The 60,948-nt window shown below is 32.5% G+C and overlaps 15 protein-coding genes and 2 long non-coding RNA genes across 21 annotated transcripts; 9 read left to right on the forward strand and 8 right to left on the reverse strand.

The window, feature by feature from the left end:
• The first annotated feature begins 7,185 nt into the window (after positions 1-7,185).
• On the forward strand, positions 7,186-8,081 carry LOC126265102 (uncharacterized). The gene is made up of 3 exons (XR_007547651.1): positions 7,186-7,324; positions 7,624-7,729; positions 7,797-8,081. It is a non-coding gene; the product is annotated as an uncharacterized LOC126265102 (long non-coding RNA).
• Positions 8,082-11,400: 3,319 nt separating this feature from the next.
• On the reverse strand, positions 11,401-14,890 carry LOC126264927 (uncharacterized). The gene is made up of 3 exons (XM_049964672.1): positions 13,322-14,890; positions 13,134-13,268; positions 11,401-11,484 (listed from the first exon to the last, which is right to left on the reverse strand). The coding sequence occupies exons 1-3, from the start codon at positions 14,231-14,233 to the stop codon at positions 11,401-11,403; spliced, it is 1,131 nt and encodes a 376-aa protein (XP_049820629.1). The 5' UTR covers positions 14,234-14,890.
• A 98-nt stretch (positions 14,891-14,988) lies between these two features.
• Positions 14,989-16,059, forward strand: LOC109602493 (grpE protein homolog, mitochondrial). Its single transcript, XM_020018872.2, has 4 exons — positions 14,989-15,145; positions 15,209-15,362; positions 15,421-15,738; positions 15,825-16,059. Exons 1-4 carry the CDS (start codon positions 15,072-15,074, stop codon positions 15,927-15,929), a joined length of 651 nt encoding a protein of 216 aa, XP_019874431.1. The 5' UTR covers positions 14,989-15,071; the 3' UTR covers positions 15,930-16,059.
• A 48-nt stretch (positions 16,060-16,107) lies between these two features.
• On the reverse strand, positions 16,108-22,311 carry LOC109606552 (E3 ubiquitin-protein ligase RNF38). 2 transcript variants are annotated; one of them, XM_020023092.2, is made up of 8 exons: positions 21,979-22,311; positions 21,741-21,921; positions 21,567-21,688; positions 21,052-21,306; positions 19,984-20,198; positions 19,196-19,923; positions 18,835-19,141; positions 16,108-18,765 (listed from the first exon to the last, which is right to left on the reverse strand). In XM_020023092.2, exons 2-8 carry the CDS (start codon positions 21,908-21,910, stop codon positions 18,703-18,705), a joined length of 1,860 nt encoding a protein of 619 aa, XP_019878651.2. In that variant the 5' UTR covers positions 21,911-21,921; positions 21,979-22,311; the 3' UTR covers positions 16,108-18,702. The 2 variants fall into 2 exon arrangements, with proteins under 2 accessions (XP_019878651.2, XP_049821700.1); XM_049965743.1 differs by having other exon boundaries at positions 21,052-21,324.
• A 1,173-nt stretch (positions 22,312-23,484) lies between these two features.
• On the forward strand, positions 23,485-26,773 carry LOC109602469 (uncharacterized). The gene is made up of 2 exons (XM_020018833.2): positions 23,485-24,044; positions 25,029-26,773. Exons 1-2 carry the CDS (start codon positions 23,977-23,979, stop codon positions 25,369-25,371), a joined length of 411 nt encoding a protein of 136 aa, XP_019874392.1. The 5' UTR covers positions 23,485-23,976; the 3' UTR covers positions 25,372-26,773.
• An 87-nt stretch (positions 26,774-26,860) lies between these two features.
• Positions 26,861-30,224, forward strand: LOC109602475 (zinc finger MYND domain-containing protein 10-like). Its single transcript, XM_049965746.1, has 6 exons — positions 26,861-27,670; positions 28,559-28,680; positions 28,727-28,835; positions 28,887-29,426; positions 29,476-29,828; positions 29,879-30,224. Exons 2-6 carry the CDS (start codon positions 28,592-28,594, stop codon positions 30,084-30,086), a joined length of 1,299 nt encoding a protein of 432 aa, XP_049821703.1. The 5' UTR covers positions 26,861-27,670; positions 28,559-28,591; the 3' UTR covers positions 30,087-30,224.
• A 326-nt stretch (positions 30,225-30,550) lies between these two features.
• LOC109606550 (T-complex protein 1 subunit eta) lies at positions 30,551-32,708 on the reverse strand. Its single transcript, XM_049965745.1, has 3 exons — positions 32,556-32,708; positions 31,516-32,426; positions 30,551-31,365 (listed from the first exon to the last, which is right to left on the reverse strand). The coding sequence occupies exons 1-3, from the start codon at positions 32,559-32,561 to the stop codon at positions 30,663-30,665; spliced, it is 1,620 nt and encodes a 539-aa protein (XP_049821702.1). The 5' UTR covers positions 32,562-32,708; the 3' UTR covers positions 30,551-30,662.
• A 309-nt stretch (positions 32,709-33,017) lies between these two features.
• On the forward strand, positions 33,018-34,215 carry LOC109602477 (transmembrane emp24 domain-containing protein 5). The gene has a single exon (XM_020018843.2). The coding sequence runs from the start codon at positions 33,109-33,111 to the stop codon at positions 33,793-33,795; it is 687 nt and encodes a 228-aa protein (XP_019874402.1). The 5' UTR covers positions 33,018-33,108; the 3' UTR covers positions 33,796-34,215.
• Positions 34,105-35,976, reverse strand: LOC109602478 (ribosome biogenesis protein NOP53). Its single transcript, XM_020018844.2, has 5 exons — positions 35,654-35,976; positions 35,438-35,599; positions 35,197-35,381; positions 34,844-35,139; positions 34,105-34,789 (listed from the first exon to the last, which is right to left on the reverse strand). Exons 1-5 carry the CDS (start codon positions 35,770-35,772, stop codon positions 34,235-34,237), a joined length of 1,317 nt encoding a protein of 438 aa, XP_019874403.1. The 5' UTR covers positions 35,773-35,976; the 3' UTR covers positions 34,105-34,234.
• A 301-nt stretch (positions 35,977-36,277) lies between these two features.
• LOC109602481 (ferritin subunit) lies at positions 36,278-37,403 on the reverse strand. The gene is made up of 4 exons (XM_020018846.2): positions 37,213-37,403; positions 36,873-37,150; positions 36,652-36,795; positions 36,278-36,587 (listed from the first exon to the last, which is right to left on the reverse strand). Exons 1-4 carry the CDS (start codon positions 37,274-37,276, stop codon positions 36,432-36,434), a joined length of 642 nt encoding a protein of 213 aa, XP_019874405.1. The 5' UTR covers positions 37,277-37,403; the 3' UTR covers positions 36,278-36,431.
• Positions 37,404-37,407: 4 nt separating this feature from the next.
• On the forward strand, positions 37,408-38,870 carry LOC109602480 (ferritin light chain, oocyte isoform). Its single transcript, XM_020018845.2, has 4 exons — positions 37,408-37,411; positions 37,477-37,629; positions 37,691-37,801; positions 38,173-38,870. Exons 1-4 carry the CDS (start codon positions 37,408-37,410, stop codon positions 38,733-38,735), a joined length of 831 nt encoding a protein of 276 aa, XP_019874404.2. The 3' UTR covers positions 38,736-38,870.
• A 3,695-nt stretch (positions 38,871-42,565) lies between these two features.
• On the forward strand, positions 42,566-44,241 carry LOC109602482 (ADP-ribosylhydrolase ARH3). 3 transcript variants are annotated; one of them, XM_020018849.2, is made up of 5 exons: positions 42,566-42,673; positions 42,831-43,006; positions 43,055-43,547; positions 43,601-43,793; positions 43,856-44,241. In XM_020018849.2, the coding sequence occupies exons 2-5, from the start codon at positions 42,841-42,843 to the stop codon at positions 44,081-44,083; spliced, it is 1,080 nt and encodes a 359-aa protein (XP_019874408.2). In that variant the 5' UTR covers positions 42,566-42,673; positions 42,831-42,840; the 3' UTR covers positions 44,084-44,241. The 3 variants fall into 3 exon arrangements, with proteins under 3 accessions (XP_019874408.2, XP_049821704.1, XP_019874406.2); XM_049965747.1 differs by having other exon boundaries at positions 42,616-42,673; positions 42,783-43,006; XM_020018847.2 differs by lacking the exon at positions 42,566-42,673 and having other exon boundaries at positions 42,691-43,006.
• On the reverse strand, positions 44,238-49,725 carry LOC109602483 (putative pre-mRNA-splicing factor ATP-dependent RNA helicase PRP1). Its single transcript, XM_020018850.2, has 7 exons — positions 49,587-49,725; positions 49,128-49,535; positions 47,372-48,456; positions 45,061-45,183; positions 44,811-45,001; positions 44,586-44,748; positions 44,238-44,516 (listed from the first exon to the last, which is right to left on the reverse strand). The coding sequence occupies exons 1-7, from the start codon at positions 49,634-49,636 to the stop codon at positions 44,389-44,391; spliced, it is 2,148 nt and encodes a 715-aa protein (XP_019874409.1). The 5' UTR covers positions 49,637-49,725; the 3' UTR covers positions 44,238-44,388.
• On the forward strand, positions 49,691-50,408 carry LOC109602473 (39S ribosomal protein L51, mitochondrial). Of its 2 annotated transcripts, none has more exons than XM_020018836.2 (2): positions 49,691-49,829; positions 49,883-50,408. In XM_020018836.2, exon 2 carries the CDS (start codon positions 49,890-49,892, stop codon positions 50,376-50,378), a length of 489 nt encoding a protein of 162 aa, XP_019874395.1. In that variant the 5' UTR covers positions 49,691-49,829; positions 49,883-49,889; the 3' UTR covers positions 50,379-50,408. The 2 variants fall into 2 exon arrangements, with proteins under 2 accessions (XP_019874395.1, XP_019874397.1); XM_020018838.2 differs by having other exon boundaries at positions 49,707-49,796.
• Positions 50,409-50,487: 79 nt separating this feature from the next.
• LOC109602468 (dipeptidyl peptidase 9) lies at positions 50,488-54,546 on the reverse strand. The gene is made up of 8 exons (XM_020018832.2): positions 53,806-54,546; positions 53,474-53,750; positions 53,117-53,396; positions 52,495-53,047; positions 52,126-52,434; positions 51,847-52,069; positions 51,601-51,793; positions 50,488-51,543 (listed from the first exon to the last, which is right to left on the reverse strand). Exons 1-8 carry the CDS (start codon positions 54,238-54,240, stop codon positions 51,339-51,341), a joined length of 2,475 nt encoding a protein of 824 aa, XP_019874391.1. The 5' UTR covers positions 54,241-54,546; the 3' UTR covers positions 50,488-51,338.
• Positions 54,547-55,088: 542 nt separating this feature from the next.
• Positions 55,089-56,756, reverse strand: LOC109602471 (protein prenyltransferase alpha subunit repeat-containing protein 1). Its single transcript, XM_020018834.2, has 3 exons — positions 56,551-56,756; positions 56,046-56,500; positions 55,089-55,990 (listed from the first exon to the last, which is right to left on the reverse strand). Exons 1-3 carry the CDS (start codon positions 56,622-56,624, stop codon positions 55,206-55,208), a joined length of 1,314 nt encoding a protein of 437 aa, XP_019874393.2. The 5' UTR covers positions 56,625-56,756; the 3' UTR covers positions 55,089-55,205.
• Positions 56,757-59,534: 2,778 nt separating this feature from the next.
• Positions 59,535-60,430, forward strand: LOC126265101 (uncharacterized). The gene is made up of 3 exons (XR_007547649.1): positions 59,535-59,673; positions 59,973-60,078; positions 60,146-60,430. It is a non-coding gene; the product is annotated as an uncharacterized LOC126265101 (long non-coding RNA).
• The last annotated feature ends 518 nt before the right edge of the window (positions 60,431-60,948 follow it).

Here is a 60,948-nt window from a genome sequence, read left to right on the forward strand (position 1 = left end):
GCGGAATAATCCCAATGTGCAGGAATGGAGGCGCAAGCAACGTTGAAGTGGAAGTGTAGACCAGACCAGGTCTGTGTGGGGTGCACGGCTAATATAACTCCAAAGCGGACGCACCCTGCCCTTTTGCTACCGGCTATTATCCATCCTGACTGCGGTCTATCCCACGCTAACTGCCTCCGTGCCTAACATTCAGATATCAAATTTGCCAAAAGCGAGACTCCAACCGCAACGACCGATAATCACGGATTATACCGAACATTTAAACTACGATAAATTCAGTTATGCGCACGAATTGTTTCGAACGCTCATTTGTTGTTTATCATACCACACTGATCATAACTTGTGTTTAAATACATTCACAATTAAAAACATGATGTGGGGGAACTTTTGCACACTGGTCCAGTCATTATAGGCAGTTCGGGATACTCAGCTAACACGTATAAACCCGATTAAAAATACGTAGTATGAAGTTTATAAAATGCAGCTAAATATATAATTACCATTTTTTATTAACTATTACATCATATTCATTTTTTGCAAATTTCCATTTCCTCACATACCGATTGAAACAGTGAAAGATTCCCACCACGGAGCAAATTTGTATACTTTTACTGTTTTTGTCGTGCATAATGTCTCTCTCAAAATGCGGTCGGATCTAACGCTTTTCGATTGGTACTTCGACCACGAGATACATCCTACATCTGTTACATTGGTTTTATAAAACTTTGTACAATTACCATATCTGTCCATGAAGCAGCATGCGTATAAGAAGTGATCACTGGGGTGGAAATACGGCAGCATTTTGCGCACTGCATCAAGTTTAAAGTTTAACTTTAAAAAGCCCAAGTGTTTCAGTGGGAATGCTATTTAAACCATTTCGAAATATCGCACCCATAACAGTGCTTTTAATTCATCCAGTTTATTTAGAAATGTCGTAGGAGAAAGGGTTGAGCTACCTTCATAGGAAATTAAATGATCCAAAGTACCATCTTCAATATTCATATCTACAAAAATGTTCATTGATAATATGCAAATCGTAATAATATATGGTTCTTGTTGCTTCTCGAGTAAGAGCTTCCTTGAGTCCACTTCCGTCCATTATGTACCCCATGCTTCCAAGAAAAGACATCAGCATATGAAATCTTCCTAATCAAAACTAATCACACTCGTTTTTTTGTCCATGTGACTCAGTAGTAATATCGAGAACGCAATGTAAAGTTGTGTTCGCAGGATTATCAATAAAAGGCAAAATATGACTTGAGATATTGAAAAGTTCTTGTTACTTTTAGTGAGTTGTTCAAGATAACCATTCCACCTTGGAAACGACGCATACTCAACTTGAAGAGATATGTGTGATATGGTTTGGTTGTGCATTTTTCTATTCGTTCAGCGTAGAGAATTTGATAAAACATCTTTTAACATAGATCCATACCTTCTGTGAAGAAATACAGAAAGGCTTAGTAATAGCTGTGATGAAGAAGAACGTATACTGTGTTCTTAAATGATCTACCTTTCCTTTCCTTCTTCTGAAAAACGCAATAAAGTTTTTGGAATTTCTTAATTTCTTGATTCCATCATTTTACTGGGAGGTGGATAAGTATGGATGATTGGATGGATATCTTCTCTGATAAGAGCTGCTTCAGCTTCTACGATTCTTAACCTTCCTGCTTAATCTCAAATGATACTGTGGCTGTAAGATTGTAAAAAATTTAATTCTCTGCAGTATTGATAAGAAATACAAGTAGCGTAAAACCCATAGGGAACGAAATATTTACAAAAAATGTAGAAAAAATCGATTTTTGTGAGTTTTTAAGTTGCACCCATCCTATCATTCAATTTATTGCTACGTGTACAATTTTCAATTGACCACGACAAATTCCATTTTTTATGAATTTTATTTATTAGCGAAAAATACGTGGCACGGACCATCAATTGGCAATAAATTTTGTGAAACAAATGTTTATCGTGAAGATTTTGTTGCTTTTTTCTTTATAAGATGCTTTTCTTACATTGTTTAATATTTGTTGAAACACTTTGAATACTAATAATATCACTAATGTTTAATTATTAAAATAAATAGGAAAATGTATATATATGTACAATATTTAGTAATTATTACAATAATAAAATTAGGATATTGGTTATAAGATAAAGAATGTTATTAATTAAGTAAGAATTCGTTAGTAAATAATAGTTTGTTTTATTTGCGTTCGATCCCAAAGTGCGTGGGACAACAGATGGATAGCAGGGAGGCCGGGCCGGGCCGACCGTGGCAGCGGCATAAAGCGACGCTCGTCTCTTTTGATTCGCGGATTAATTGAAATACCTCGCATTCCACGGCTTCGGCTACGGTTGTATGTAGCGAAAGCATCCTGGAAAATTCCCGTTCGGAGGGGGCTTATTGAAGGAAGACGGAGCGAGAGACGCCACCGCCGCCACCGCCGCCGCCGTCGAGGCCTAAATGCCCTATCGACTGCAACGGATAGACTCGCTATTTAGGTACGCCTCCAACCGTGCCGTGCCGTGCCGATCCTTATTACATTACATTACATTACAGTCATATTACCTTTATCTACTCCGGCGGAAGCTCTGTGAGCATCCCACTCACTCATTTTCCCATTTGCTAACCGACAATCAATTACCGGACGGAAAAAATCAATGTCCCGTCTTCAGCTGGAACTCTAAAATATGTTTAAATGTGATCGATCTGCTTGATCACTTGAAAACTGAATCGCTGGCAGAGGCAAATTTGTTCTCTGATTATGTGATTATTTCAGGAGAAAGCGCCACATTTATGCATAATAAAACGTTAATTCAATTTTAAATTGACCCTAATCTCGTGGTGTATTTAAATGACATAATTTTCGTATCATGAAAAACAAATGCGGGGTTCCTAGAACTAAGAAATTTCAAAATCAAACCGTTTATTACGTGAAACAACGAATAAAATAAACAACAATTACGTGGAGAAATATTTGACATATAGAGTTTTCTTTGAGTCTCTAATCTTCTGTTGTAATGAAAGAGCAGAACGACATTTCTCTTGATTAAAGAGCACACTACTACACTTGGTAGGTAGTAAATATACAAAATTGCATGAGGTTTACCAGCATACGTAAAATTCCAAACGTACAGCAGAACATATTTTTTGATTATTTTTTCAATTTAATTGGACCTGCAGTGCTGCCATAATACAAAGTTAAAACGGGCGCACAAAGGCAAACAAATCACCCTTTTTAACCAGATTAAAAGCGTAATCGTAAAAGTTGATAATGAGAAAAATCATTATCGAAAATGGTCACTAATGAGTTATGAAACCGGAACGTGGATGTTGTGTAAGTAGAAACGAGTCGAAGGCAGTGGTGGCGGATCCCCACTGCGATTGGGATGGATGATAACCACTTAGCGAAGGCCCACTCATTCAATAAATCGACACACGAACTTGTGCATGGATTAAATGGGTACACACTATCTAAGTAGCTTAAGCTGCAGGAGATTAATGATCTCATTTAGCAGTGTACACACTACGAAATCATAGTTTCGTAGATCCATTACTCTTTTCTTATTACATAATATTTCGATTTAAGTTCACACAATAGTTTATCGAACGAATTGAATTACCATTCAGTCAACTGATATCAATTACATTTTCGTATGACAAATCTCGATAGTCCGATGAAGTTAAAAACATTGATTTCTTAAGATTGTTGCTCTCGACTACTCAATTCCATTACAGTTTTCTTAAAACATATTTCTAACAGTTTACTAATCGAAAAGCTGATTCGAGACTGTATGTCTATAACAATTGGTTTAAGATATTTTTTAATTTACTCAAAAAAATGTATCCATTACACACTACTTTAATTATTGATACTCTGCGGCGATTAACATCTTTGTATAGACTCCTGTGCAGTTCTTGTACTTTGCAAACCTTTATTATTTAACCTTTTATTGGTTTTGGTTTAATTATGACTAAACATTTTATACGAATTCAGTTCAGTTATTGCACACCATTATTGGATACTGAGTTCAAATAATTTTTAGTTATGGACTGATTGAATGTTTTAGTCGCGGAGAAATTGAAATGAAATATTATAAAATAAATAAAAGTATAATAATAAAATAATATTTTTAGTGAAAATCAATAAAATACTAAAATTTAATAAAACATGAACAATATGCAACGAAAAAGAATTAAATTGAAACCAGTTTCCACACATCATATTTTGAATTTATATAATGGATATGGCCGATTATAAAAGGGCACGGAATTTTTAATATATTTCCTCTGGTAGAGAACAAACAAACGTATAAAATAAATTAAACAAAATATGAATGAAATCGATAAAAAATGCGGCGATGTACGCTTATGAAAACCCAACTGAACCGCACACACGGCCGTTTTAATTAAAAACAATTCATTTGTGCAAAATCCGAACCGTTCAACGGCAAAAGTATCACGGCAATTAATAATAATTTAATAACCGCATTAAAAGCCAACTAATCATATCATTTGCTGACTCCGGAACGTCGGCGCATATTAAATAATAAAATCATACGCGTAATTGAATTAGGGTCGCTTTTATGGCTTTTATAGTTGTTATTCATTGTACCACCGCCATTCAACTTGTTACGAAATCACCGCACTCAGGAACGTACTGAGAAGGGATATTGCTTTCTAAAAATACCTCGATTACGTTTTAGTAAAATATGTTTTTTTTTTTTTCTTCCTAAGAAGTTTCCACTAAAATTTAGAAACTATGGAATATATATTTATGTATTATATTGTCTTATAAATCAAATTAAGAGTAAATAAAATTAATTTTGTTTTTTTCTAAGAAAACTGTCAATTAAACTAAATTAGTTTAAATTTCACATGTAGGCACAGTTTGAAACATACGCATATATGTACATATATTCCTGAGAACACTTTAGTAATATGCATCACGTACGGCCCTGTGCACCTTGTTAAAGGGGAATGGTGAAGGGTGTCTACCACCCATTCGGACGTTCCTTTGTCCTCTGAATATATGAATATTATTGAAGGTGGATGTGTATGTATACGATTGTGGTTGTTCATTTAACGCACGAACAAACTTATTGACGGGACAACGGTTAAGTTATGTTTTACTCATTCAATTCGTGTGATATATCATTTTATTGTCGAGTAACAAATTAGAACGCATTTTATAGTCACATCTGAATAAATACGGAGGGTGCGTTGTATTCAAAACATGCGTTTGACTATCAGAAGGAACATCTCTAATTAAATAAATCGCTTCATTATTACAATTGCAAAGTAGTTTCTACCTGTGAAAATATAAGATGTAGTGACGGATTTTGTCAAGTTTAGTATCACGATCATAGGAAATGAGTTTTAATTCAAATACCAAACTGGTAAAAGTTAATCAATTCTTGATAGTAAAGATGATTAAATCCAACATATTTTATCTCTAATAGGAATAGCCTTTGATTGGGATGACACGTGTGTAGCTCTCCACTCAATTTAGAAGTGATTTTAGATTTGTTTTCCTTCGATCATAGATCCTATATTTTCATTTGATCTCTTAAGCCACAGGTCCATTAAAAATAATGTCGCTTTTTCGGATTATTCCTATTTTTTGATAAAATTTAATTTTACAATTTTCCGCTACTATTTCTATAGTACCATTTGTCTTTAGCCTCAAAATAGGCTTCAGTTAGACCAAAAATGTGTTCTAATGAACATTTCGATTCTGGCACAGTTTGGGCGCAATAAATCGGAATATGGGCGCCGATTAATTACTGTACGTGAAACTTGGATACACCATTATACGCCTAAAACAAAAATACAGTCAAAACAGTGCACGCAAAGGGAAAATCGATTCGAAAATAAGCAAAAACTGACGACTGTTCAATTGCGACGCAGTAAATAACAGTTTTTATATGTGTTGTTGCAGCAGATTCGCATCATTCATTTTTGACGAGTTAAAAATATTGTTTGTTCACGTTATGCATTTTGAATCGAATATTACAATAGTATACAACTTTCTTATAGTTACAGTTCTTGTTGTTTAATTCGTATAATAATTGTTGTCCTAATTCGAATATATTTATTCTAAAAGGTATTTTACTCAATTATCATATAACATGTTAAAAGTTAAATGTATAATTAAAGTAAACAAATAACAAAATATTAATATTAAATCTCTATTTGAAGAAAATATATTGTATAATAATTCTAACATAAAATAACATAATATACAAATGCAAAATTATAACATATATAAACAAATGTAGTGCATATTTCAAATACATAATATATTAGAAATAATTATATATTTACAGAATAAGAAAGTTGAACATTAACAATATATTTGTTTGTTGTTTTCCATAAAATTGTAACACATTTAAAATGCTTCAAAATATTTGCAATAAATGAGTAATTTTTTTATTAATTTCGTTATTAGAGAGTATGAGCCTTTTTTCACACGACCCATGTTGGCTTCGTTAATTTTTAATAATATTATTATAAATAAAATAACTGAGACAACAACATAAATAAAGACATTATAATTTGTGTGTTCATCAAATGTTTCATCAATACCATCAAATTGCTCATTAAAAGTAAATAAATGAAAGTTATCTTAGTACAGATGTTTAATTTAGGAAACAAAAAATTTGTATAATTTCTTTTTAAACTTATTGTGTTTTCATTGTTCAATCTGTTAATAACGTTCAAATTTATAAATTCTTTTCGATTATGCTCGAAATTGTTAATAATAATGCAAACGTTCAATTTAATGTTATAATAATGTAGTATGTTTATTGTATGTGAATTGTATAATTTGTAAATTCTCTTAGATATTGTTCATCTGCATATTTGTAAAATGTTACATTAAAATTGCTGTATTTTGATGGTTTATAATATTCCGAATTAAGATAAACATGATTATTTATTTAAAAATTGTCGATTAGTACCTCAGATTTGTTGGTTATTATCATTAAACAGGTAAAGCGGGCGAAGTGTATAAAATCAGATGTTTTAACGAAAAAATTCCGTTTCAAGCAAAAACCTTCTTGAAAGAATTACATAAACATCGACGTTGACCAATCACAGAGGTGTGGGGTGACTCGTTATTGGACGGCGCCATTAAATTGCGGTCATTCTGTTATCGATCCGCGTATCGATCGGTCGGTCGTCGGTCGGTCGTCGGTCGGTCGTCGGTCGGGGTGGTGGTCCGCGCTGCCGTCCACCCCAATTAATTCGGTGGTGCGGTTCGGGTTAGTGCAGTCCCTCGTGCGATCAATTAGTGCCCTACTGGACATGCTACGGGGTTAAAAGGTAAAACATCATACTTAGATTTTTTAATTTTTTTGTTTAAATGTTGAGTTGTTTAAACAATATTTCAGTTTCTGTTTAATATTCAAATATTTTAATAGTAAATTAAATACTTTGATTTTTAATTGAATATTTTTTTACTGTCATCTTTTTGATTTTTATTGGTCGTAACTGATGTGTTATATTTTTTATAATTAGAATAAATGTTTTTGTGAGTAAGAATTTAAATATTTAAATAATTTACATTAATTTAATTAAACTAACTAATACGTTTATATTCTCATCGATTCGACGGACAACAGTGATGAAGTGTTTTCTCCAACGTGACTTTGATGGACAAATCCTGAAGTGTGATGACCCAACCAACCATTGGAGAGACGATAAGGCAACAGGGAAAGGGCATTAAAGGTAACAAAGAATAATTGAATGACCAATTAAACAGTGATATTAATTGAACGTTTTTGATTATTTTCAGGTAGGTCCAGAACGAGACTAGTTAACTGGGCAACTGGCAACGCAAAGTAAGTTTTTGAACATGATATTTCCGGTTCTCCTTTCGTCCTTTCAACTTTGCCATCGGTTCATCATTGCGTCCATCAATTACTTTAATAAATATTTGCGGAAGGTATTGTTCCACTTTCCCAAAAGGAGAGTTTTCGTAAAGCATTGTTTATTGTTTCATGTGTCCTTTGAGTAATGTACCCCGACATTCTCTTTCAGCTTTCATAAATAACGAAAACTTTTATAACTATCTATTCCTTTTCCACTAAATTACAGATTTGTTTTGATTAATTCATAAAAACTTTACTTCTTAATGTCATAAAATCTCTTTCAGCTTAAATAAATAAAAGTAAATTTTGCTTTAGTTCCAAAAAATTAAACTGATTGACTAATTTCGTATTTATTATATGTTATAAAGTTGATATTTTTGTTTAATATGTACATTTATTGTAATAAAAGTGTAATCTTATGTAATATGTTATTATGTAAATCAATTTATTAATTTATTTATTTATTCTCATAAAACTGAATTTATATTAATAGAAAGATTACATTATAAAATTATTTTGAATTTAAATTTCGCGATTTATATATTAATTTCGGATTATATATCCACAGCAACGTTGGGGATTCGCACCGAGTTTCATATTCCCAAGTTAATGTGGTGCTATAAGAGCACCAGTTCACAGAAAGTCGGTTTGCTGAATGACCACACTGTTCCGAATTCGAAGTGGACCTGCATATCTGACGCTGACTGTAGCTAGACGGTGGTGGTGGTGGTGGTGGTGGTGGTGTGACGACTTAAAATCTTATTGAAGTGAAAGAACGATGTTCAAAGATTCGCACTAAAGTATATACAAAACGGAATTTGAATCATGTATGGAATCATTACCCTGTTTTACTGTAGATATAACACGTGGCCATATAATATTCGCTGTTGATGATATTTTCCTTCTCAAGATAGTCCATGAATATTACACCACTTGCTGTCCACTCAGATGACGATCGTTTTGATTCCGGAGTGAGGCAATAGGTCCATGTTTCATCCATCGTCAGATATCTACGCAAAAATACCGGTTTGTTACGTTGAAACAACTCACGCAACTTTTCAATCATTCAAAACGATTTTGTGATCCAGTGAACGGTCTCTGGTCAAAAAAACTGTCAGCAAGTCCCATTTTCTCAAGGTTTTTGGCATTCCAACGAGAAATAAAAATAATAAAATTAAATTGACCAACTGCGTAGTGGGCATAACAATAATATCAAACAAACAACAAAAAAATAAACATTACATTTTCCAGAATCTAATTCAAATAGTATATCTCTTTGTTTTTCATTTTTTATACATATAGGCCAGAAAGTTATGCAATTGATAAATATAATAACCAGAAGTTTGTTAAACAATATTGTAAATTAAATGTATGTTAATAATTCATTAATCATCTATGGTTTATTACTTAAGCTCTTAAAACATTTGGTGAGCTCCTTTAAAATTAATACACGTCAGTAATTTGGTACTATCACATAAACAGAAATATTTTTCATTTTATATTCGTGTCCAATTATTACAATTTAGTGAGTGATTCCCAACACATCAAATTCTTATTCCAACTCATCAATTTTATCATTATGATTAACACCGTCAATTTTGTGAATAAGCTTAATTTTTACGTAGCAATCCAATCAATCGAATACACAATTTAATTCAATGAATTGTTACAAAACAATTACTCAGCATTTATGTATATTCAAGTTAATTAATGAAGTACAGTGAAAAGAAATTGTTTCTTTTCATATTTTGTTTGTTTCCATACTGTGTCTTTTAACTTATGCAATAATGCATACGAAAAGAAAATTATTCAGTAACTTCACTCAAACACTGATTAATACGTTCGCACTTAACTTGAATTGCAATTGCCAAAGATACAGCGCCCCACGAAAAATCTACGCTTCGAGTTTAATACTATTTTTCGTATGCAGTGCTTACTTCACATCAGCTTTCAGAGAGAAACATGCCAGCTATGCAAACATATTCAACATTATCCAACTCGTCGATATTCTAATGTGTTTCATTTCCACATTTCATATAATCCACATGAACTTCGTGCAGCGGCAATTTTCCAAAAAAATGCACCGCAATTTCAAAAATTTGAAAAATGAATTGTGTAGGGTCTACAAAAGCGAGACCCCCACAAAGCAGTTTAACGTGCTTATTTGCTCCTTCCACGTAATCTTCTTCGTCAAGTTTATTCTTGAACTTCCAGTTTTACTTTTACTCGTACGCGATAAAGTTAGAACGGGTCTCCAGTTTTTGTTCAGATCGATCCATAGTTATCTGAATTTCGTAGTAATTTTCCAAATTTATTGCCTGCAGAATTTATTTAAGGATTTATTAAAAGTAACAAATGGGAATGTTGGAAACTATAAGACAATACTGGAAGAAGTTAACTCAGTGAAATGTTTAACGAGTTTGTCTTTGTTAAACGTGAAGTATTATCTTAAACTGCACCGAAATTTCTATAATTTATCCTTGGCGTTTAATAAAGTTTACGGGAAACATATTTTTTGCGTTATGTTCATTATTTTCACACAACTTGTTGAGTCCATAGTTGTTGCGATTAAACTGGGAATCATGGCACATGAAAAAGCCACGCCGTTTCTAACATCCATGGTCATTTTAACTTGTCTACTTTGGTTTTTCACATTTATGGTAAGAAAATTATTAAATTATAAAAATTAACTAATATTAGCCTTGTTTCAGTTATTGGCATTAACAATTGTTTCTAGTTGTTCCAAGACTGAAGATGAAATGAAAAAATCATCGTCAATTGCTTTCGAACTATTACTACAAATGCCCACAGCAAATCCATCGATACGAGACAAAATAATCGAAGAGGATTTTGTTCTTTTTTGCCATACCTTAATTAACAGGCCAATTAAATTTACTGCCGCAGGATTTTTCTATATGGATTATTCCTTAATGTTTTCAATTATGGGTTCCATTTCATTCTATATTATTATTGGAAGTCAAATTTCTTAAATATGTAAATATACATAATTATCGAGATTCCCAACTATAACTCTTATAAATTTTGTCATCCCAATTTTTGTAAATATCTCCTTACCTATCTTATACCTTTTGTCGAGACAGAGGGCAGAGAGTATCAATTGAGGTCAACTAATAGTCCCGATCGAAGATACGTAGTATAAAGGTTATAAATTATTGCTAAATATACAATTATCGTTGTCTGGTGCATTTGTACAATATGTTCGAGACAAAAATGCACAACCAAACCAAGTGCGAAGGAGTTGGCAGCCATATCACAAAAAGTCGAAAATTTACATGTTATCTTGAACAGATCACTGTAAAATAATACAAACTTTTCAACATCTCAAGTTATGTTACTTCCTTTAACTGATTATCCAGTCACGTGTGTAATTACTTTTCATCAACCATACACATATATGGTAATTGAACAAAGTCGATGAAGAAAGTGTTTTGTGTAAATGGGTCTGTGCTATGCATACTACAAATACTACGTGTGAGAAAATGGAAATTAAAAAAAGATCGATCGGAACTACCAGTTGACCTCAACTGATACTGTAGCCACGCGCTCTCTGCCCTCCTTCTCGACAACGGTGAGATACAAGTAGCGTACAACCTATAGGAAACGAGATATTTGCAAAAAACGAGCAAAAAAAACGATTTTTATGACTTTTGACCTCTGTCTTTTCAATTTGCGGCCATCCTATCATGAGTAAATTTTGAAACAAGTTTATACGAGTTTATAATGAATAAATTATTGTTTTTACTTACACTGTGGAGAATTGCGAAAGAAACGTATTAATATGTTGTGGTGTACCAGTTATACTCAATTTTTTTAACCATTTTCTGTATTGTGAGTTTTTTAAATACAATGCCACATTTTTGGCCACATTAAACTAATACAAATTAATGCATATTACTTGATTTCAACAAATTTTAACCAAGTGGGGAATACAATCTGCTAACAGAAAACTTACAACAGATTTATCAAATAATTAAACAAAGATTCGGCTGCTAGACCACAACAATCATATAACTGTAATAATGATACTTTTAATAATTTACATATCATTAGAAGTAATGACATTATCAACTAGGGAAAACAGAAACTTGAATGCTCTACCTGTGAACACATGTGATCATATTTAACAACGAAAATTTTTCGATACTGCTATTTTGTCAAAACCAACATTACATATATTTACAAAATGCTTAATTACAAACTGGAAAGTGTCCGCATAATTTTAAGTCATCTATCAACCGGAGTAGATGAGTTTTGATGTACTGTTAGCTAATTTGTTTGTCTTCACCTTCATCATTTTCAGAGCAATAACTACTGTGAAAATTCTTTTGAATAACCTGGATTTTTCTTTATCTATCAATCAGTCGTATTTTCGGAAGTCTCCTGTTGTCTGCTGAATTCATTAAATGTTAGGTCCGGCTAGTTGATTCTGTTCTGGCTTGTATGGGTGAGGGCCTCAGGGGTTGCTTTTTCCTGGAGGTTCAAACGGTGCACATGGACTATCCTTCTTAATTAGGCCTGGGCTTACACATTTCCCATACAGCTTCATCTGTATAATTCTAGATTTATCACCATTTTTGCAGCACAATATTATTGTTCAAATTATATAATACTTTATTTTTACTGACATTCAATCGGTACGATTCTCGTGAAAAATGATTTCCAAACAAAAAAGTAATATTTATGTGAAACTAAAAAAATAGTTGTGGGTATTACAGGGGTATGTTTATAAAAACATAATTAAAAGTAAAATTCGCATTATAAAAACAAAATGATAAACAATATCTTTATTAAAAAATAACAAAATATTATCTGTACCATTATTCAGTTGGTATTAATAAATTGTTTTTAAAAAATGAGTTATAATGGAAATAAAAAGAAACATAAATTCTCTTGCAGTACGGTTTTGTTTTCAAACAAACATTTAAATAAAACTAGCCGTTCCCCCTTTAAAAATCAATTGTACTTCCATAATAAATGCAACGTTCATTAAATATTTATTATAATAGGAGCAAAGTTTTATATGTTTGTAGACATTTGTTGTTGTTAATTTTATGTAGTTAGTTTTAACTTTTTTAATTCTAAGTATAAAAATGTCAATTGGACAAAGCTAAAATTAACAAAATTGCACAAACACACATCATAAACAATTTAAGAAGCAACTTTCTATTATAATTACACATATTTAAACATGTAAATTCCCATTTTTTATGGAGAATATATCGACTTATTAGAAATAGTGCCCATTTCACTTCGTATTCCTTTTGTATAAACGAAGATGAGGACATGTCTAACAAATATTTAAAACAACCACTTCCAAATCGATAAATTTCGTAAGAAATTATGTCGCATATAGACACAATTTCAACAAAACTTTCCTGAAAATATAAATATATTAATAAATTTAAAGATTTCATAAAATGATTCTCACCATAAATAATATCATTATCATCATATTTACATAATAATTTACTTGAAACCAGTAAGGATACATTTCATTATGTCCTAAAATGACAAGAACCAATCTTGTTAAACTACAAATTATTATACACATTGGTGAGATACCGAAAACATTATTAAACAGTTCAAAAAACTCTGTAAGTTTGTAAATCCTTAAAGATTTAGCTTTAAATAATTCTCCATCGTTTTCATTTCGCCTATATTCTACAGCAGATTTGATCCAACCTATAAGAAAGTAGTCACCATTGACAGTTTTTTTAATATCTACAATTGGTAATTTATAATATTCTGTAATATCAATTAAGAGATCTTCGTTCATTTTCTTCACCAAATATTTGAAAATACTTAAAACTGTTGTAATTATAACAATTTCCAACACTAAAAGTATTAGGAAAACGGTCTGTATGACAAAGTATAAACTTTTCCAATTGTATTTGTAGAACAATAAGCCCAATTGAATTGTAACTAATGTTAAAAATATGACAAGTTTAAGCAATGCAGTTTTATTTTCTTGCACCAACATCTTCCAGTGCTTCTTGCAACCATCCAACTTTTCTTCCGTGTTACTTAACAATTTTAACATTTTTATATTGTCATCCAATGTTCTGTGCCTTATTAAGATAATTACACAAACCATAATAGTATCAACTATTGGTATTAAAATATCTGTTGTTATGATTTTCGTGTGAAAGTTCTGGTAAAAATTATATTTACCTTGTAGTAAAATCAGTAATTGCACCAAGCAATATATTAATAAAAATGCGGAAATTTCTCTAAATGGATAATCACATTTCACTTTGTTATGAATTTGTAAATAAAATCCACAAATATTCAAGAAGTAACTGATGTGGTCTAAAATAAACCACTCCTTCTGCAGAGGCATTTTTACTCTACATATTCCCACTATTATATAAATGTGACGTATAGTAAGGCAATTATGTAGTAACTAATAAGAGAGCTAATCCACTTCGATGCTTATAATAAATTTAAATGTACGAATTCGCTATGAATAATTTTTAAGGTTGCCGTGACGGCTACTCAGATAAGGCAGGTGACACAGTGCCTCAGTTTATATAGAAACAATATGTTGCAAAACAAGCAATAACAATTTTAAATTAAATTTCAATGAATTTTAAATGTGTTTGCCGATTTCATTTTCAAAAGTTACTTCATCATCTGATGAATTCAGTTGTGGAAATATTTTTAATAGTGCATCCAGTGCAATGCTGTTGACGTGCTGGCTTTTTCATTAAATAAATGTGTATGTCCAAAATCTATCTTGCGGACTAAATATACATGTCAACAACATTGATCGATCATACGAATTGAACATTGTTAATTATGCATAAACAAAAATAAAGTTTAGCCTATGTTTTCTTTTTGTTCTTTAGATACTGTGCCTCACCAGACTAAAACCTCACGAGCCGCCACTGAAAAGTTGAGGGTTCATATATTGAAATTATTTCTTATTAAATGTAAAAACATTTATAATATACATTTGTAATATTTAATTAAAACAATATATATTATTGTATAATATATAATAATGCAATACATAATATTGTTTAAATAATCATAAATTTTATTTTTAATCAACTAAGCGCGAAAATTTAAACTTCGTCTCCGACTCGTGCAGCACGTTGTTAAACGTCATGGTGTGACGTAAGAACACCTAACCACAAAAATTTCTGTAGTGTTATCAATATCCAAAATAATTTAATATGGCTTTAATCAGTGCAAGAAACTTACTGAAATGCGGTCAAACCTTAAACGACTGTTTGTTGTTTAACGCTAGGTAATTAATTATTAAAATTATAATAAAACCTTTTAACAAACATCTAAAATGCCTAACGTTTAGGTCAATCGCACTATCCAACATAAGGAGAAATAACAAACCAGAAGAGAAACCAAACGATGCCGAAACACAAAGTACGGCAGAGGAAAAGAACGAGGACATTGAAAAGTTGAACAAGGAAATAGCACAGTTAACAGAAAAAAACAATGAAACCTTGGTTTGTTTGGACATCATGTTTTCTTGCTGTTTTCTCTCTCTTACATAATCTTTTACAGGACAAGTATAAACGTGCTTTGGCTGACGGCGAAAATTTAAGAAACAGACTAACTAAGCAAATTGCTGATGCAAAAATCTATGGCATTCAAAGCTTCTGTAAAGACTTATTAGATGTGGCAGATGTACTGAACAAAGCTACCGAAACTGTACCTAAGGAAGAAATTAACGATAAAAATCCACATTTGAAGAGTTTATATGAAGGTTTGGTTATGACAGAAGCACAATTAAAATCAGTCTTTAAAAGACATGGTTTGGAACCTGTTAATCCATTAAATGAGAAATTCAATCCCAATTTCCATGAAGCCCTGTTTCAACAGGTAAGTTTCATTTAATTAAAGTTAGTTATTTAATTGATACAATCATATTATAAGAATTAAAGTTCAAATATGGTATTATTTTATAGGAAGTGGAAGGAACAGAGCCAGGCAAAGTAGTAATTGTATCAAAAATCGGTTATAAACTACATGATAGAGTAATTAGACCTGCCCTTGTTGGAGTGTCTAAGTAGATTTATAATTTTGTATAATTTCTAAGGGATTAAAATTAGTTGAAATGTGACCTTGATTATCTCACAAACAGCTATTATGTACAGATTAGTTATATGTTTTGTAAATAAAGTCTTGAAAAGGACCATTAAATTATTTTGTATTTTTATGTACCTACTTTTGTAAAATGAATAAAACAAATGTGTTTCTTTATTTTTATTGAAATTAGAACTAGTATAGTAGCACTATAAGCTTCTATAATACATAAATATTAAAATCCACTAAAAGCTTAAAGTATCACTTAGGTATTCACGTTCACAAAAATACAATCTATAACGTTTGATTATGCAGCAATTGCTAAATGTGAATGCCTTATATTTAATATTGCTATTCTTTGTTGAAATTATGCTATTGCACTTATGTCTGAGATATGTGTATTTTCATAACAACTGCACCCTCTTAAAACCCAACAAGAATTTACCCCAATATAAGACATAAACTAACCCCTATGACTTAGTTATATCATGCGAACGAAAACTTCAATAGTCATTCAATTAATTATGTTTTGTGCTAATAGATATGAAAATACTGGAATGTATGGACCATGGACAAATAATCAAATGTTTGTTCCCATGAAATAACTGAAAATTAAAAGTTTCAAACAATTTGGTACTTAAAACACAGAAACTATGGCACTAAATGGAAAAACATTAATAGTAATAAAGCTAAAACCGAGGGTGCGATCAACAACAAAAGGCCGTTTGAAAATTTATTGAGAAACCATTCTACATGTGTGTATGTATGCTGTCAGCGTATCGATCGCTGTCGGATTTGAAAATTGGCAGTTTCATCGAAAAGTGCATTAACTCCAATGCTGCAACTCATCTCATGTTCTTGTGCAGTTAAAAGAAATTGGTTACTTGGCAGAGTTAATTGTACAATATAAAGGCACACCTATTACAATAAATTCAATTTAAAATATTCTCTGTACAATCATATACTGTTGATTTATTATTATTTTTTTTTTCCATTTATTCTATTTGACATTAAAAGCATGTTACAACAATTCTAATTTGAGAAAATGGTAACTTGATGAATTTTACAGAAAATAATACCAACCGAAACCAAAAGAAGCAAATTATGTAGATCGCTGTCAATAAACGTGGTGAGATTACATTATAACTAAAAAGATTCAGCGATATGCATAATCTTAATTTCTGTTAAATAATTGTTCCGTTTGTACATACATTTTGTTCCGTTATTTATTTATATTAAAACATTTGCAGGCCCAATAAAACGAATTACTTAAAACGGATTAATCTTATCTCAGAATCTCAATATCCCGGAGTCGGTATAAAGAATACATATACAATATAGCACACATCCAACTCGCAATCATACAATCAATCATTTTATAAACTAACGAATGAGAAAAGATCATTTGTATAATTTCAATTTTTCGTATTTCTCAGCACAATTTTATTTTTGAATGCAGGTGGGGACTGGATAACCGTAAAAATGATGTAAAATGTTTTGAAACAAGTGTAAAACTGTTTCACTGAGATCTGAAAAAGACTAGAGACTTGCTGTTTTTAAATGTCTTGATTGGTATTGAAAGTTACAAAACTTGCAATGTTTATCTTGTAATGTGAATGTAAAAAAGACTAGATATACTGTTAACAGAATAATCCAAACCCACCTCAATCGTTAATACATTAAATATAAGACAAAATTAATTTCATTGAAAATCATGAATTGAAGAAATATTTTAAAATATAACTAAAATATTAGTCACAACAAAATAAAATATTTCTCCAATTTATCGTAGTATTTTTACAATCATTCAACCTTGCACTAAGAAACAGTTCTTAAATCTAAACGAAATCTCAATAAGATGCATATTAAAATAGTCAAGTCTTCATTTTTAGCTAAACTCAAGAAAGATATTTTTGAAAATGCACACATTTAAATCGTGTTCTAAACAATATTGATTCTGGCATTGCACATGCGACGTCTAAAAACAGACATATTATTTAGAAACCATGGAGGGAATATAACGAACGAATTGCTAGTAGTTTGTGCAGATGTTGATTATTCATAAGGCAAAAGTTCAAAAATGAGATTACTCTAACGTTAAATTGGCACTAGATTACGTGTAGTATTAGGACATGTAACAATTATAGTAATAAAAAAAAAACGTACGTCTAAATTATAACACTAACATTAAAAAAGCCAAACACTATTTTTTCCATATCTCTACTGGGGTGAAAAATTAACAATATCATAATCAAAATTAATATAATAGATATGTAAAAAATAGTTAGTGAAGCGGGGTTAATAACAAAAATTTACAACAAATAACACATTGCAGAATTTCGTGTACACAGTACACTTACAATACGCATTAATATTATATTACAAAGTTATCCAATAAAATCAGAATGGAAGGAACATAACACCACTTGATTATTGAGGGTGATGTAGGGAATTAATGAAAATAGTTGTTGGTGTAATTTCAGTCACGACCTTCCACCGTCGATTTATTAGACGACTCCATAACCAAGAGGTAGTTACACAAAAAAGTTGGGTGTTCGACAATGACACATAAAACATAAACTAAGAAAAACGTTAGCATGAAATTAAATGAATTTACGCTAAAATATTTAAAGCTCCATAATTCTCTGTAAATTATATTCGATTGAATAATGTAACATATGACATTAATAACTATTACTGGCAACTGATGGCACCTGACAAAACTTGTAGTGGAACGATTTTTCTCAAATTTAACTAAGCCTAATCACTGTTGTTGAAGAAGTCCGAAGCATTACCACGGCAAATCGGGCAAGTTCTATTCGACTGTAAGGGAAAAAACAACATTAGCACATAAGTAATTTATGTAGAACGGCGCAATAGCACAACACTCACCCTGAGCCACTTGTCGATACATTTGGCGTGAAACTCGTGCGAGCACGGCAAAACTCTGAGCATCTGACGGGCTTCAAAGTCGCACATGCAAACGACGCACGATGTCTGATCGCCTTGGTGTGTGTCCGCATTAAACTTGTAACTGACGAGCAGGTCAATCTCGTTCTTACCCAGACCGCGTGGCTTAGCCTCGCCCAGCTGTTCGGCCAAGTTGAGCAGCGCCTCATAATTTTCCGTTTCCGTCGAATCCGAACTGCTGAGATCCGTCTGACTGAACGGCGACATCGGCGGATTTGAAAACATCGCACTGCAACCAATCGATTTAATCATTCGGCATTTTTCAATTTCGATTAATACTTACAGGAAGTGCAACAGGAATCCGGGATACTGGGCGGGGGTGGCTATTAGAGGGGGTGGGGCGTTGTGGTGCCAACGCGCCAAACGTGCCGGAGCGAGTCGCGCGTTCCGCTGATGACGTGCGCGCGCGTGAATCAGCTCCGGCGGTGGCGGTGGCAACCCGAGGGAGGCGGATGCTTGAACCGTGATCGGCGACATGTGGATCGGAGCCGAGTGACCGTGGTGGTGCGGATGGTCCGCCAAAAGGTCCAGGTGATCCAAATTATCTGGTCTCTGGGTAGAGAGATGCTGGTGTGCGTAATGTTGACTGGTGACCGGAAGCGGATTGGCGGCTGCGGCGAACGGTCCGAATCCTTGCGGCGTCGCCAAACAGCCGTGCGGCGCCGGCGCCGCGTACTGTGGTGGTGCCGTCAGGAGAGGCTGCGGTCCGTACAAGTTGTGCACGTGACATCCGTGCGGTGGCGGCGGCAGATGATGTGGCGGCGATCCACCCGGACCGCCCGGACAGAGACCGAGATGGGCAGCCGCGCCCGAACCGTAACTCCACATCGCATCGGGATGATGGTGGTGGTGGTGGCCCATTGGAATTGTCATCGGTACCATATTGTCAATCATCATTGTAGACTGATGGGGGTGGGCGTGAGCTAGAGGTGGTGAGCTGGGGAGAAGGGATAAATGATGGGCGAAGTCGTTTCTGTCTCTGAAACGGGGGCGCCTCAGTGGCGGACTACCCTGTAATCAAATGGAAGATCTTAAACGTGGAAAACAAACATTCCTAAAACAATATGCAACCTGCATGTTGTGATGTGTGGAGGCGGGAATGTGCTGCCGGGGTGAACGACGAGGGGGCGACGACGGTTGAGAATTGAGTTGTTCGATGTGATGACTTGAACGTGACAGGCGTCTTCGTTTCCTGGACGGACTCTCGCTCTTTATACTCTCGTCACTCGTCTGGCGGTAGTACGGCGGAGAGTTCTGCTGGAAATGTACCGGACTCACTCTAACGTCTGAAAAAATCAAACAAACAAATCATACTTGGTTATTGCATTTATTTATTTAAATTTAAAACTCACTTATGAGGTAAAAAAGTATTTAAAAATTCAAATAATACAGACCGAACGAAACTCCCTTGTTATTCCAAGCTAAACACTATTCTCAACTCAGCTCAAGAACGTTAGCAATCGTTACAAATGCAGTATATTGTGCTTATGAACAACTAGCCAAGTTTTTCATATAAAATGTTCAGTAAAATGAGTCACGTTTCAAAACAATAGATTAAAAGCTTTACATTCCTATAGAAAATAAACATATAGTCAGTCATATCTAAAATTTCCAAATAAATGTTTTCTCAATCACATTATTAAAACACATTTTATAATATTGAAGAGTGACAGAAGGAAATTTTTTATCTTACCAAAATAAACTTTATTTATTATGTGTGTGATAAAAAGAAAATTGGTACATTTCACAAAAAGATTCAATAGTTAATTTAAGAATAAAATAGAATTTTAATTTCTTGTGTTGAAAAATTCCAGTTTTTATAAACTGAAAACTAAAATTGTATTAACAATTCAATAAAGGAAGTTTGACAATACGTTTTCAAAAAATATTAGTTGTGTTATAAACTAATTTATAACTTGATGTAACATTGTTTTATATTAAACATAAAATAATTTTTACCATTTAATCTCTATACAAACAATTCAACAAAGAAACAACATATTTAAAATGACCCTGCCATTTTGTCCAATTTTCTATGACAAAATGGCGATAAATTACATATTGCTATGGTAACCTGATCATAACCTTATATATGTAAGTGCATATTAATAAAATTTTAAGAAATATAAGCAAGCTCACCTCTTCCATGCCTCCTCTGTGAGTGTGAAAAATCCATTAAATTTCTCTGTAACAATCCTTCCGCCCCAGAATTACTTAACATATTATTTGAGTTATCACAATTGATGTGCAACGTCGGCGAAATATGTCTCCTATCAGCCAAATTCTGCATCATTCTCCTATCTGCATTGTTATGATAATTTGATTGAGTGTGCCTCCTTTCTGGTGCATTTGCCATTGGAATGTGCCTTCTATCCTGCATTTGTATTTGATGGCCTAAAAATACATTGGTTTCTGTACCAAAACCAAGGAAATACAGTCAATATGAGAAAGACAATTGCAAAAATCAAATCCATGTTTGGAAGGTTTCCTGAGCAGCAAACAACCTGCACACTAACAAATCAGAATTGTAAACAAACAATAATTAGCATTGCCAACATATATATATAAAATGAGACAAAATGGAGACTAAATAATGCACAAGTTGTATGTTGCAATCAGCCAGATATTACCATAACCCTTTTACAAATACTTACCTGAGCTCTCATTTGTGTAAACTAAGTGATTATTCCTGATAGGTGGACTGATCTGAGAATTTTTTGGATATCCATGTGCATATGACTCTTTAGGACTTCCATTTTGTGAAACAGAACATTCCCTGAAATCGCAAGAGTTTATTGGGGCAATGTGGGAGGATCACCATGACTTACCCCCGATTAAAGTTATTATCATAATCCCTATTGTAATCTTTGGAGTAGCGATTGGACCACCTTTGATGATTGTGATTATGGTTATGATTTGAACGATTAGGGTGATTATTTTGATGTCTACTATAGGTAGACGAGTTCCTTCGAGGTTGATTATGGTTGTTGTTATTCATATTTGATTATTCTAAAACGGTAAATTGTTGTAGAAAAACAAATAAAATAACCTTGTATGCATACATACACAATCTCTATTGAGCAAGAGTAATGAGTAATTTGGAATACACTATTGATCCACTATTAACATTATAGCCGTCACTCCTAATAATTCTACGTGGAATAGTGCACAACTGCACGTTGAATTCCACTTGAGCTAGTGCTAGAAGCACATATTACAATTTTTTCCAAGGAGAATAAAATTTTACGTTCTACAATATTGTGAAATCAGCAACGTTGTGGTACACCCTCCTGCACTAAAAACCCGAACGAAAATCAACAAACAAAACTACTTGGCTCACTTTTGATACAAGCACTGATTTTATTAAAGGATAGAGTCTAATTGTGCTAGCTCCTATCTGAGATAACACAAACGAGAGCCATTTATATACAAATAATTAATTTTCTAATAAAATTATTTGTATTTCTGACAGTGCTACCAACACCGCCTCAAGAAAAGAACCTAGATTTTTTAGAAAACAAAGTGAATATAGCTGCAAGATTGGGCAAAAATGTTTTACATGCCATTCCGCAACAAAAAAAACATAATAATAAAAATATTAATTGCATTATATATATTTATAAACTGATTTATAATACGTATAGCCTCATGTTGCTTCTGACTTTGCGTTGGCTGTATTTTTTATTTGTGAATTTAAATGAAATGCCATAAAATAGCCTGTTCAAAATAAAGATTCAGAAATAGTTTGCCATCTTATTTAGGTACTTCATCTTGACGTTTTGGATGCCGTTATTGTTTGTTTTGGTCCTTTGTATGTAAATATCCGGATTTATTTTTAGAATCCACTATGCATCGATTTACGCGTGCGCCCAATCCGTTATTCCCGCTGGGTCTTGTTAAATATTCGAGGCGTTGCCACAGATACTTTCCTGTTGCTGAAATTGAGCAGCACTTAATGTAATAGAAAAATCGTCACTACCTATATAGTATTGCCGTATTGCTTACAGCGCAACATTACGAACTCTAAGGATATATAGCCGAAAATTCGTTTGCAACATTTCACGTTGCCAAACACACATCGGACTGTTTCACAGTATTTTTGTATAAGGTAACGTTAAAAGGTAATAAAATAAATATTAAAAGATATGGGCTCAACAGGAATTTGAACCCGGGACCTCTGGCACCCAAAGCGAGAATCATACTTTTGGTCAGCAACCAACAACTTTTCACCCTCTTCTTTGCGGACTGCGGTCGTTTTGTAAATGAAAGTGGCCCTTGTCTGCCAAAAGGATACCGACCCCTGCCCTAGACCATTGAGCCAAATAGTAATTGATTTTGTTAAAACAGAAATAAAAGAATTTCTTTGATTTATAAATATTTGTGATAAAAATAGCTCTAAATTAACATCTAACAAATGATTAAAGAATAGTATCATAAGGAAATATACAAGTCGCGTATGACAGTGATACATCTACTTTGTTTGTAAACGGAGGTGAGTAAAAACTGTGGCAAACCCCGTCGGCAACAGCGCACAGTTCCGTTGATAGTGGGGCGAACATCGATTGACGCAGATCGGTTGACGCACGGGTTTTTTGTTACGATGTTGTTTAGTGAGAGTAGGAGAATGAAAGAGGCAGTCAATCCAAGGTGAAATAAAGTTGGTGTTCAAGTAATGGTTGTTTCTGGAATTTTGCGTTGAAAAGCGATCTTAACATATTGGCTTCATCATTTGTGATCGTGTGTGATACCGGACGGTGAGCGAAAACAGCCCATTGAATTCTCACTTATGGCGAAGTCGATGGTCCACTGTTGTTGATCCAATCAGACGCGTCCATTTTGTGAAAGCAAAATCTGCGCCGTACCTGACCGATAATCAGAAGATACGTTTTTTCACGCAAAATTCATCATCTTGGTCTGTGATATTATCGAAAGTCGTGAAAGCAATTTTTTATTTTGTTGATAAATCATCGAAACGTTGGAATTACGAATAAAAAACAAAACAGACTCAAAATATCGTAAACGCAAAGTGTGTCACTGTAACGTGAACCAGAGGCAAATTTCGCAATGGCACAGGCAAAGAAGACCATCGAAAACAGCAAAGTTGCCGTACGAGGCAACGTTCGACCAGCCAGGTATGTATTTTCTACAATTTATTGACGAACCGACGCGTTCAGCGCATTCTGATGCTTTCGTATTTCTTTGTTATTGCTGTTTCCAATTGGATCTATTACAAGCTGCGCTTTTTTTTTCTTTTATTATTTCATGCAGAAATTAAAAAAGTGTGTTTTTTGTAATTGTTTTTATTAGTTTTAGTTTAATACTGATGAAAACAAATAGTAAAATTGTTTAAAATAAAAATGATAATTTAGGTTTAAGTGTTGAAGATTATCTGACTTTAATTTTAATTATTAAACTTGTCTTAAATGTCAATAAATTTAATTAATAATGTGTTGTTATTCAAAACAGTTTCTTCTATATTTAATATGTATATTAAGAAGAGACAGAATAAAAAATTGTTATTTGCCTCATTGTATAAGAAGACAAAAGTCTATAGTTTCAATTAGAATTTTAACGATACAATTAATAATTTATATCGTATTTTATCATCGAATTAAATTGACTTTTAAAGGATAAATAATTATATCCCAATTGAACTATAGCAAAGGGCTGTATTTATATAAAAAATTAGAAATTAAGCAAATTACTTAAAAGGGAAATTTCTCGAATAAATTTTTTAAATATTAAACTTATCTTAAATGTCAATCAATAAACTTGTTAATCAAAACAGTTTCTTCTATATATTCATATATATATATATATATATATATATATATATATATATATAATAACAGAATAAAAAATTGTTATTTGCTTAATTATATAAGAAGACGAAAGATTATTGTTTCTATTAGAATATTTATATCGTGTTTTAACATTGAATTAAATTGAATTTTAAAGGATAAATAATTATATCCCGTTTGAAATGTAGCAAAAGGCTGTATTTATATAAAAAATAGAAATCACCAAACAATTATATTTGTAGTACTGCAGTACAGGGTGTGCTGTGGGTTTTAGTCATAAGAGGGCAAACAACTTCTACCGAAATCTTGAACCAGGTACGCCAATTCAGCGAAGAAGGGTGGATCCGCATCGCCCAGCGGCGGTGAACCGACGACACCGATCAGGCAGAGCCCGGTCGGTGGGGCGGCCAGCCCACAGGGAAGCTCGGGCCCAAGTCGCACGTCGCCGGGCCTCCTGGCCGGCCACTACGCCGGCTGCAAGTTCTCGGAGCCGCCACTCCCGTCGGCCCTGCCCCTGCCACCGCGCCACTGGACCCAAACGCCGCACAACGGCGGCGGCTGCGGCGGCTGCGGCGTCGTTCTACCGCTGTCCGTCGCCAAGTCCGAACAGCTGGACATTGCCCAACAGTTGAAGGTGCTCCTAAAAGTGCAGGCTTGACCTGTCGGCCAACAATCACCAAATTGTAGATACAACAAGAGACATTTATCTTTATATATACTTTTACGATGAGTGAATATATTGCAAACAACAACATGTATTAATCTTAAGATGTTTTGGTCGCGAGTGAACACGACAATACTGAATCCCGAAGCCTTTTTACGCAACAAATGATACGATACGATAAGAAGGAATGGCATTGTTATATTTCTAGGAGATTGTCCTGTTCAGCCGCACTGTGATATGCAATCATTTCTTTAACAAAACGACAATGATTGCTTTAGATTGTAGATAGTTTTAACATTTACTTAAGTCTATTTCTAAATGTGATTTTGTTCAACTGTTGAAAATTGTAAAGAGTATAATTTGAGTTTGTAATTGTGAGCAATGCTCAAATAAGTGTGATAAATGTTTAGTTTATAATATCTGCAATAGCAAAGCAGCATTCAATCATGACGACGAGATTGTCAACAACTGCTGTGATGTCCAAATTCGCCAACCGTTGGCCTGTACTGATTTTTCTTTGGGCATCGCCGACACTTGTTTACAGTTAAACTTGAGCTTTAATTAATTGTTAGATTTATATCAAACATATTTGTCAATTTTTATCCAAAAGAAGCAGTAATTATATTATTATAGTACAAAAACCACAAAAACGAATGCTATTTTGTTATACACTCAGAGAAACATAATCTAAATGGATTCGTCAATTATGACGTGTATTTTTGTTAAACGCAGTACAAATGTATAATCACTATTAAATAAGAGGTAGACATAAGAGTACCGAATGTATTCTTTCGTAAGTGCATAGCTCCCGTGCAGAATTGTGTGTAGTCTTTCAAATAGCATTTAAAGAGAATCCAAACTAATTACGTATGTGTCATATTTATTCTCTGAGCTACGCATTTACGAAATTTTTTGACATCATTGAAGGTAATTTTTTGAGGAATGGTCTTCCAATATGCCTCAGTTACAATTGCAGTGATGTGCAATATTACAAATTTACGTTTTATCAAAATTTTGCTTATTTTCAAAATTTAGAGATTCTAATTTCTGTTAAAAATAATTAATAATTTTCAGTTCATTTATTTCTTTTCGTTAAAAACGCACAAAATTTTCAAACTTACAGTTATTTTCGTTCAATATTGGGGTTTTAGGATCTCTATTTTTTTAGTTTAGAACATTTTAGTTTTAGAATCTCGGATCTCATTGTTCACTTTAAAAACGTTGAGTCATTTAACCAGCAATATGTAAAAAATCATTTATATATATATATACTATATATTCATCTCCATCCTAAAATCTGTGATACCTAGAACCATCATCCTTTAACAACTCCTTTTTTCCCAAATGCTATACCTATCCCATCCAAAATCCTTATTCCTTCCCCTCTATCCCAAAATGTTTTCATAAAAAGAAATGAATTCGGGGTAAAAAACAAAAACAATCAACATCTAGGAACGGCGACTTACTTACCACATCGTCTACTTGTCTGTGACTCTACGAGAAATCCAGGAGAGCAACATATTGAGAAAATAAAAATAACTTTTAATATACCCTTATTCCGTTTCCCGTTTCCTACACCTCGATTCTTAAAATGAAAAAAATTACGGCTAATATTACCCTAGTCCAGACTTATTTATACCAAATCCGTTAAAGAGAAGCCACCATATGGGAAAAAGGGGATTGATATGAAAAGGGTTCAAACCGGAATATTGAAACAAGTAATTTACTATCATGGGAATTTATAAATAGAGGTAGAAACTGACATTTTTATTTTAACCTAATTTTATATTAAGTTACAAATTTAATTTTGAGTACTTGGAAATTCTAATTAATTGATTAGTTAGTAATGTCATTAAATTTAATACCATATTTTTTTATACCTATCTGTCGATTGATAATGCACTTAATAAGATTATTGTGTATTTTACCGTTAACTCTAAAATGATTACTTATCAATTACCCTAAAGATCACTTACTTTAAAAAAGTGTCGACCATATCCACGTGTATAAAATCATTAAAACCATCATCCTTTTTTCTCAAATACTATACCTATCCCATCCAAAATCCTTATTCCTTCCCTTCTATCCCAAAATGTTTTCATAAAATTAAATGAATTCAGGTTAAAAACAATCAACGTCTAGGAAGAGCGACTTATGTGATACTCTACGAGAAATCCAGGAGAGCAACATATTGAGGAAATTAATATACCTATATCCCTTAATCCGTTAAAGAGAAACCACCATATGGAAGAAAAGGGATTGATATGAAAAGGGTTCAAACCGGAATATTGAAGTATGTAATTTACTATCATGGGAATTTATAAATAGATTCTGGTTAATTTATTAGTAATATTATTGTATATTTTTATAAAATTTAATACCATATTTTTCTAATACTTATCTGTCATTTGATAGTGCAATTAATAAGTTTATTGCGTATTTTACCGTTAATTAAAACGATCACTAATCAATCAATTACCCTAAAGATCACCTTCTTTAAAAAAGTTTCAACCTTCTCAACGTGTATAAAATCATTAAAACAAATTAATATAACTGATCTGATAGGTTTCTATGTAACTAATATTTGTACCACTTTAAAAATGTTGCTTCCATTGACATTTAAATATCTAGCGCATAACACGTAAAACAAAATTGCAATAATTATAAATAATATTTTTGCGTTCGACCAACACAAGGTTAACTAATAACAATGTAATAGATTCAAGAAAAAACCCAAATCAAAGTTCACTTTCAAGAACGTCTAGGACTCATCAGAGTTCATGGAATTGCATGAATATGTACTTGAAAGACACGATAGTCAAACACAAAAATTATTTCATTCTTATAAAAATGGACTACTTTATTATTCTTTAAAAATGAAAGTTTAATTATGTAACATAAAAATCTATGTCAAATATGAAAGTAACTCGAACAATGTTTGTGAAAATATATACAAATTTGAAATTTATTTCAAAATAATCGAAGTTCCTCAACTAATTCACCATCTGAAAAACATGTTAAGTAAAATTAGTATATTCTAACTAAATAAATTTAATGTCATCACATTCATCTTAAAATTTATAAATATAAAATAATGTAGTGCGTTTTTACCATGACAACCAATTATTTACTTCAATATCCATATTAAAACATCGATCAAACAATTTCACCTGCGTTTCAGAAACAGTTTAATCAATTTTATTAGAAAAGTAAAATGGAAAACAACGTACTTATGCCCACAGAAATTGAATTCTACGTAGATACGATACCATCACTTAGTATATTGGATTTGGGATCAACTCTGTAAGTTATTTAAAACATTTTTATGCAAATTATAAGTTTTTTTTAGCTGGATTGACTGGCACAAACGTTGCCAACAATTATGCCAACAAGCGGTTATAGAAGCGTCTGCTATGAGAGAAGAAACCGTAAAGGAAGCCTTCATCTCGTTACAAAAGGTGTCTCTAAAAATATCGAATATAAATGTGCTCTAATTTAATTCATTTTAGGTCACTGATCTCATATATCAGGTAATACAGATCATAGTTTGGAAAAATAAGGTGATGCCAATACTCTTGGAACTCGAACCTCATCCAAAATCAACAATAATAGCCTACTCGATCTTGTTCCATGAAGTGACTTGTGTCTCATTACTAGAAATAATTCTTTATCATGAAAATTCGTGGGAGATTATAAGTGATCACTCGGCAGATCTTTTGGAATACCTGGTCTCCTCCAGTAGTCACTTATTAAGTACGCGATACTGCCAAGAAATGAAGAACGAATCCGCTAAACAAGAACTAGAAAGACAAAAAACTAATATTGGTTTCGAGATTGGAATCAAGTCGTTAACCATCTTACGATACTTCGCTGAAAACATTGCGAAACTGCCTATAGATATTACTAATAGAATATATCGACATTATGATATTCCGATATTTCTCTCTGAGATTCTTTTAGCGGCTCCTTGGAATGTTGATGATAAGGAGTATGTTAACGGCAAATGGAAAGAGTTAAATTATTCTATAGTGAACCCCGCTGCAACTCAGGTAATCCATATCTCCACATATCTTCATAAATTAATTTAAATTTTTCTAGTGTTGGCTTGGAATAAGACAATTTTTATTAGATCCTGTATGTCAGAAATACTACGCTATAACTAAAAATCGTAAAGGCACGTTTCTTAGATTGTTACCTTTGATGTCTCCAGTTTTGATGGATCACATTTCGCCCTTAATCGAGCTGAAACATTGGCTTTGTAGAATTGCTACAATGGAGGAAACATCGGATCCTCCAAGACCTATTAATATTATAGAGGTTGTTTTAGATTTTAAAGACCGAATTTATAAAGACGTGCATAAAATTAAGGGGAAATACAGGAGTCTTGCTAAGATGCAGTTGCAGTCAATTTTTAACAACGATAAGCAATTTATTCAACAAACTGCCCAAAAGTATAAAATGTCCCAAGATAAAGCAAATTGCTAATTTACAGATTTTACAGATTCTCTGAAGCATATAATTTGGATTTTTTCGAAAAGTACAGTACTTCAGATATTACTACTACCAATACTTGTGTGAGGTGTGAGAAAAGTTCACTGAAAAGATGCTCTCGATGCAAAAAAGCCTGGTATTGCTCCCGAGCTTGTCAGGTTGAACATTGGCCTCAACACAAGGAATATTGCATTACAGAAAAGAATGAGACAAAATAAAAATATACAAATAAATAATATTGTATTAATTCAATAAAGTATATTGTTGAAATGAATTACATACATAACATAGTGTGTTTTACAAAGATAACCATTAATTTATAATTGCGTTGTAAATATAAATACATCGCATTTCCATCGTCAACAAGCGTTATCATTTTCTAGTCTTTAGCACATCCTGCTTATTATGCGCTGCCCACATTTCTTAATTAAATATCACACTTTTTAACTTAACTATCTTTGAATAATGATAAACAAATATGTAAATTTCCATTCATATTTTTTTATTGTTGCTTAATTCATCGAAGTTAAAATGTGTTTTAGATAAAACAAACAGTTTAATTGTAAACAAACAATATGTTGTCATATTAGTATACAAACTTATTTGACCTCCATGTTATTGAATACAAACATTGCGATCTATCTTACATAGCTAAATAAAACAAGTTAAAAAAACACGTAAATCATTATTAAAGCTTTTATTAGAAAAGTTATGTGGTGCAATGATGATAGATAATCAAGAGTTAAACAGTATTATATAAATAAGATCAATGAAGTTTTAACATGTTACCAAAATTACATTGGCCGCCCCATACCGCGTCCCATTTGAGGCGGTGCCTCAGACTTTTGGTTCTTGATGGTTTCATCAATAGACAAAATCAAACAGGTCGCCTCTGCGGCAGCAGTCAAGGCGTTCACCTTAATAATGGCTGGTTCCCAGACGCATGCTTCGAAATTGTCAGCTACATCTTCCTTGTTAATATCAACTCCATACCAGCAGTTACCTTGTGCATGTTTCTGTCTGAGTTTGTTGAGTATGTTTGTGGCGTCGAATCCGGCGTTGTCGCACAATTGTCTTGGAATCACTTCCAAGGACTTTGCAATTGCCCCAATGAGCAATTGTTCTTTGCCGGCGATCGTCCTGGAATGATCGCGTAACATTCTGGACAACTCCATCTCGATGGCACCGCCCCCAGCAACGATGGCATCATTTTTAATCGTTCTTCTAACGATCATAATGGCATCATGCAAAGATCTTTCAGTCTCCTCCAGGAACTGTTCAGAACCGCCACGTAGAATCATGGTACAAGTCTTGGCATTTGGACATCCCTTGAAAAAGTTGTAACGTTCACCACCAATCTGACGTTCCTCGAACAACTCGCATTTGCCCAAAACCGAATCTTTGAGGTCATTCACTGTGGTCATTATGGCACCACCACAAGCCTTAAGGGTGCGTTTTAAATCTTCTTCTTGTACGCGACCAGCGCAGAACATGTCCCTAGAAAAAAAATATGAAATTAGTGTTTATTTTATAAAAGTAATTTTTTGAATTACTGACTTATTCCAAACACCAACAAATATTACTAATAAAAAACACTAACTGACTTAATAGTTTCAAGACCTTTAAAATTGATATAAAAACACTTACCTGTCAGCAAAGAATTGTGTAGCTACATCTCCAATGGGCAATTTTGAGAGAACAACGTTGGCACCAGACTCGTGAACCTTCTTAAGTTTATCATAAAGAATGTTCCATTCAGCATCAACAATCTTCTGATACTCTTTAACATTATCCACACGAACCTCAGCATTGTCCCTTTCAGCCTTGAGTTCCAGTTCAATATTCAGCAGTGCAATTTTACAGTTCTTGTAAACCTTGGGTTGCATTTCAAAGCCAGCATAGGAGAAAGTCTTCTTAAAAGCCACCCCAGCTACAAGAATGGACTCCTCAAGTCCACCACCTTGGACTTTTTTAATTCCAATCATGTTGAGTGGGAGGAGCTCATCCAAAAGTAGAACAGCATCCACAACCATTTTAGAGAAAAAGTCGCGCTGCTGATTGATTAACTTAGAACTCATTGCTGTGGCAGCACATTTTTCTAGTAGTGAGCGGAACTCAGCAGCATTTGCCTTGTTGATTTTAACAGACATCTCGCTAATTTTTTCTAGGCACAATTGTAAGGATCTTCTGACTGCTTTGATGATAATTCTAGGATGCACACCCTCTTCCACATAAGGTTTGATTTGTTTCAAGAACTCTCCAGCTAAGAGTACCACACTGGTGGTGCCGTCCCCTACTTCAGCATCTTGTGATTTAGCAATGTCAACAAGTGTTTTAGCACCGGGATGGACGATATCTAAAAGCTTCATAATAGTCGCCCCATCATTGGAAATTGTCGCTTTGCCGTTTTGTTGGACGATTAGCTTATCCAACCCACGGGGACCTAAAGTGGTACGTACAGCGTCCACAACTGTTTGGCAGGCATTTATATTCGAGATCAGTTGTGGTTTGCCCTGAGAAGTATCTGTTCCTTCTTTCAAAAGGACAATTTGTGGTTGCTAGCAAAAAAATAAATAGTTTTAAAAACCAGGTGTGCCGGTATCGTATATTGATATGAATATAATATATATATATATATTTAATAAGAGTTGGATGATGCATTAGAAAGTGCAGGAAAATAGACTTACCATCATTTTTTTTAAACTTCGTTTGTAACGACACAAAGTGATTGAAAATGTTCCTCTTTTCTAGAAAAACGTGACTGCCTTGATTGATTTATTTGAGGAATATGGCGGACGCAGTGTTACCAATTTGTTTTTTATCTTAGTATTTTAAACACACTAATACAGAATACAACTTAAGATAATATGAAATTTTACATTTACATTACTGTATTAAAACACAAATTTACTCTTAATTTACTTCGTGTTAACAATATCATTCACCATAGGTTTTCTATGACCATTTATGTAGAAAATCTTCGAACATTACCAACATAAAATATGCAACATACACAAATATCCATGAATCAAACCTTTTATATATTATTTAATTTTAAAAATTTTACATAAATGAAGACATCTATATAAATATATAATAAAAATTTTGATGAAATGAGCCAAATATTTTATTTTAATTAAACGAATTCATCTGTCAATTTTATAACCAATTTGACATGAGTCAAAGTAGTTGAATTCCAACATATCTCTGCAACTAATTGATCAAAGACCCACGCAAATTATGACCGGCCTCTTTTACCTAATATGTTCTATACTATATTACACAACGTTGGTCCATTGTCTAGAAAAAGAAATAACCTTCAATGTCGACCCCGGTAAGCAGGATTGCTTTTATCAAGCAGCGAAAAAAGGCGACGTTATTGACGTAGACTACCAAGTAATAGATGGTGGACACGGGGATTTAGATATAACTTTCCATTTAGTAGATCCCACAGGAAGAATTTTGGTTGCTGACTTCAAAAAGTCTGAGAACAATCATAGAGCTGATGCATCCATGGATGGAGACTACAAATTCTGCTTCGACAATACATTCAGTGGGTTTAATTCTAAGGCAATATTTTTTGAATTGATAATTGAAGGAGAAGATGATGGTGAATGGAGCAATGATAAATTGGAAGGTCTTCAACCTGAGGAAGTTTATGACTTACAAGTGCAAGATATTGAAGAAATTTTAAATACTGTAAAAACGCAAGTCACAAAAGTGAGACATTTGCAGGACCTAATTAAATCTTCTGAAGCAAGAGATAGGAATGTGGCAGAAGAAAACTATTTTAAAGTAAACACATTTTCAATGGTGCAAATTGCTGTTATGTGTTTTGTTGGACTTATTCAAGTAATTTTACTTAGGAGTTTATTTGATGAAAAATCAAAGGTGCATAATATTTGGAAGAAGCTAAATGGAAGATAATGGTTACTAAAATTTAGTGATTTAATGTACAAAGACTTTATTTTAATTGTAAATAAATGTATTAAAAATAATTTTAAAACAAATCATGATATTTGTCATATCAAATTGCTCTTGCATGTATAAAACTAGTGTAATTTGTATTTTTATAACCTGGTACATGATCTGGTTACTAGTCAATAATTTTATTGCTAATAAATATGAAAATCCATCCACTATTGAAATACTAAAATAATGACAATATATTTTGCTTTTATCATATAGTATTTTAAACATAATTTTTGTGATTTAAACCAAAAAATAAAGCAATAATGAATTTTAAATAAAATATGCAATTTTGTTAACTTTATTATTTAGCAATAATAACAAAATTTGTTATTTTTGAGGAAATGTGTGTTTACAAGTGTAATAAAAATTTTAAAAACTTAACCAACATAGTTAATTATTTTGCAACAGTTTTCTTCCAATCCTCTTTATGTCCTGGTTTAGTAAACCTTTTAACTTTTGCATTTTTACGGTGTCGTTTCAATCCTGGTTCCAAAATATTTCTCTTCTGCATACTTTTAAATCTGTCAACTAACAAATTTCCTTCTTTCTTAATATTTCTCAAATTTCCTGAAATATCACTTCCCAAATTAAAATCCAAACCAGGATCTTCAAATTTTGTAGAGCTTATCCTCTTTGGCTCCAAAGCCTTATAGGCTGCCCGTTTCTTCCGCTTCTCCCTTAAAATTTCGTGTTTTTGATCCGTTTTTTCGATCTGTTTTTTCAATATTTTTATTTGATGGATATCTGTGATCTTCCTTGTCTCAATTTTTGCCCGTTTTCTCTGTAGTGCCAATTCAAGCTGTTCCTTTTGTTTTCTTCTCTGTTTTGCAGTTTTTTTTGCATTTTTCACAGGTGGATTAACTGATTTATACTCTGTATCACTTGTATTTTCTTCTTCAGGGTTTGATCTACTAGGCAGACCTTGTGACATTTCAACCAACCAATTTTTCTGAAAAAGCATTTTGCAATCTCAAATTAAATTTGAAAAATATTTCTTACTTACATCTCTGGTGGATGGAGCAACTTTCTTAAACATTCCTCTAGTATTTCTTGACAAATATTCTTCTTTTTTAATGAACTCAGTCTCTTTATCTGCAACAAGCTTTAGCAGGTTCTGATGATCCTCATATGAAGGATTGTAGGACATGCCAGGGTGTGGAGGTTCCACTGTAGGTAGTAAACTTTTTTTCTCTGACAATAATTTGACAACACTCTTTTGGGTTATACCTAGGTTCCTTAAGTTATGTTTTTTTGTTATTTTTTCTGTCCACTCATCTTTCTCAATATCATGTTTGTTCCCTAATCAAAAATTGTTTTTACTACTAACAAAATATGTTTGTTTAAGAATTAACATACCTTCTCCCCATAGATCAATATTAAATTCACCTTTTTCAGGCTTGTTCTTTGTTTTTAGCTCATAAAGTAATTTATCTTGAATAGATTTTTTCTCCTTCTCTTTTAAAATACCATTTAATTTATTTGAGAGCTCTTTTTGCTTCACCAATTTGCTTTTCCTTTCTTCCGGTGTTCTAACACGGTTCCTTTAAAAAAGCAGTTTAAGATATATATTTTAATCATGTTTATACAAATGTTTTACCTTTTCGCTATTGGATCTTTTACTTTGGAATGTGATTCTAAAGCAGAAAAGCATTTTAGGGGTTTATTCAACTTCTGTCTCTTTCTTTCTTTTGCAGACAAAATAGGGTCTGGTTGAGTATCTACTTTAAATAGTTCACTGTCTTTTACTTCCGAAAGTTGACTGAAACCAAAAGTGAAGTTTATAAGAAATTAAAGAGAATGTAAATAATCTTACCCGACTCGTTCTTCCAAACGAGTATCTTCTAAATACTCTTCCACATCATTAATGTTCACATGTTTTCTCCAAGAAACTTTCAATTTCTTTGAAACGCGTTTCTTTTTTATTGAAGTCATTGTTTATTAATTTATATTTAACAAATTTTTAAACGTGGTTTTGACAAGACGTGTTTCTCCTTAACCTAACTTTCATTAATGATATCTGTTGGACGATTATGAGTGAGGTTAGGTTTTCTATGGTATATGAACTATTTCTTCATTCATAATCGATCATTCGATTATTTCGAATCATTCAATTATTGAATTGAAAGATTATGCCCAATAACAAGAGATTCTCTTGTCATAAAAGTCTATGATGGTTTTCCTAAATTAATGCCGATACATTCGAACTACTAAACATTTAAAGATATGACATAGAAAACCTGATTTGATAGACTACCAATCTTATATATTTCCGAATTCAGTTAAGAGAAACAATTAAATATTTTTATATTTGGCCTTTTTACTTGACACATAGGTGTACAGTGGTGTTTGTGAATATAATTTTCGACATAAATATGTGACGAATATTATTTGTATCCTGTTCTTAAACAATGTCATTTTATAAAGAAAAAAAGACAAATACGAAAAATACGTTTTTATTGAATTTATTGAAACAAATTAGTTACATATTATTTTCTATGAAATACAAAACAAACTTGAAATATCACAAAAGTTGATTATGTTGTGTACAGGAATGAAACATATCTACAGTAAATATACAAGCTTAAACTGATTTACAATTCCCCATTGAGCAATTTTTTGTCAAACAGGAACTCTCCAAGTGGGCCATGTTGATCCATTAGTTTGTCCAGGATGGAAATCTTGGTGGCAATTTCCTTTTGGCCCTTGTATTGTTCTTCCAAGAAATCACCAGTCAAATAATCAACAAGCTATAATTAAACAAATTATTAAATTAATTAAATGAAAATATAATAAAAAATATTTTAGACTTACGTGATAGTCGTTGAAGTTGTTTCCATTAGGGCTTTCACAGACTTTGATGACATCTCTGATTTTCTTGGTGACTGAGGCCTCCAGTATCAAAGCATCCTTAAGAGCTTCTACTCCATTAGACCACGATGTTTTGGTTACTGGCACCTAAAAGCACAATAAAAATAATAATGCATTTGATATGAATATGAAAAATAAAATATATTGGAATAAAATAGACTTACGTTCTTTCTGATCAAAGATCTAACATCCTTGGTGAGACCTCCTCTCATCAAAAGATATGAAATCAATTTGATGGCATGTTCCCTTTCTTCACTAGCTGATTCAAAGAAGCTTTTGGCAAATCCTGGTCTGTTGACAGTGTCCTTGGAGAAATAGGCACCCATTGCCAGATATTGGAGTGAAGCTTTCAGTTCCTCCTGTATTTGGCTTTTCATTTTTTTCACACATGGATCAACCATGTCGAGCCAATCAGTTGGAATATTGGCAGACTTTGGCTTGCCTTAAAATAAAAGAAATAAATAGAATAAAATTATATTGATTGTATTTTAATTTGTTACTTACAATGTAGTTGCTCAGCTGTTGTGAAAACAGCCAAGGTTAAAACAACCAAAACAACAGGCTTCATTTTTGCTGGAGCTATTGTGAAACGGAATTGATCGCAATGCCGCCTTTACACTCACTGGTGCAGAAGGTGACTATTCAAAATTACAAGTGGAATAAAGCTAAATGTGGCTAGAATTTGCGCACTGCACTAACATGAGTATCTCGCCTCCCCTCGCAATCTCCAGTTTTACTGGAATTGGACGCCCCACCAATGTTGACAAGGCAGTTTCTTTGTTTTTCAAGTGGTCCACCAGCGCGTCTCGCACCGCGCATCGAGAATAAGGGTCAAAGTCGCATCGAGCTGCGTTGTTCATAAAGAAAACAGCTTGATATCCCTATTTTATGTTATTCGTGATTTCGCTGGCGAGATACCAGGTTAGTTACGATCTGTCAACGTATACGAATCGTTTTTAAATTTAAACATTCAACTTTACAGGGATCATGAAAGCCTTCATTGTATTTGCCGGTTTAATCCTCGCTGCTGTTGCAGCCGAAGACCAATGCTACAAGGACGTAAGCAGGGCTTGCAAACCACCTTCAAGCAAAGGTTAGTTTTTGTTTTTTATATGAATATACAATACGTAATGACAAATTAGTAATGTTTAACAATGGATCTTTGTTTGTGTTTTCCTGGTCTCGTGTTTGGCCTCATTTACAGTTCTGTTGAAAACCATTTTTGTGGAATACTATTATTCAAAAATTATGTTACGTTATGTTATGACAACCTAGAATTAAATACGTCAAATCAACTTTATCATATTTTTCTTTTTTAGTTTTACACAAGAAAAAATAAATTTTAAGAATTTCACTACAAAACTAGAATGTTTTGATGAATTTAATATCGTATTAAATCTTTCATCATTTTTGAGGATTTAATAAAAATCTGCTCCAATAAATTAAGATTAAATTTGATTTCAGCATCAATCAGTGCCATGAAATGTGACGCCAAATACGGCGCAATCGAAAATGTCCTGGGAGAGCTCCAAAACTACGTGAACGACCACATTGAACAATCGATGGAATACCTCCTCATGTCCACTCACTACGCCAACTACGAAAAGAGCCGCGCTGGTTTTGAGAAGTTCTTCCGTGAACTATCCGATGACAAGTGGAACACTGCGATCGATCTGATCAAATACATAACGAAACGCGGTGGTGAAATGAGATTCGTCAAAGACGAGAACGAAGTCGAACAAAACGGCGTCTATGAATTGTACGAGCTCGAGGCAATGGCTAAATCTTTGGATATGGAGAAGACGCTGGCCAAGAAGGCTCAGGACATCCACGGCCTGGCCACCAAGAGGAGGGACGAGTTCCACGATCCAGAAATCTCATCGCACATCGAGGAGAAGTTCTCCCACAAGCAGGCCAACACCATCCGCACCATTTCCGGTCACGTTTCTGATCTTACCAAGTTGCTCAGCGACCAAGACAGCTCTTTGTCGCTCTTCTTCTTTGATCAGTATCTTCAGAAACTGTAATTCCTTCGTAGTTTTTTCCAGTACCCATTTATTCAATTTTTTGTGATAAACTTATTGTAACATTGTTAATGTAATATTATTTTGTAAAACCGTTTAATTGAAGCTGTTTAATAAAAGTTATTTTCAACAATTAAATCGTATGTCTTGAATCTTGTGAATTTCGAAGGCAGTAATCTATGGAAGATACAAATAAATTTGTACATAATAATACGATAATTTAGTCATATCAATGACTATTTACAAATCGATATCAACCTAATCCATTTTCAACGCAAAGAGGGAAATCAAGATAAAGATACATATTAAAATATTAAAAGACAATGGGTGCACAAATAAAAATTTATTTTTGTAATGAAATAATGTTTGCATCGCAATCTTGATGTTGTGTCTGAAAAACAATTCATATAATTTAAAATTGTGATAAAGAATATAATAATATTAAAATAATAATCTACACTCTACAATTAGATTTTTTGTGAAAAGATTTTATCAATTAAATACATATCTCAATTAATTAATCTTTGAGTAGTTAATAATTGTTACAACTTTGATTAATCTTAGGTATAAATTAAATATCTTTAAGTACACACAAAAGTTTTATAAGGCGATTCACACATTTTGTTTGAATGAAGAAAATAACAAAATTAAATAGTTATCATTTATTCCAATTGCAAGTGTTGTATATTCACAACGCATTTTGCACTTGCCGAAGGTCAAGGAAACACATCAACTTATTTTTAAATATACTAATTTGGCAAATAATTTTTGGTATCTAGTTTTCAGATATTTTTCGAATTTTTGTATCTGTTATTATAGTGATAAAGATCGAAATGTAAAACTTTCTGTTTTGAGTCTGTTGTCAATTTTATCAACAACTTGTTTTTATAGAACATCTTCAAAATTGTAGGTAAACTCTAAAACAACATATACTATCCTCATAGCAACAACAGCGTATTGAGTCCAACAACACGTTATCAGCTCTCCAGATTTAAATTTAGAAGGCCAGTCATCGCACACGGAACCGCGTGTTGTTGCAAAGTCCGAAGATAACGTGTTGTTCCAACATTGCGAAATATATAGGGAATTTGCATGACGAACATCGATGTTGTTGGAAATAGACAGCGCCCCCGAATCGGGCCTCTATCATGTTGTGTGTATCTTGCTCATGTGATGCACATGCGTGTTATCTGGAAATGTTGTTTTGGAACGGCCATGAAATTGATAATTATTTTGGATACGTCTGGAAATTCAAAATTAACTAATTTATACATAATTATTTAAGTCTAATTTAATAAAATCGTCATAAACAGCCGTTTAGTCTAAGAATATATTTTAGATTTGTACGAATATGATAAATGAATGCTTCCAGAGTGTACAAATTTTTACATGCATGTAAATTCATTCAGTTAATTAAAAACATGAACAGCTATTTCAATAATGTGGATTAACTTTAAATTTATTTACATTTTAAGCACGTATTGTATAATTGTGACACAATTATTAGAGAAACGAAAAATGATAATTTTTAATGAACAGTTCAACAAATGAAAATAATATTATTAATCATATATTTGAAATTGCACATTCTACGTAAAGTGCAAACAAATAGTCCCAATAATCATAAACAGTTACATTATTATTTGATATGATTGTATTTTCATTGTACTTATTTTATTTACAACAGAGTATTATTAAACAATCGTACCTCTAGAGTAGGTTAGGGATACCTAAATCGCATCAAAACAATTTAATTAAATAAATAACAAGAATAATGTGTTCGTAAACATTAAATTCCTTAGGGGTTATTTTCTAGATTTATCTATCGGTTCCACACTTTTATCTCAGATCTGACCCCCTTGGCCCAAACTCTGCGTCACACAAACTGTTTGTTTTACGACTCAAATTCATTTTGTCTGTGTTGAGTTAATGCGTTGTCGACAGATGCAATTTAATTAACCTCCTACTTGATTATTTTTAATATTTTTTGAATTTCTTCTATTGACTCAATACAACAATAAGATAATAAAAGCGTATCGATTGTGATCTTAAAGACAAAACATGGAAAAAACCTTGATGATCTCTCCTGGAATTTGGATGGGAATTCATTAAAAAGTACCCGTGTTGTACGTGATACAAGATAAGTACTGTGCGGTATTTTACTCTCTCATTATTTAATTGAGAACTGACAAAATTTTATAATTTAAATTGTTGCAGTACAACTTTATTAAGATGAATGCGAATCTGCTGATATCCTTCAATATTAATTTTGATAGATATTTATTTAACTAATATATATTATTCAAAACACAAGGACAATGAGTCACTCGCAGCTTTACTATTTGACTTATTATTAGTTTTCTTTGTTGGGACATTTAAAGATAATTTAAATTTCGTAATGGTTATGGCAGTCTTATTTATACTCATAAATGTACATAACGAGGCATTGAAGTTCACAAATATTTTCGAAACTTTTAAATCGATAAAAAATGAATAAACCATTAAAACTATTTAAACAATTATTATGAAATTTTAAGTTAATTTGAGTTTTGATTAAATTTTATTCCCTCACCTATTTAAATACAAACTTATGGTTACAGTTTTACACAAATGTGATACAATTACGTATAACTAAATAAAATACATATTCATCATAATGTTGAAATTATGTTTTTAGAGATCTATGAAATATATATTCTTAACTATATTATGTAAATAATTTGAACATGTATATTACTAGTATTTAATATATTAAATTACATTCCCAAAGATATAAATTTAAAGTGGTCGTTAATAACTAGACAACAAAATATGTCAAATTATGGATTCAGATAAGATCAATTTCGTTAATTTCAAGTGTTATTGTTATTTTAACAACGACGTGATTTATTAGGAGTTTAGATTAAAAGGGTCAATTATTTGAATAATCATTTGGAATCAAGTATCAAGATTTTTCATTAGTTCATATATGCGAATACCTAATCCAAAAATAAAGTTGGCTCTTGTTCGGAAGAATGTAAACAGTAAACAATGCGCAGTACAAACTGTTAATGTCTTATTTTTTATATAGTTATATATTATATTCGTGGAAATGCTCTTAGACCAGTCTCAAATCATCATCAGTACATGTTTAATAAGCGATCTTTAGTTTCTGTATATTTATAAATTTATCTTCAATTGCGTTTAGTTGTTAACTATCTTTGTCAGTGGTTATTGAACTTAGATGTATTTAGAATATATTCTGCTTTTGTATGGTTTTAGTAGTTGCCAATACAATTGCAGTAAAGTATTATGAATATTTAAGTAAAATTACTTATTTATCTGATTAGTAAACTAAAGTAGAAATAAAAAATTTCAGTTCCCTTAATAATTATCAACGTTTGTTTTATCCAGTTTGATTTGGGACAAAATATGAGATATCACAACTTTTTGTGTAATGTGTAATAAAAATTAAATTTACCAGAAATGCATTAGCCAGTTTCTTTAGTCTCAAATTTCAGTGCAGTGTTGAAAAACATTAGGGGTCAAGGTTAATGTTAAACAAACAATAATATACTTACTTGCATTAAATGTTAATTTAACAAAATGTTCACTGAAATTTTTTCTTTCATTTTTATATCCATCTCCATTTTATTTAAATAAATTTTGGTATTATTGAATTTTTTATTCTAAATAAATTATACAAAATTGGTTGCAGACGTAAATATATAAAATAATTTACGGAATATAATATGAATTTATTATTTAAACAAAAACACATTTTTTATGTTATTATGGGTATGCAAGCACCAATACAACGTAGAAGTTCTAAAGTATCGTAGTAGATACAATTAACATCAATCTATATTTATTTTGTTTATGACTTGCGCTTCGCGGTAGATCTAGAATCCAATGAGTTTTTCGGTAGAAGAAGACGTTTAAATTTAAAAATAAAATCTCGGGTAATTATCTTTTTGTTGTTAGAGACTAGTGTCTAAATAGATTCGTGCATGTTGCCAAATATTTAGTTCGGGGTAAACGGGTGGGAAATATTTTATACTAAAATTTTAGGTTATTCGGTAAATTGTAGTAAAATTAAATTTTAATGTCTTTTGTAAGGCAATTCGTGATGACGATCGATAAATCGATTATGAAAAGCAAATTCAGGGGAGCCATGCTCGGTTCCCTCATGGGAGATTGCCTTGGTGCACCATTTGAGTTCGATAATGTTACTTTGGGAGATAGACTTGTTATACAAAAGTACTTTGACAAGCTTGAAGATCCCACTTTGAAAGGTAAGATCAACATAGTTTTCAAACTTGAACCTTAATGAGTTGTTTTAGTTCCATACAAAAAGTACACAGATGATACTGCAATGTTGAAATCAGTAGCACAATTTTTAACTGACAAACCTGAACCAGACTACAAATTCCTTGCTAAATTATTTGTGAGAGAGTTCTTCAAGGAGCCCAACCGGGGGTATGGTCAAGGTGTTGTAGAAGTATTTTCAAAATTAAAAGATACTAAATGTGAAGATCCATTTAAACCAGCCAAAGAACAATTTGATGGTAGTGGTTCTTATGGTAATGGGGGTGCTATGAGAATTGCACCTATTCCACTTTTTTTTTATGATGACTATGATGCCATGTTGGATGTTGCAACTAAAGCTACACAAATTACACACACAAATCCACTTGGTGTTAATGGTGCTTTACTTCAAAGCATTGCCATTCATAAAGCTTTAATGTGTGATCCTAAAAAGCCCATAAATTCTAAAGATTTTTGTAATGACCTGTTTCATAAAATTAAACAAATTGAATCTGATCAAGCTGATGAGTAAGTTAATCATTTATTTTATATTATACATTTTCAATTTATATATACCTTAGGTTAGATATAGAATATGGAAGCACATATCAATTAAAAATGAAGATTGTTGAAAATTTTTTAAATAAAAAGTATGATGAAGAATTAGATGATGAGGTTTTAATGTGTTTGGGGAATTCTGTCACAGCACATGAATCAGTTCCAACAGCAATATATTGTTTTTTAAGAGCTCTAGAGGATATACCACCGATAAAGGTAAATAAGTTTAATCTAACTACATTAAATACATAAATATAACTTTATTAAACATATTTTAGACTGATAACATATTTAGAAGGACAATACAATATGCAATTACATTAGGTGGAGATACTGACACAATAGCCTGCATGGCTGGATCTATTGCAGGAGCATATTTAGGTGAAGAAACAATAAATAAAACGCTATTAAAACACTGTGAAGGGTATGAAGTTATTCTCGAGATGGCGGATAATCTGTTTGAATGTAGACAAGCTGTTGAAAGCACCAGTAGTGAGAGCAGTTGACTTCATCAAATACTTTAGAAATTAACGATTTTTTGTTGTTTTAAAATTATTTTTGTATGCGTACATTTTAGTGAAGTTAAAATAATACACTAAATTAAAGAACATTTGTATTTTGATTAATCCACTTTTTTCTTGAAAAATAAAACACTTGTTTGATTTTTTTTCTTTTTATTATATCCATAATGCTTGAGGAAACCATAGTATTGGATAATGTATAACATTGTGGAATGAAACAGTATACTTCAATTACACACATTAAACTCCTTATACATATCAGCTAACTAAACAAATAATATAAAAAACAATTAAAATCCTTGCTGATACTGTCGCGAGTCTAATCGTGTCTGGATGATCTCTAGTTGACGTTTGGCCTCGCATTGTGGGAAGTTTTGGAGATCATAATACTGAGGTGCTATCTTCAACAACCAATCCGCTACAAAAATACATATTAATTGATACAACATATATAACAAAAAAAAAAAAAAAAAATTAGGAGACTCACGTTTGATATCTGTTACTGTTCTTATATAATTTTTGGTTGTTAAAACGAATTCGTTATAGATAACCCACTCGGGTTTGTGGTCTAAACAAGTGGATGGATGAAGCTGTACAATTTGGTTGTCCTTAATGGTCAAATAGTGTCCTGTTCTTTCTAAGTGTGCAACCTAATTCAAAAAACCATAAAAGACCGTAAGATTCATGTTATAATCATGAATTTTGTGTTTACCTGCATGAAGAAGCCGTTCACCAATGCCTTTCGGATGTTTATATAGTAATCTTTGCTTGTGAAATCTGTGGAAGTTCGCTTTAGATTGAACCTATCCATTATTCTTGAGAGTTGTTGACGTACATTGTCAGCCGACTTCAGTGAACGATAGTTCACGAAATTATCGTAACACCATTGAGGATCCTCCATACCTAAATTAAACACAAGATAAAACTATGCTGCAATTTCCGGAGAGAAAGATACCACTTACTTTGTTTAAAAGCGTGATAGACGTTGAGCAAAGTCAAGTGGTCGCCATCGATGTGAGCGAACCGCATCTTGGCGTCGTCGGCCGCCTTCTTCGCCTCGTTTGGTCGGACGAAACACTGCGGGACTAAATAATTGGAGCGGGGCGTTCGCCCGTATCCAACCAATATAGTTGCGCGCTTGTGCGGTTACCCTACAGAGCTACCTTAGTCAGCGCATTCCCGCAAGTCGCACCCGTCAAAAAGTTTTTTAGTTTAATATTATTTACGATATTGTTTTTTTTAAGTCGTTTTGACGCGTGGTTTTGCGTGAAATGTCGTTCTGGTGATAGATGCAACACACAGTTCGTTTTTAATAAGATACCTTTTCCATAATCGACCTCATAACCCGCACACGATAAAATTAATAATCATTGAAAATCAGGTTTAGAAGTTAATTATAGGCATAGTCATAAAAAATAAACTGTGAATTCGGTAGCTTTGTATCACAGTGACAAATATGAGAAAATTTATCAGCAATGTGATTTCAAGCTTTTACATAAAATATACTTGTATATTTCATTAAATTACAAATCATAGTTTACAACAAAAATATATTATATTTACATATTTTTAGTATAAATCGGGTGCATTGAATTATATCCCAGGTTATATATTTTTATAACCAATACTTCGATTTTTAGGAAGTAAATAATCCTGATAAACACTATCGCTCATATGTAGAGCAACAACAATCATTTTATTAAAAGAACAATTCTTTTTAATTTAAATTAATTTTATAATTAATAAGTACCAAAACATTTTATTTCGGGAGGGATTCATAAGTAAAGTCAACCAAACCCCATATTCGATACAATTGATTTTATAATTTATTTCTGTGACCGACATCGTTCCTTAAAGCTAAAAATGCTTAGAAGGAATGACCATTTGTCAATATAAATTAAACAAGAAATTGTAGAAAAGTTCGGGAATGGTGAAAAGCAGAGTAAAATTGCAGTAGATTTAAATTTAAATAAATCGATCATTTCGAAGACGATTTCCAATGTTAACAGAAGGAATACACTGGAAGGAGTTCCGAAAGTCGTCGTCGCTTATTAGCGACACTTTTATCGCGCATCCGCCATAAATCAAAAAATAGTATGGGTAATGGAAAACACAATTTTGTCGGCTCTAATTATTCAAATTTGATGGCATTTCATAGGACCATTTAATGTGTTTCTGGGTTGGGCATGGGCCCACTAGTTAAGTTAGACGGGTTAATGGATCGTTTTGTTTATCGTGACATTCTGTGGAATCATATGCTTCCATTTATCGAAGGTAACATGAGTTTAAGGTGAACCTTCCAGCACGACAACGATCCGAAACACACATCTTAGTTAATTAAAGAATGGTTCGCTTCTTAAAGAGTACGTCTCATGTCTTGGCCATCACAAAACCCAGGCCTTAATGCAATGGAAAACCTTTGAGAAGCAATTGATTGGAAAATCCATGCAAAAAGTTTTTCAAATATGAATGAACTCTGTGAAGAAATTGAAAATTATTCAAAAGTAATTTCGAACAATTATCTTGATGTATTGTTATTATCAAACATACTGCATCACTAACAATAATATGGATATTTAAACGTACACTTTTATCAAGACAAATGAAAATTTCCAAAGTTTCCAAAGCCCTACATATGAGCAATAGTGTACTTGGATTGCCATAAATAAATGGTGAACTTTACCGAAAATTATGTTAACACCATGTATGTTGGTGTTCCACTGAAAATAATAACGTTATAGACGCACAAAATTAAACGTAAATAATAAACATTCTGATATTTGTGTCAGTCTGTATATAGATAATAACATGGAATCATTGTGAAATAATAATTGAATAAAATATCGATTGGACATATAAAACTGGGTAAAACATTCATCATTATAATTTCTTCATATCGAACCATCTTAACTTTTAAATTTTAGCAACGGAGATTTGTAAATTAACAAAAATGTAATAAAATCGTATTTAAAAAAAAGTATAAAACATAAAATTTATCCAATTAAAATAATAAATAATTTTGTATTAAAAACCCAATTCATGCTGATATATGTGTCAGTCTGTATATATATATATATATATATATATATATATATATAAAGAAAATAATTTTGGTTTTAAACATTCACGTTTTCATTCAATAATATTCGAAATCTTCATGAATGTTTTTCAACTGAAACAATTAGTTTATGCTGTAAGTCTTCAAACTGTAAAGTAATATGCAATTGGTTCAGTTTGAAAACCTATCATACCGATCATATGACATATAAATACCTGATAACATAGCGGTAATGGAGAGAATTTCGTTGGAACAGTTGTGGTTGCAGCTGGCTATGAGCATTTTGGCCAGTTGCGGATCGAGCGGGAACTCGGCCATCACCGCCCCCAAATCAGTCAGATTGCCGTCGTCGTCCAGAGCGGCCAGATAGTTGAGCAGTTCGAGTGCCCGCATCAGTGTTTCCGGTGCGGGTGGATCCATAAAGTCGAAATGCACGAGATCATCGATGCCGAGTTTTTTCAATTGTAGCACGACGGAACCGAGATTTGAACGTAGAATTTCCGGATAAGTGTTGTCCTGCATTTCATTCTTGAAGGCCTTCTCGGTGTAGAGGCGGAAACATTTGCCCGGCTTGGTACGGCCGGCACGACCCGCCCTCTGTTGGGCGGAGGCTTTGCTGATTGGCGAGACGAGGAGAGACTCGACACGGATCCGCGGGTTGTATACCTTCTGTTTGGCGAAACCGGGATCGATCACGAATACGACTCCGTCAATTGTCAAGGACGTTTCGGCAATGTTGGTCGAGACGACAACTTTTCTGCCTATGGCTCCGTTGGGCTTGTTCGGCGGTGGTTCCTCGAAAATTCTCTGTTGGAGATTCGGCGGAAGTGTGGAGTACAACGGAATACATTTCAATTCACCAACTTCTGGTCCTAGATTGTCGATCTCCCGTTTGATCCGTTTGCAAGCCACCTCGATTTCTTCCTGACCGGTCAAAAACAACAATATATCACCGGCAATTTCCTCGCACATGTGAATCTGGATGACCGTACGGATGGCCGCCTCCAAGTAATCTCGTTCCGGTTCGGGCGTATAAAATATTTCTACCGGGTGCGTTCTGCCGGGCACATTCATTAAAGGTGCATTATCGAAGTACTGCTGGAACTTGCCAGCGTCTAGGGTGGCCGACATGATAACTAGCTTTAGATCGTTCCGTTGCTTGATAACCTCTTTTAGAACGCCCATGAGGATGTCGGTGGCGAGGGTACGTTCGTGTGCCTCATCGAGCAGTATACACTGGTAGGCGTCTAACATTGGATCGCTCATCCCCTCACGCAGTAACATACCGTCTGTCATGTATCTGAAATTATGTATGGCAATTAGACGGGATTTTTATACGACTTCAGTGTAAATAAAGCATCTATATGGGTTAGGTTAGTGAATAAATAAATGATACAATTATATAAATTAAGTTAATGTTGTTAATACCGCAATTCTTATAAAACTCATAAAGTTACAAGAAGAAATAGTGTTCCTTAATTATGTATTTATGGTGGTGATGGTTTGAATACACAATTAATTTGCTTTAGTTGTACTGTGATTTTTGTTACTTGATCATTTTGCTGCCATTGTTAAAATTATGTTAAGATATATACATATAATCAAACACTGACAATTTTTTTTATATACAATTTTTAATCAACAATAATAATTTGTTATTTATTAACTGTACATAGATAATAATAGGAAACATTTTCAATTTAAGGAGAATGTAAGATAAAAATTGGCGTTTGATTAATTTTTATTAATGTGTTTGTTAATATAGTATCGAAAGGTCTCAATTCCTGTAGTTCACAACAAACAAAATGTAGACTAAAAATATTGTTGTTTCTATCATTAATTACAATTAGTTTTAGAACTTATATTAATGAAGATGAATTTATGTTTCTAAATATTCATGAAATTTGATCATATTATAAATTATTAGTAATTAACCAATTTAAAGAAGCATGACAGTGGTTATAAACTTACTTTAAAATAGTTTTTGCTGAGGAGCAGTCCTCGAAACGAATACTGTAACCCACTTCCTGTCCCAGGGCCACATCCATTTCCTCTGAAACTCTCTGTGCCACCGACATGGCAGCCACTCTTCTTGGCTGTGTACAACATACTCCCTTTTTGCCAACAGATCTGGCGTATTCTACACACCATTGGGGTATTTGCGTCGTTTTCCCCGAACCAGTTTCGCCCACTAATACTATACATTGGTTATCAGCAAGTTGTTTCATGAACTCATTCTTGTATTCAAAAACTGGTAGAGAAATACGTTTGCGGAACAGTTCGTGGTATTTGTTGGTGTATGGAAGTCCCGTATAGGGATTATAAGATGCATTTGTTGTTGCCGGTGCTGTGACTGCCGTACTTATTCCTCGTTCCTCGCTGTAAACAAAAACGTTGTTCGGACGTTTATGGATGATTATGAATACTTACCGTTTCTTTTTGATGAATGGATCGAGCACTTCGATACGTCGTTTCGACATTTCGCGAGATTTAAATTGTGTGTGTATTTAGAAGTTTTGAAACTTGTATGAAAAGAGAAATGTACCTTTATTACCGCATGTAGAAGTGTCGTTATTATTTTGTCGGTAATATAGGGATCACGGTCGGCAACGTTTTCACCAAATTTTAGGTTATAATAAGGTTATGTGATTTTATTAATTAAGAAAATTAAATGTACGTGCAAATGTTAGGAAAGGTTGTTTATTAACTATATTAAATAATTCCAGAAATAAAATGTCGTGGATATCAAATACCACTCAAACAATGTTCAAAGCAATTAAAACTTGGACCCCAACAGTTACTCCAATCAGATACAGATATTTCAAAGATAAAACAAGAACGATTCGTAATTATGGTTATGAGGATGGTGTAACACTTAGTGGAACCTTACCCAGACCAAAGGATGCAGATAAACTTCCAATGCCAATATACAAACCGAAGAATGCATGGTCAGATAAAAGAGCATTGTTTGGACAGAATGATTACATTGATATTTTGGGCAATGATAAGATGCATCCAACCAGAATTTTATATAATATGCCACCATGGTTAAGAGGTGTTGGTGGTAATGAATTCCAAGTAATGATTAGGAAGAGGAAAATGTTGGGACAAACTTTATACCCCTTGGCCAGACCCACAAAATGGTATCAATTGGAAAAAAGAATAAATTACTTATACAGATTTTTGAATAGAAAGACCAAAACTGGTTGGTCACATCAGTAGCTTTAGTAATAAATGTTCAGATAAATTAAATGGAATAATTTTTTTATTTATACCCCCATATTTTGGTCATGTGTACATAATTTATTTATTATTGTAATGTAAACATGTATTTAATATAAAAACAATCAAGTACTTTATTAGAAATTGAATATAAATAACCTATTACAAATTTATACAATTATTAAAATCTCCTAAAATTATTTATATTATTTACAATAGTAAATTGCAAAAAACCTGGTTATTATTTATTGTATAAGCTGCTGTTTTTGTATTGAAACATTAAACAGGACTGATGGATCAACATAATGTAACATTTCACGATATTATATGTAAGAAAATTCAATGAATAAATCAATGTCAATCAATGGAAAATGATTTGGTATTACAATATATAAAGTGATAATCACAGTTTGAAGTTATAAAAAAAGAAGACATTATAGTAAAACTTAATAAAAAATATATATATGTACAAGAACTCAAGATATAATCATATTTACAATTTCGCAGACGTAATAAAATATCGACAGTGTTGAGGATTCACTTTATAAAATATTGTAAAATTTGATTGAAAATATGTTGAAAAATGACAGTGACAGTCCCCACTTGATTGCAATTAAATATTCGGATGAATAAACGTTACAGATTTTTATATATAAAATTTACGTATATCAATGAGACACGACAAAACAAATTTCAGAATACTCCATTTATCACAGGCAAGTCATTTAAAAATTAGAATAATTATCGGTAGTATTTTTGATGATATGCATAAAAATCTAAAACAAATAATATAAAATATTCGTTGACCAATACTGTAGAATATGCTGATGTTATAAAATTAAAAAAAATGTCTTTAAACTCCGATAAATATTAATTTTTATCTGTAATACTCATAAATACTTGCTCTGCTAACAAACCAATCACAAACAATTGTCTTTCTGTTAAATTTTAAACGATTTTCTAAAGATGGTTCTGCAGAAATGATAACAGGGTAGTTTCATAGTGTTTACTCGCGTCCAAATGTCTCAGTGAGTGTCTTTCGTGAGGGTAAACTTGTAACTGGTACGGTTTTCCTGCTTTGATCATTCCGTTTATTAACTGACTGGTATGGTAAAAGTGGACGTTTTCGTCTATTAGCCCATGGATGATCAGCAGTCTGTTTTCCCTTTAAAGTTAAATAAGCGTTAATTAAATCACGTCGTTTGTAGGTATAACAACTTACTCATCAGGAAATTTTGAAATATAATTCAGAACAGAACCTTCATAGTATCCTTGTGGATTTCTCTCTGGCAGATCCATGTACCTTTCTGTATAACCTGTATCGTACAAGTTCCAACTAGTCACAGGCGCTCCGGCTATTGCAATTTTAAATAAATCCGGATATTGTACAAGACCCATTAAACTCAGGTATCCACCTAAATTAATAATGCTAGGGGTAAAAGAATAAACGAAAATAAAAAATAAATACCGTAAGACCATCCATGTATTGCCACCCGGCTTAAGTCTATGTAGCCCACAGTGTCATGCAACCACTTGAGTACTTCCACTTGGTCATTAAGCTCAACGGTTCCCATCCGCCGCTTGATGAAACTCTCGAAGTGCAAGCCGCGGTGCTGCGAGCCGCGCGAGTCTATCGCCACTACGCAGTAGCCCCTTGCCGCCAGCATGTGCATCCGCAACTGCCTCATTCCCTAAAAAATAAGTTTAGATAGTCGATATTTAAATTGTTGCAATTTCAGGTCAGCACCTTGAAAGTATTCGAGACTAGTTGGACCTCCGGACCTCCATACACGTTCAGCACAGTGGGGTATTTTTTCCCCGGCTGGAAGTTGTGCGGTTTGAAGACCATCGCATACAATACATGCCCCGCATTAATTTCGTGCGTGTACAGCTCCGGGCATAAGTTCTCCTGTACGAAGTTGCTGCTCTCCAATAGATAACCAATCGGGGAGATCGTCACTCCTTCCACTGTCCAATTGGAGTGGCCCACTCGGAAAATCTGACAGGCCGGTAATTTTTGAATGTTGCTGTAGACTGTTACAAACATAGAACATTCCTGAAAAGAAAAACGTGTATAAATATTATGCCTAATGAGATTTTAACTTGCCAAGTTTACCTTATTGAAATCGACGTTATAAGAGAAACCCGGTCGCGTTAACAACCGTACTTCTCCAGGCCTTCTAAGAGACACCACATATAAATGCTTTTCGAGAGGCGTCTCCTTCAGTCCCATGAAGTAAATCAGTTGCTTTTCAGTATCAACCCATATGCTCTCGCCTAGTACCTCCCACTCGCCCGACGTGAGCGCCACCTTTGAAACAACCTTGGGTCTCATGAAAACATAATCCATAGGCTCTGCATTCTCTGTCACTCCGTTGGTGTAGCTCATAAGTTGAGAAGTGATTAGGTAGAGATGTCGGAAGCCGGTCTCCTCCGAGGCCCAAATGAATTGGACCTCGTTCTGATCGGTGGACGGCAGGAAGTAGAGGAGGTCGTGGACGTTGACCCAAACCGAAGATTCTTGGGTGTAGATCACATGAACCATCGGACTGCTTAGGCTCACGTTCGTTGCGTCGTCGTAGATCGGAAGCACCTCGGTAAAATTACTTAATGACAGTAGCACTATGTCCAGTCTTTGTTGTCTCCTATCTAAGATTTGAGCCCAAATGCTAAGAAAAACGTCAATTAAATCGATCCAAATATATAATTACTTTCATTTTATCAAATTTTTTACTTACTATTCGGAATCGGGGGTCCATCCAACGCGGACAATGTACTCCATCCAGGGGAAAAGCATCGCGAGCGAGAATTGAAGTTCGAGCATGCACACGTCGTCGATCTGTTTGAACTCGTTGACTCTGAATTCAACCATTTTGAGATACGATTTGGAATTGGCGCAGCCCGCCCGAGGGAACCTGAACTCTTCAACCTCGCCCGAGTCCGACTGCGACGACGGAAAACAAAACACCTTTACGTCCCCATCGTCCACCTCCTCATATAAAATTCGATAAACACCACCTAAAAATTATACACTAATGTATTGATGTAATCTATTTCACAGATAAAACAATTGTCATTATGAATAATTCAAATACCTGTACACTTTGGTTGCCACCAGTATCCTTGATATCTACAAAACTCTTCCTGCATAACATATGACGGAACCCCAGCACAAAGGGGGTCATCAGCCAGGTTTCTCCCACCTTTATGGGCATAAGTCAGCCTTACATTAGACCCAGATCCAGTGTGAGTTACCCAAATATCATGATTGCACACATAAGCAACCAATTCTGGGTTGGATGGACAGATTTGGGAATTGATCTGTGCCCCAGAAGGCGTCATTCTAAGTTTGGTTGGAAACAGTGGGCCGTTCTATAAATTAAAATTGGTTAGTTAATAAAGGAATATATATGATCTAATTGGCTACCGAAAATCCATTATCAATGCAGTAGAACAAACTACTGGCAGTTGGAAAAACAATTTTTCCTGAGTCTGTGTGCAGTTCATAAGTGGTGATACCCCATGTTGCCAGTCTTTTTCTCTCCCATAACAACTGTTCCTCTCTAGAAAACTTATTAGATGATGAGAGAGTGGGAAAATTACTTTCAATCACAGACTGCCATTGCAGTTTGGTGGTGGTGTTTTGGCATACATTTGGTACATCTGCATATAATAAAGTTGTCTCCCATCCATTTTGAGGTGTTCCCAAAAAATAAATTCGTGTGCGACCATCTGGTAGTGTCCTGAATGTAACTGAAGAGGGTACCATAGATGATAAGCCAGATAGTTGTCTCCGGAGATCACTGACAACTTCCTTAAGTTCGGTCCACGACAGTTTTTTCTCTTTGTTCGACCCTTCCATTGTGTTTTACTTTTGTTTATTCAGTTTATCACATCTGTTATTCAAATGACCGTAGTTTTATAAATAGAAGTCGACTTTTTTGTTGTTTTCATAAGAAGACCACGTTCATTTTGTTATTGGGTTCACTGTCATCGGTTTTATTCTTCAAAATATGTTCATTTTTGTTCTATTTTTTCTGGAATATGTACATCACAGCACAAACATGTTCATTGACGGAACTTTTTGACCTAAATAAAAAGCTAACCTTATTCAGCTGTCAGTCAGCCAGGAACTGACATTTCATGCCGCACTGAATCCAACTAGAAATTCCCTAATTCCTGTTTACGCGGTTCAAATAAATCTTTAAATTTGATAATTCGTTTTTACATTAGCTAACTTATTGTAAATGTTGAATGTTTTTTTAAATTAAAATGTTGCAACTAAACTAATTTCTTTTTTTAATCTTCGATTTAGTAGGACTCGTGAAATAATAAAGCCGTTCAAGTTCGTAGCTTATGGAAACATTATTTATTTGGTTATGCAAATTTATAAACTATGTATCTATATTTGTTCGGATTTTGGACGTAGATCCATAAACCCGAACAAATATTAGATATATTATTATAATCTATGTATTTCAAGTAAAAAAATGTGTCTAATGATATTACTCATTGAACAGAATATATTTCAATTGTATTAACTTACATCATGACTTGAAATAAACGGTTTATTTGAATTTGAATAAAAACTCAAATCTCTATTGTTATAACATTCATTTTAATTAGATTTGAATTAGGCTGAAATTAAATAAAATTGTAATGACTATATGTTAAATTAATTAATTAATGGTATTCAAGTAAAATAAAAAGTTTATTTTTAATATTCGTATATTTTGGTATAGAAAATATAAAAATTAACAAATGTATGTCTGTACAAATAATTTAAATAATATTATAATTAAACATGTTTGAATGATTTTAACAATTTTACTCTAAATTAATATTTAAGAACAATAATAACCATTTTTCATGTCTTTTTGCAAACTCCACTTGTATTAAATTATTTATATTTTCCTTATTTTGACGAATAAAATCCCGTTCCCAGTTAACAATCATTGTATAAAGGGGCGATTCAAATTTAATGGGAAAGTATTTGATTATTTTTGGCAATTTTTCACCTGATGTAGAAGAAGGAACATTTGTAAGTTGAGAATATAAACAACTTTCTACAAAATTACAACAAGTTGGATGTTTGTAAGTACAATTTAGTTGCTTAAACTGGAATGGTATTTTATAAGAATTATATATCAATTTAATTAACTTATAGATTATAAACCTTCTATGATACCATAAACTCTCATGGCCATCAAATAAAAAATTCAAATTGTTTGTTAGACACAGTAAATCATACAATAATAAAGAAATTACATTCATTGTGTTAGCCAAGTCTTTTTCAGGTAAATTAAGTTTTGGCATCAAAAAATTTAAAGTTGAAACAGAATCTTTAATAACTTTTAGAAAAGGTTTAATTCTTTTAAAATAATACTGGCTGATGTGGGCTACATATTCATTCTTCTGTGATAAATTTATTAAATATTGACGATAATGATATCCGGTATGTTCTGAAACATGTAATTGTATCCATTTTGATGAAAATTGTAGTTGTTTTTCTATAATGGGAAGCACAATGCTCAGTTCTAATTTATTTACTAAATTCTCCATACACCAAATTCTATGATTCCAACAATGATAGTTGTTAGCACTATATCCAGCTAAAAAAAATATTATATCTAAATATATTTTTGTATGTAGATTTTGTCAACTAACCTGCCATTTCAGTTACAGCAAACTCTTCCTCAAATTTATTAATTATGAATGTCTGATCATGTTTGCATTTTTTAAATAACTTATTTAATAACCATTTTCTGTGAGAAAATGTTTCATTAGACTTACTTTTATAAGTTAAAACAATTTTGGAAAAAAATAATTCTTCTTCTATACTTAGAACATCTGATTCAATTAGTTCTCTCCTCATTGCCCAAAAAGTTGCCACATCAGTGTTAATTAAAAGAGCACCAATAAGTAATTTATTAAGAGACTTCATTTTTTCAAATGTTAATTTACCTTTGGCTAACTTGGCTCTAGTTTCAAATAATTCAGCACACACATACTGGTACACATGTTTAACACACCAAGATTCTAAACCAAGGCTGTGTTCAGCATAAAGTACCGGGCATTTATTTCTGGTATTTTCTTCGGTAATTACTATTGTAAAGTCTTTTCTGAAAGAACAAAGTTATTATTTTTATCTACGTTATCCATATTTATTTACAATTCTGTATCACTGTTTATGATGTCCTCCAATTTACGTAAAATACGGTCAGACATAGAATTGTCGTGCTCCATTTTCAAAATTTATTTTTGAACGATAATACGCATTATTTGTACATTTAATAAGAAAACGTACTTATCAGTGGGTGTACAATGCTGTCAAATCATGCTGCCCACATAATACATAGAAAACATACATAGAAGTCGTAAGAAGTACCAACCCAATGTTATAAAAGAGAAACATTACTGGTGTCAAGGCTAAGTGGCGAACTGCCAAATATAACAACACGCGATGTTGCCATTTAATTTTATTACAGACACCTTTTTTATGTCATTCTAAAAGAGTGGGAAATCTTTTAATATTCAAAACAATTTGTTTTGACTTGTTTCTATAACCTATAAACTACTAACGAAGCATGCTACCCCAAAAGTCTGTAGGGAAATTGTTTTCACTAACCGAAAACATTAAAAACTCTACAATATTACTGTCAATTTGAGGAACTTTGATAAACAATTTACTAAATGTCACATCACTGCAATAAAGTGTAGTCCGATTAAATACGAAGTGTACCCGTACGCGTCCGAAGTTCTCGGTTCCTTTTATATTAGAAAGACTTTCAAATTATTTACAGAGTTATTAAGTATCTATTTATTTGATTGAACTGATTTTAAATATTCAGAAGATATTTTGATTAAAAATATATATATATTGTGTTTAGGTAAAGTTGCAGAATCCGCGACGCTGATTTCGCGCTTCTTGAACATTTTGAAGTGCAGTGTTGTCGGTTTGCAACGGCCAAAATATTCGAATCATTCTTTGTGGTTGAATTATTGTTGTGTAGTTGTGTATGTATTATACTTTTTTTTTTTGGTAAGTATATTATTTCTTCTAATTTGATGATTATTGCTCATTATTAAAATATTATACTTTACAGATTATATTCTCATGGCGTTTTTAAAAAACAATATATTATTCCTATTCTTCTGCTAATTACTTTCTTAATTTATTAAGATATATTAATACATTTTACTTTATAGATCTTTCCCATTTTTAAAATATTATACTTTTATTCCTTTAGTAAGATCATTTTTAATTTGTTAGCAGTCATTTTTTAAGTTATCTTACTTTATAGATTATTTGTGTGTTGTTTTTATTATTTTTTTTGGTACAATCTTAATTTATTGATATGGGTCGTTAATTAATTAATATATTTTACTATATAGATAATTGTATTGTATTTAATTAAAAATGTTTTTAATTTTTATTATTTTTTAATTTATTCCAATTTATTAATAAATTTATACTATATTTGCGTTGTACAATTTTTTTCAAGTTACATAGACCATGGCTGTTCCTCGGAAAATCTGTTTCCATTGTACCTCCACGAATTCATATGGAGAAATAAATTTAAAAATCATAATATGTTTATGAGCATTTTAAATTGTATCAGGAAGCAATATCCAGTGGAATAGATTTTTTTGTTTTAATTGATTTTGTTTTTTATTATAATTTATTTATTATTATTTATATTATTAATTTACCTTTGTAAATTTACCTAATTATTTAACAAAGAACTTTTAATTAGATTCTTAAACTATCAAAGAAATATAGAGTAAATAAAAAATGAATATACTAATTAATAAATTGATTTGCCGAATTTTATCTCTTTTCGAATTCAACCACATAAATAATATAAGTTATACATGAAAAACATAATAAATTACATATATTTTTTTCTAAAAATTATTTCTCTACATATTTCGTTAAAAATGAAATCTGGCAACTATGTTGTCTAAAATTTCCGAAACAGACGATTTCAAATCAAGTTGACGCATGCGCTAAAAGTATTCCTTAGAGTCGCGGATTCTGCAATATTACCTGTGTTTAATTTAAATATTAAACGAAAACTTTTTATTATATTATATTATATTTTTTACGAACCACTACTTCACCATTTGAGCTCTGTGTTTTGGATCATTATTCTTCTACTGTAAAGGCATATTCATCTTGGCATGGTAAACATAACCGTTTTCAATATTTTCTTAGAAATGTTCTTTTTTATACAGTATATCGTGCTTCACGGTATCTATTGTATTTTCAGAATTAAATATTTCATTTTTTCCTCATCTAACATAATGTAACATTTAGAATGCTTTAATATATTTGCAACGAATGAGTATTTTTTCAATTGATTTCGTTATTAAAGAGTATGAACCTTTCTTCTGGAGTGGAATGTTTCTCACGATCCATATTGACTCTGTTAAATTTTAATAATATATAAAAATAGTTGATTAAAATTAACATGTATCATGAATAAAATAACTGGGACAACAACATAAATAAAGACATTATAATTTGTGTGTTCATCAAATGTTTCATCAATACCATCAAATTGCTCATTAAAAGTAAATAAATGAAAGTTATCTTAGTACAGATGTTTAATTTAGGAAACAAAAAATTTGTATAATTTCTTTTTAAACTTATTGTGTTTTCATTGTTCAATCTGTTAATAACGTTCAAATTTATAAATTCTTTTCGATTATGCTCGAAATTGTTAATAATAATGCAAACGTTCAATTTAATGTTATAATAATGTAGTATGTTTATTGTATGTGAATTGTATAATTTGTAAATTCTCTTAGATATTGTTCATCTGCATATTTGTAAAATGTTACATTAAAATTGCTGTATTTTGATGGTTTATAATATTCCGAATTAAGATAAACATGATTATTTATTTAAAAATTGTCGATTAGTACCTCAGATTTGTTGGTTATTATCATTAAACAGGTAAAGCGGGCGAAGTGTATAAAATCAGATGTTTTAACGAAAAAATTCCGTTTCAAGCAAAAACCTTCTTGAAAGAATTACATAAACATCGACGTTGACCAATCACAGAGGTGTGGGGTGACTCGTTATTGGACGGCGCCATTAAATTGCGGTCATTCTGTTATCGATCCGCGTATCGATCGGTCGGTCGTCGGTCGGTCGTCGGTCGGTCGTCGGTCGGGGTGGTGGTCCGCGCTGCCGTCCACCCCAATTAATTCGGTGGTGCGGTTCGGGTTAGTGCAGTCCCTCGTGCGATCAATTAGTGCCCTACTGGACATGCTACGGGGTTAAAAGGTAAAACATCATACTTAGATTTTTTAATTTTTTTGTTTAAATGTTGAGTTGTTTAAACAATATTTCAGTTTCTGTTTAATATTCAAATATTTTAATAGTAAATTAAATACTTTGATTTTTAATTGAATATTTTTTTACTGTCATCTTTTTGATTTTTATTGGTCGTAACTGATGTGTTATATTTTTTATAATTAGAATAAATGTTTTTGTGAGTAAGAATTTAAATATTTAAATAATTTACATTAATTTAATTAAACTAACTAATACGTTTATATTCTCATCGATTCGACGGACAACAGTGATGAAGTGTTTTCTCCAACGTGACTTTGATGGACAAATCCTGAAGTGTGATGACCCAACCAACCATTGGAGAGACGATAAGGCAACAGGGAAAGGGCATTAAAGGTAACAAAGAATAATTGAATGACCAATTAAACAGTGATATTAATTGAACGTTTTTGATTATTTTCAGGTAGGTCCAGAACGAGACTAGTTAACTGGGCAACTGGCAACGCAAAGTAAGTTTTTGAACATGATATTTCCGGTTCTCCTTTCGTCCTTTCAACTTTGCCATCGGTTCATCATTGCGTCCATCAATTACTTTAATAAATATTTGCGGAAGGTATTGTTCCACTTTCCCAAAAGGAGAGTTTTCGTAAAGCATTGTTTATTGTTTCATGTGTCCTTTGAGTAATGTACCCCGACATTCTCTTTCAGCTTTCATAAATAACGAAAACTTTTATAACTATCTATTCCTTTTCCACTAAATTACAGATTTGTTTTGATTAATTCATAAAAACTTTACTTCTTAATGTCATAAAATCTCTTTCAGCTTAAATAAATAAAAGTAAATTTTGCTTTAGTTCCAAAAAATTAAACTGATTGACTAATTTCGTATTTATTATATGTTATAAAGTTGATATTTTTGTATGAATATGTACATTTATTGTAATAAAAGTGTACTTCTGTCATTTATTGTAATACGTCGCTTGTCCAATATCCAAATGTACTTATTTATACATAAAGTTATAAATAAATACATTTATTTATTCATTCTCATAAAACTAAATTTATATGGTGATAAATTGAAAGTTGGTGTAGTGCTGCATTTACTCAGTGACGATGGGCTTTCTAGTTTTTCAAAATTGTTACCTTTGAAAGAATAAAATTAATAAATGTTGCTTCGCCGTAAATGCAGCGACAAGTTACCCCCATGACCAAATTAAACTGTATTTTAATTGTAAAGCTTGTCAACTGGAGGTGCACTTTACTAAG

This window comes from Aethina tumida, chromosome 3, assembly GCF_024364675.1.
Source record: "Aethina tumida isolate Nest 87 chromosome 3, icAetTumi1.1, whole genome shotgun sequence".
Classification (NCBI taxonomy): Eukaryota; Metazoa; Arthropoda; class Insecta; order Coleoptera; family Nitidulidae; genus Aethina; species Aethina tumida.

Bases quoted from the DNA above. Each gene is read 5' to 3' on its own strand.
- LOC109602481 (XM_020018846.2), bottom strand. From the start codon at position 37,276: ATGAAGCCTGTTGTTTTGGTTGTTTTAACCTTGGCTGTTTTCACAACA. The intron at 37,151-37,212 runs GTAAGTAACAAA...TTTTATTTTAAG, and splicing joins AACAGCTGAGCAACTACATT to GCAAGCCAAAGTCTGCCAAT. The intron at 36,796-36,872 runs GTAAGTCTATTT...TTGTGCTTTTAG, and splicing joins GATCTTTGATCAGAAAGAAC to GTGCCAGTAACCAAAACATC.
- LOC109602483 (XM_020018850.2), bottom strand. From the start codon at position 49,636: ATGTCGAAACGACGTATCGAAGTGCTCGATCCATTCATCAAAAAGAAA. The intron at 48,457-49,127 runs GTAAGTTTATAA...ACATAATTTCAG, and splicing joins TCAGCAAAAACTATTTTAAA to ATACATGACAGACGGTATGT. The intron at 45,184-47,371 runs GTATTTATATGT...CCAATTATTTAG, and splicing joins CATTACCGCTATGTTATCAG to TCCCGCAGTGTTTCGTCCGA.
- LOC109602473 (XM_020018836.2), top strand. From the start codon at position 49,890: ATGTCGTGGATATCAAATACCACTCAAACAATGTTCAAAGCAATTAAA.
- LOC109602475 (XM_049965746.1), top strand. From the start codon at position 28,592: ATGGAAAACAACGTACTTATGCCCACAGAAATTGAATTCTACGTAGAT. The intron at 29,427-29,475 runs GTAATCCATATC...AAATTTTTCTAG, and splicing joins TGAACCCCGCTGCAACTCAG to TGTTGGCTTGGAATAAGACA. The intron at 29,829-29,878 runs GTATAAAATGTC...CAGATTTTACAG, and splicing joins ATTCAACAAACTGCCCAAAA to ATTCTCTGAAGCATATAATT.
- LOC109602477 (XM_020018843.2), top strand. From the start codon at position 33,109: ATGACCGGCCTCTTTTACCTAATATGTTCTATACTATATTACACAACG.
- LOC109602482 (XM_049965747.1), top strand. From the start codon at position 42,817: ATGTCTTTTGTAAGGCAATTCGTGATGACGATCGATAAATCGATTATG. The intron at 43,548-43,600 runs GTAAGTTAATCA...TATATACCTTAG, and splicing joins GAATCTGATCAAGCTGATGA to GTTAGATATAGAATATGGAA. The intron at 43,794-43,855 runs GTAAATAAGTTT...AACATATTTTAG, and splicing joins AGGATATACCACCGATAAAG to ACTGATAACATATTTAGAAG.
- LOC109606550 (XM_049965745.1), bottom strand. The intron at 31,366-31,515 runs GTAAGTGTTTTT...TTTTTTTTCTAG, and splicing joins ACACAATTCTTTGCTGACAG to GGACATGTTCTGCGCTGGTC.
- LOC109602478 (XM_020018844.2), bottom strand. From the start codon at position 35,772: ATGACTTCAATAAAAAAGAAACGCGTTTCAAAGAAATTGAAAGTTTCT. The intron at 35,382-35,437 runs GTAAAACATTTG...GCTTTTTTAAAG, and splicing joins AAAGATCCAATAGCGAAAAG to GAACCGTGTTAGAACACCGG. The intron at 35,140-35,196 runs GTATGTTAATTC...ATTTTTGATTAG, and splicing joins TATTGATCTATGGGGAGAAG to GGAACAAACATGATATTGAG.
- LOC126264927 (XM_049964672.1), bottom strand. From the start codon at position 14,233: ATGCCTCTGCAGAAGGAGTGGTTTATTTTAGACCACATCAGTTACTTC. The intron at 13,269-13,321 runs GTGAGAATCATT...TTATATTTTCAG, and splicing joins TGATAATGATATTATTTATG to GAAAGTTTTGTTGAAATTGT. The intron at 11,485-13,133 runs GCACTATTTCTA...CGTTTCCTATAG, and splicing joins AGGAATACGAAGTGAAATGG to GTTGTACGCTACTTGTATCT.
- LOC109602480 (XM_020018845.2), top strand. The intron at 37,630-37,690 runs GTTAGTTACGAT...TCAACTTTACAG, and splicing joins TTTCGCTGGCGAGATACCAG to GGATCATGAAAGCCTTCATT. The intron at 37,802-38,172 runs GTTAGTTTTTGT...ATTTGATTTCAG, and splicing joins CAAACCACCTTCAAGCAAAG to CATCAATCAGTGCCATGAAA.
- LOC109602469 (XM_020018833.2), top strand. From the start codon at position 23,977: ATGGCACAGGCAAAGAAGACCATCGAAAACAGCAAAGTTGCCGTACGA. The intron at 24,045-25,028 runs GTATGTATTTTC...ATCTTGAACCAG, and splicing joins GGCAACGTTCGACCAGCCAG to GTACGCCAATTCAGCGAAGA.
- LOC109606552 (XM_049965743.1), bottom strand. From the start codon at position 21,910: ATGAATAACAACAACCATAATCAACCTCGAAGGAACTCGTCTACCTAT. The intron at 21,689-21,740 runs GTAAGTCATGGT...TTGCGATTTCAG, and splicing joins GATAATAACTTTAATCGGGG to GGAATGTTCTGTTTCACAAA. The intron at 19,924-19,983 runs GTTGCATATTGT...ATTTGATTACAG, and splicing joins CCACACATCACAACATGCAG to GGTAGTCCGCCACTGAGGCG.
- LOC109602493 (XM_020018872.2), top strand. From the start codon at position 15,072: ATGGCTTTAATCAGTGCAAGAAACTTACTGAAATGCGGTCAAACCTTA. The intron at 15,363-15,420 runs GTTTGTTTGGAC...AATCTTTTACAG, and splicing joins AAAAAAACAATGAAACCTTG to GACAAGTATAAACGTGCTTT. The intron at 15,739-15,824 runs GTAAGTTTCATT...ATTATTTTATAG, and splicing joins ATGAAGCCCTGTTTCAACAG to GAAGTGGAAGGAACAGAGCC.
- LOC109602468 (XM_020018832.2), bottom strand. From the start codon at position 54,240: ATGGAAGGGTCGAACAAAGAGAAAAAACTGTCGTGGACCGAACTTAAG. The intron at 53,048-53,116 runs GTAAGTAAAAAA...CGTTTTTCTTAG, and splicing joins TGGACCCCCGATTCCGAATA to CATTTGGGCTCAAATCTTAG. The intron at 51,544-51,600 runs GTAAGTTGTTAT...TTAACTTTAAAG, and splicing joins ATTTCAAAATTTCCTGATGA to GGAAAACAGACTGCTGATCA.
- LOC109602471 (XM_020018834.2), bottom strand. From the start codon at position 56,624: ATGGAGCACGACAATTCTATGTCTGACCGTATTTTACGTAAATTGGAG. The intron at 56,501-56,550 runs GTAAATAAATAT...TTGTTCTTTCAG, and splicing joins ATAAACAGTGATACAGAATT to AAAAGACTTTACAATAGTAA. The intron at 55,991-56,045 runs GTTAGTTGACAA...TATTTTTTTTAG, and splicing joins TGCTGTAACTGAAATGGCAG to CTGGATATAGTGCTAACAAC.